Here is a 71,214-nt window from a genome sequence, read left to right on the forward strand (position 1 = left end):
CTAGTTCATCGATCACTGGTTCCAGAAACACATCGATGTCATTCCTAGGTTGTCTTGGCCCTTGGATCAGTGTGGCATCTAGATGTACGACCGCTTCATACAGACCCAAGGTGGAAGGTTGTATATACAGAGCGTCACTAGCCAGGTGCTATGATTGCTTCTAACCTAGTCAAAAGGATTCATCCCATCTGTGCTCAAAGCAAACCAAAGGTGCCTTACCTCTCTACTAATGTCCTTATAGAACATAGTATTGATAGTCCTCCAGTCATGCCCATCGGCGGGGTGCCTCATCATTATATCTTTCTTACGCTCTTTACCATGCCAGCGCAACAACTTGGCTGACTTTGCACATGCAAACAGCCTAAGCACCCGGGGAGCTATAGGGAAATACCAAACGACCTTTACGGGACCTCCTCTGGTCTTGGTACCCTAATCTAACGGCCCTTCCTTGTACCGTGGAGCTTCACACTTGGGGCACTTGTCCAAGTCTTTGTATTTTTCTCCATGGTACAATATGCAATCATTGGAACACGCGTGGATTTTTTCAACCTCGAGGCTGATGGGGCAGATCATTTACTTGGCCAAGTATGTCTTTTCTGGCAACTTGTTTTTTTTCTAGGAGCATTTTCCTTATTATACCTAACAACTGATCGAAGCTTTTATCGCTCAATCCATTTGTCGATTTGAACTCTAACAGCATGATGTCGGCTTCCAGCTTGCCCATTGGACAATTCCTATACAATGGTGTTTTGCCATCTTGTCTCATTTTCTCTAGCTTTCTCAGTTGTCTTTCACTAAGACATCCGGTCTCTACATTATGTAGCAGCTAAGAAATACCATCGTTATCCTCGGTGTCGTCACCTAGCATGTTCCTAAACACATTATTAACTGTGGCCATAGGTTCCGTGTTGACACCGGGTTCCTCGTCAGCATCATGGATGGCTACGTCAGACATGTCCACATCATCATCGTTTTCCTACAGAACATTCACACCAACCTCGCCATGCATAGTCCATATCGTATAGTTTGGCACGAACCCCCTGGTAATCAAGTGCGATCGTATAGACTCAATTTGATGAAAGTTCCTATGATTCTTGCAATCTTTGCATGGGTAGAAGACAGGGTTCCCATTCCTAGCATGGGCTTTGGCATTGGTGATAAACTGACTGACGCCATGCATGTACCGCTTGTCCGTTCAGGACAGATGCATCCACTCTCGATCCATCTCTGCATAAAAAAATATTAAGATAGTAATTACAAAGAATTAATAAGAAATCGAGCTTCATGAACAACAATTGTAGCTCAAAAGTACCATTTTTAGAAAACAACTAATTATAGCATCATATACTAACAATGATGATCTTAACCACCATGGAATAATTAGCTAGGAATTTAAATGTGTTCATAGACACCAACCTTTTGGATGATGGATTCCCACAATTTGAGCCTTGCACAAATGTCCAATTGGAAAAGTGCTCTCTAGAATGGAGAAAGAACTAGAATGAGAATCAAACAATGTAGCCATCAAAACAAAGCTAATTAAGCAACAAAATCAAAGGAGTGGATGTTTGTTACTAACCTTAAAGCAAAAAGATCAAGCCATTCTTCAAAATCCAAGCACTAGCTTCATGGTGAAGAGCAGCCGCAACAATGGAGGGAAGGGTCCAAACACGCGCCTCTGTTCTCGGGATGGAAGAGAGGAGGAAGGAGAGGATGGCTGCAGCCTTTTTGTGTTGTAGGCTTATCACCGTCGGTTCTTGGCTAGAACCAACAGTGATAGTGCCCAATCACTGTCGGCTCTTGGCTTAAACCGGCAGTGATGAGTGCCCGCCAAAACACTGCCGGTTCAAGCTATAAACCGGCAGTGATGTGGTCCTTCACTGCCGGTTTTAGCCCAGCACCAATCATTTTTTTCATTTTCAAGCACATAACTGGCAGTGAAGGTACATCACTGCCGGTTCTCACAAATCCGGCAGTGATGAGGCCGACAGTGATGTGCAAATCTGGCGTAGCGGACGTACGATTACATTTGGGACTAGGGAGGCGTGTAGCCGCTGATGAGACCCTGGGCCACGAGTATGGAGGGGTACATGACTGCCTTGGTGGGCAGCAGCTTGTCGGCGTCGGGGATGGCCTTCATCTCCACCTAGCAGCCCTCAAACTTGGTGTCCACCTCGTTCATCCACGAAACGAGGTCGTACACGGACTCCACCTTGTTGTTGTCACCCATGGCAGCCAGGTCCCAGACCCTGGCCAGCTTAGGATTTTAAAAAAAATCAATCCTTTTTTTAATTAATATTTTAATACTAATCCCAAAAAAATATTTGCAAATCTAACCTTTTGGTCGCGCCAGAGTGGCTGACGCGACAGTGCCACTCTGTTGCGCCACATGCGCTGGCGTGGAAAGCCGAGCCACGATGGTGGCCGTCGTTGACCGACGCTAGCATGGCATAAAGTGGGCCTGGAGTGGGCACTGCCCTATCGCGCCAGCGACTCAGGCGCGACAGCGCTGTCGCACCAGGCGGGCTGGCGCGATAGGCTGAGTTAGGTTTTGGCCGCCCCGACCCATTTCTTTTCTCTCTCTTTCTCTCGTCGCGTTCACGCTGCGCTCGCGAAGCCGTGCGCCGCCGCCCCGCAAGCATGCCCGGGCCACCGCCACCGCACCACCGTGCCACCCTATCCCTCCCTCTCCCTCTCCATCTCCCTCCATTCCTGATGCGGCGAGGGAAGAGAAGGGCGCGGCCTGGGCACCGGCGCCACCGGCAGGCCTCCACCGCCACCCCGCCACCTCCGGCCATCCTCGCCATCTCCGGTCATCGCAGGGGCGCTACTTGGTGCTCTCCCAGCGGTGGTAGCACCGGCTACGATTTCCCCCAATGACGGCTCTCACCTTCATGGTCTGTGGAGTCACATAAATAGCCAGGTTGATCTCCCCCCCTTGATTTCTTGATTTCTTGCCTCATGAGTTGCATGACTAGGGTTAAGAAATTAGGGATGGTGTGAATGGTTTTATCGTTGCTTGTTAGTATTTGATGCGTAGATTAGGTTTAGGATATATTCTGCCTGTGAATTAGACGTAAACTATGTGTTGCATGGATGTAGGTAGTTGATGCATGGTGGATCTAGATCGATATGTTTGTTGGCTTTGGTAACATCACTGTGAAGTTTGTGTTATTGTAGTGTATTAGTGAATGGATATGATTTATTTCCAAAATGTGTAGTTCATGTGTTGTTGATGTGTTTGTTCGTATTTTGTAGATGGATCGGCTAGTGCGATTGTTTTATGTTGGCAAAGTTAAAGGAAATGGGGAGTTTGAAAGCATGCAAGAACATGTTCAGTTCTTTAGTACACCTCCAACCTTTGATAGTTTGGTTAGCCAATGCCTGGATAAATTTGGGTGGCCACTAAGATTGAGAGGTTGATTTGACTGTGGAAAGGAACGAGCACACTATGTGATGATGTCTTTGTCATGTGAGGATGAATGGAAGAACTACGTAGAAGTTGTCAAGAGTAGTAGTGTTAGGTGCTTGGAAGTTGTTGTGGAGAAGGGGTCTAGCCCAATTGTGGTGGCTGTGGATGATAATGTGGATGTGGAGCCTATAGAGAACCTTACCCAAGACGAAGAGTTGTAGGCGGTTGTCGTTAGAGAAGTTGATAGATCATGTGAGCCCGGTGCCTTGAATGATGATTTCGATGAAGAAACGTTTGATGAGGACGATGGCAACGGAGATGGAATACATGATATGGATGACATATTCGAAGGATCGGAGGATGACGAAGTTGATGTTGCCTCCATGGACGAAGATGACTTTACTTCGGGGCCATGTACTTCGGATGATTTGTTGGAGGACGAGTATAGGTCTGAGCCTAGTAGCGAGGACGAAAGTGATTGTTGTGAGGGAGGGTTTCCCGACACAATAGGAGTCCTAGCTGACGGGTCATTGAGAATGGAGTACAATGACGGGTGGCGCGATAGCCTTGTCACACCATCGACTATGGCGTGATAGGCTTGTCATGCCACTGTGCCTAGCGTGATAGTCCTATAAATCAACAAGCTTCGGCCATTACCTCCAAGCGTGCTATGTTTCGTGAATTTTTTTGAAACATACGTCCTTAAAATTGAATTTTCTTCATGTTTTTTTCCAAACAACAAATTTCTTGGCCATTTCCTCCAAGTGACGCTATTTTTGTGAAACCATTTACTAAGTCCGCCATTTCATAACTTATTGACATTATATTTTCTTCATGGTTTCGAAACATTGTTCACATAGCATTACACACCATAAGGAGTCATACCATAACGAGTTCGAAGCATTACACATGATAAGGAGTTCAAAGCATTGTTCAAAGGTCATAATCATCAACATTACTTACATAAGTGTTCCATCTAGCATATACAAGCACTACTACTAACACTAGTCTTCCATCTACCATGAACAAGTACTACCAAATGGCAACCAGGCCATTTGCAAAATATGTACGGATCTTGCTTGCCTTTGCACAAAAGAAGCACCGCTATCGTACCAGTCCTCCATCTACCATATACAAGACCTACGTAATGCCAAACCTATTGACATTTGCAAAATATGTACTGCACCTTGTAGGCATCAGTTGAGAGGAAACACTACTCATTGTCATCATCTTCATGGTCATGGTCATGGTCATGGTCATTGTCATCCTCATCATCATCGTCCTCCTCCATGGGTGCGGGGATATGGCCAGTCGTTCGATGCATCATCGAGGACTACAAGAACCAAACAATGTCTCATTGGCAATAATTGTAAGAAGATGCACAAGTCGAAACAAACTTTGAAATCAATTACTCACATAAGCGACGCAAATGCTAGTGGAAAAAGGCCATCTCCCTCTTATCCTTGGCCTCCTTAAAGTCATAGGCCTCCTTGTTTTGTCACCAGAAGCTCATCAACTCGGTCTCCTTATTGTCAAAATTCAGCTGTCTACCGGTCACTCGAGGAAAGTCCTCTAAAATCCTGTTACGGGTCTTCCATGATGGCATCTCTACCCCGTACCTCATCCTCACCTCCATCTGCTTCTCCTCCCGCATCCAACGCTTCCTGTCTTTTTTTGAGAGGCGAATGTAACTTCAGCCTCTCCACTAACTCTCCACGACCAGTGAAGTCCTCCCAATTGCATGTCCTCCCCACCTAAGTAAATACAAAGCAATGAGCAAACAAACTGGTGGCCTATGCTCATGTAGTAACTTCACCGATTCAGTCAACTCACCCATAACTCAGACATCCCTCCATAAGCAATTGCCACAGTAGTATTCGTATCATAACTCAGACAGAACAACTCCTTTGCGAGCCTTGATGACACACTTGCACTTATGGTCCGACATCTTTGTGCATGGCCATGGCTTAATGCCTGCTTGAAACTTTGCAAATTCATACTCAGAAGGGCAGTGCGATTTGGGTCCATAATTATACTCCTCAAAGTCATAAGATGGGAACCCTCTCTGCAAAAAACAAATGTTCCAAGTATAACATTGTATGTGCAAAATGCATATAAGCTTAGAGATAGATTGATTTCATGAGAACTTACATAATCTAGCAATCCACAGCGATAGAAGGCAGTGAATGCTCCATGTTGGCTAGGAGTAGTTAGTAGTGCTGACACTCCACAATGGCATCTAGGAGGATTGGCTAGACAGCGCAAAGCAGCATCAACCTTCTCCGCCTCTGTCATTTCCGAAGGGTTCGGTGGCAGGCGAAACCCAAAGAACAAATTCCTGAATATGGAACGCTCTTCTAGGGGTCATAATGAAACAACATAATTGATGGATCAAACATTTCATCGCCTGTTGATCCACTGATAGAAGCTGCATCCCTCTAGGTAGGAATCAAGTGTCGAAGGACGACGCTTAAATTGGCAATAGTAGAAAGCACGCCTAGCTGATGCGGGATGCCTTGACTGCTTCACAAATGCCGGTAAGCCACAGTAACACAATGGTGTTGGCTCTGCTGGTAGGAAAGAACCGATAGCACCATGATCCTTCGGATGGTGCACAAATTAGTTGTCATTTGGAACCGCCATTGAACCTATTACAAAGTAGTTCAACAAAGCAAAGATATGAACCAATACTATTACACAGTTCAACAACAATTTCCATCTCAATCATCTCTATAATCATATACACCCTTGAAGCCAAACCCTAAAACAAACTTATTGAATGTAAATGATTTCTATACATACATAGTCCAACTCATCTATACATCTAATCACCACAAAAAAATTCTAATCACACACTTCCAAGAAAGTTTACTAACAACAGTCCAACCCATACTGCTATGTAAACCAGTGCACTCAAACCCTAATGCACTACCAACCAAAACCAATCACAAAAATCATAAAAGTTCAATAAGTACAACATGAACCATAATATATTAGACATGATTAGCCAAAGCAACTTTCATTAAACCAAACGAAAGCCTAGTTTTGCACACAACAGTGTAAACCAGAGCAGTATATAAACATCAACTAAACACAAAAAAAATAGAGGTGAGGGAGTCATATGTGGCAGAACCGTCCGAAATAGCATGCTTTCGGAGGCGCTCGTCTTCCACTAGACACTAAGCACCCCAAAAGTGAGCTATCTCGGACCGTTCTGTCGAGCACACCCTAAGGGAGAATTCGAAACAATCCATGTTTTACATCCAGAATCCAATAATAAGTACTGAGCTTACAATACTTAGTCCATTTCATACAACCAGAGTTCTTGAAAATTATTTATTACAATATCAGAGTTTAGAGTGCGATAATTAAACAGCAAAATGAAAAGAAACATCTAGTGGAAACAATATAAGGATCTATCTATGTCCCACCAGAAGAATCCTCCACATAAGAGCTACTCCTGAAGCTGCACCTGCAATAGAGGTAAAATAAACTCTGAGTACACAATGTACTCGCAAGATTTACCCAACTAGTGGGAATAGTTTTTTGACTCTCAAGGATATGATAGGCAATATGGGTTTGCTGTTTTCTTTTTGTTTACGGAAAGCATTACTAATAGTTCATCCTTATAGTCAAGTTTTATTAGCAGTCATGATTATTTCATTAGCTAACCATTCTAGGTAAGCACCTATTCTACTTTCAAGCAAGGGTTAAGCAATCAGAACCATTTCACCATCCTTCATCTTCTAGTTCTTACTACGGTGCTAGACCATAGCCAAGTCGTACCGTCTCACAGAAATGATGATTCATGAACCAATGTATCCCAGCTGGGTACCCCAAAACACACTCCTTGTTTGTACCCTAGGCACAAACAAGACCAACCCATTCCACTCCTGTCACGGGGTCCAGGTCCCCGTCCAAACTTGGACTCCAAGCCCCCACAATTGAGACCCGATCTCAATATAGTGCTTAGACCTCCACCTTTCCCCGCCTCCAATCAGTCAGTCCAGAAAGAGCCAGAACCCACGACAAGAGCGTAATGAGCCTTCCCGCTCCCATAAGCAAGTATGTGCTCAAGATAATAAGTCTGTGACCTGACTACCATCCACAGCAACTGGCGGTCCTTAATCGACACGAACAAGGAAAATAGTGTAACCAAGCAACGCCCCATTGGCCGCGGGACACAACCTATTACACCCACCAATATCCATACCATATCCCTGCCCTGTCTCCATTTTTCCTTTCATCATTTTATTATGAGAGTAATAATAATCTCCTATTGTGAGCAACAGCAGGTTACTCATGCTACCGATGACCTAAGCATAGCATCTACTCGAACCTGCACTAGTAAGACTCTTAGGACATGTACATCTATGCATGTGGTTTCCATAAAATTCTTGTAACATAAATGCACAACACATATATATACGGTGAATTATAAAATAGAGGTTATGCACCAGGGCTTGCCTTGGGCAGGTGCGGTGTCAGTTGAGTCAGTCAATGGCGGCTTTGGGACCTCCTCTTACACGAGAATCTCCTCCTCGTACTCCTCGACGATCTCCTCGAACTCATGATCACCGGTGGTCACGATCTCCGCCAACTCGTTCTCTACATGCATGCGATGATGATGCAACACTTAGCATTTTGGCAACAGCAACTCTTAAACTAAGAATACGCATACTAAGCTACTAAGCTAGCTTTAATGACTAAGGTACTAAGCTAACTATCAACTTTAGCCAAGCAAAGTGTTGGGTTCAACTAACGAACACCTAACTTTACAAATGAAGGACATATCTTTATTTCTACTAATGATTTAATGTATATTGAAACAAAGAGCATTTAACTACCCTAATGCTTAGTCTATTCTAAAGCTACAAAAATTACAGTGAGCACATAATAATACAATGAAGCTACCATAAAAATTTCAGGACTAAAGCTATCACCAATTTACCATGAAAATTCCTACAATGATTCATTTTAATAATATGAAGCACTTTCAAACGATTAATAGCTCTTGGTATCAACATGTATATATATGAACTAAATACACTAACAGATAGATCATAATTTTAGAAACTTTACAAAATTTGTTTCACAATTTTTGGACACCTACACGATTTTATATTTATTACCAAGCAAGGCTGGCCGCGTACACGCGGCGAGCTCAGCGACGAGCCGGGCGGACATGACCGCGTCAGCAGCATTGGAACAGCGGTAGGGGTACGGCTCAGATGCGCATGGCGAGGAGGGGTTCGAGATGAGTCTAGTGGTGCAGCCAATTTGACCCGAGGTGGTTAGATGGAAGCTGCCCTCGGTGATGGGCAGACTCGACCTTATCGGCACGGTGGCGGGGAAAAGCTCTAAAATTGAAGATCGACCGGGCCCCATTCAAGGCGGGATGGGGGCGGGTAGCTAGGCAGCTGGGTGACGGAGCCAGCGACGCGGCGAATTGGGTGATGGTGACTTCGTTTTAATGGCGTGGCTCAGTCCACCATGGCAGCAACGAAGAGAGAGGGGAAGGGGTAGGTCAGAGCTCAGCTCGTCCTCGCCTTGGCGGGACGCGAGCGACGCGATCAGGACGCACACGCGTAGGCGCTATGGACAAGGTATGTGCGCGTCCGTGACCGACACAACACGAGCGACTGCCGCGCCTTTATGGGCGAGGCGACAGGAGGTACGGCCATGTGCCGATGCCGTAGATACGCCAAGCGCGCTCAGCAGCGGCAAGGCCACCGGCAGGGCGGACAGGGATGCAAAGCCACAGGGGGGGTACGGATGCGACGACGAGGCGACGGCAGCGCAGCGTGGCCATGGCGACACCAATGGCGGTAGCGCGAGGCAGGGCAGCAGGGCACGGGGCCAGTGGCTCGCTGCGGCTGGCCTCGGCGTGGCGGCACGGGGTGACCGCGCGGGACGCGGCCATGTGTGTGGCACGGGGTGGCCGTGCGGTGACCACGCGCACAGCGCCAATCATCCCGAGGCTGTGTCGTGCATGAATTTTAAAGCACCCGTAAAAACTAAACGAATGATCTTGGAACCAAGCCACCTTCACCATGCTCAAGAGAGCATATTAGGCTACCCCTAAGAACTAAAACATAGTACTAATCTTTAACTAGATTTCTCGGAATAAATTCACAAATCCGGGGCTGTCAAACTGTTTTTAAACTTAAGAATTTTCTGTCTTTAAGCTAGTTTTGATTTCAAGATCCATTTCTAAGCTACTGGAAACACTAGCTAGCAATGTTATTTTTTTATAGCAAGTATTTCATTGCCATCTACAAAGTTCATGCTCCAAACTTTAGTTAAGTGCCACATATATGTTTTATAGTATTTTTGTTCAATAAAATTGATTTTAAACCCTACTTGATATACATGAGTTGTGTAATAGCTTCTCATTTAATATTTTTATTGATCATTTTAGGTTGCAATACTCCATCTATTCATTCCATCACATGCATTATCACGTTGTAATTTGTTTAGGGCGTAACACCGAGGGTGTTACATCATACCTCATGCACGAGACCGTTCAAACCTGAAATGCAAATGCAAACTTGATCAAAGGCAAATAGAGGATGGTAGAAAGAGAAGAGAGAGAACACAGCAACGTCAGCTCACCTAGAGCTCGCCCAAAACGAAGGGAGAGATGAGAGGGAGGGAAAAGGAGGTGGGCCGCGGTCTTTATATGGGCCTGTCGCGCCAGGCTGCCTGGCGCTGTCGTGCCTGAGTCGCTGGCGTGACAGGGCGGGGCCCACTCCAAGCCCACACTACCCCACACCAGCTTCGGTCAACGACGACCGCCACCGTGGCTCGGTTTGCCGCGCCAGCGCATGTGACGCGACAGAGTGCCACTGTCGTGCCAGCCGTGCTTGCGTGACCAAAAAAAAGTCAGATTTGCAAATACTTTTTTAAATTAGTATTAAAACATTGATTAAAAAAGGATTAAAAATATAAAAAAAAAATCCGCCATCTTCTCGGCTCCTTGCCGGGCTCGCCGCCGGCAAAATCCGCGGCCTGGTCCGCGCACTTGCCCAGCTTGTACCCGGCGCCCTGCTTGGTGCTGTTGAGCTGCCGCAGCTCGGCGAGGAAGGAGCGGAAGTTGGCGACCATGAGCTCCGTGGCGGCGCCGATGACCCTGATGCAGCTGCCGTTGAAGGTCCCGGTCTGCGGGAGGAGGGAGTCGTAGCAGTGGCGCGCGATCACCTCTGGCATCACGCCGGGGCTGCAGCGACCTTGGAGGAATTCGACCGCGGCGGGGGAAGGCGGAGGGGAGTTAGTAGGTGCAGGACCTGCCGCTGCTGCCTGAGCGCTCCCTGGTGCAGTTGCAGCCGCGGCTGCTGCTGCTTCTGCCGTCGTGAAGGCGGCGGCGGCGAAGACGATGAATGCAACGAGGCAAATTGCATTAGCCGACCTCATCATCATCTTTGATGTATATGTATCTACAAGTTCCATCTGTAAATGTTTGTGTGTGTGTGACTGTCTCTCTCTCTAGATCGATCTCTCTGCATATCTATAGAGAGGTCCTCTCTACCATTCTTTTCAAGGGTAACGTTGTGCTAAAAGTACGCTGGCCCACTCCGGATTTTATATACTGTGTGTGTGTTTTCTTCATCGATAACCAGACCTGGCTAATTTGAGATGGATTTCTCTGGTTGCATGCATGCATGCCTGACTCAGGTCATCGACATCGGCAGCTTCGTCTATCTAAAAATAAAATCACTACTAGCTAGGGAGGGGGCATTATATATGCACATTTGCACACATGCATGCATATCAATGCAAAACAAACGCCTTGTTCGCTTGGCTTAAGCCGTACTTTTTTAGCCAATGAATATCATTTTTCTCTTACAACAAATCAGTCAACAGTACTTTTAGTCATGGCTTATCAGCCTAAACGAACAAAGCAAAAGATTTCGGTGCACTACTGCTGAACTATATATTAGCACATGCTATGCACAAGTAGGCGCGTCACTTCTACTACTAACCAAACTGTTTCTAACCAAAGCAAGACATGGTTCACCCTCATCACAGGAGCAATGAAAAGCAAGACATGCATGGCTCACCCTCACCAGGAGCAATGAAGCACCATTCCTGATACTCGGGATCAAACTCAAGTTTATTTCTTAGAAACCCAACTTATCATCATGTATGTATAATACACATATCTCAGCAGCAGGGCTAATGTAAAGACATCCCAGCCGTTTCTCTGGCCAGGCTTTGCTCAAGCTTTGGAGTCTGGACTGGATGGGAGTCGCTTAATTGTTGCAGTCAAGCCATTCACTGAACTACTACAGCCATATGGTAATTTCAGATTTTCAGTCTGGAAGGCAATGCACTAGCTAGTAGTGGCTTATGCACAATATAAAAATTTCCACATTTCAGATAAAAATGTTGACACTTTAGAGGGATATCTGAATGAACTTCTCATTCATTACACGACACCTTCGTCAAAGCAGTGTGCTGCTACTTTGCTAGTGATACGACGAGCATTGCAAGCAGGTTCTACTTACTAGCAGGTGTGAGATGTTAGCATGGGAAATAATGCATCTCTTTAAGTTGCAGGCTTGCAGCAACAAACGACGTGCTCATGGCTGATAAGTGATATGGAATAACCTTTTTTTTCTGATGTCAATCAGGGGTGAAAAGACCCAACCTGCTATCTTATCATACAAGGGGCCTGTTTGATACAACTTATAAGCTGCTTATGGCCAAAATAAGCTGAAATCAATAGCCAAACGCCACGCTTTTCAGCATCTTATTCTGGCCACGCTTATTCCCACAGCTCCCATTTATACTAAAAAGCAGAAACTGGATCAGACCAGCTTATTTTGACCGCCGCTTTTACTCTATTTGTGCAGCTTATCTGGGAAGCGCTTCCCAGATAAGCTGTACCAAACAGGGCCAAGGTCGGCAATCCCAGATATATATATATATATATCCTCTATGTAGACTCTTCTAACTCTTCTGCAAACCGATCCAGTCTTGACACCTCTGCATCGTAATCACGGATAAGAGTATGGTTAACGGAGCCATCATCTTCGCTCGCATGGATTTGCCTGCCCGGCAAACCTGCAAGGCAAGAAATGAGAACAAATGCTATCAGAACAGATCAATCCAGGTGCACAATGCTAGATAATTTTCTACGTGTAGACAAGCAAACATGCACAAGTTCTGAGGGTAACTCAGGCATCTTTAATCAGATAAGTTTTCCGCAACATTTCACAGGAAAGCCAATGAAGAAATAATATAACAAATGGTTTGTGCTGGAAACAGACAGAAGGTGCAAGGCTGTGAGCCGAAAATTCCATTTCAGCCTCCCCGCTAACATCGCCACATCAGAAACAAAGGGGAAAGAATCGTGTGTGTTGAGTTGTTGACTTACCATCTGCCATTCATCTTCTCTATGCATTTGGCACCATCTTTTCTATCTTTGAATTTCACCAATATGACACCCTGTGGATGATTTTCACAAACCTGCATGCAGAAAACAACAAGGACATCAATGTAACTGCAGTGGTTTGGTGGAAAACAGAGAAGGATACAACAGGAACAGTTAAGCAAATTATGGCCAATCCATGCCTATTTGGCTTAATTTTCTTTGTATAAAATATGCACCTCATCATTATTATTGAAATGGTGAAAAGGTTATTTTTGAAAGCAGTTGGTCGAATCTGTTTTCTAGACAAGTTCACAAAAAGCTATATATCTGGGGTTAGGTGTACCTTGACATTATCCACTGGACCAAACTTGACGCATTCCTCTCTAACATCAGTCTCAAGCTCAGAAAGAAGCTCTTCATCAGCCTGCAGGATATTCTTGGTTAATCCAACAAGAATGAAAATAAAGTTGTTATGAAGCATGAACCTCATATGAACAATCTGAATGATCTAATGTGCAACCAAGTACAAGTAAGCGCTGTCTCAGATCAAAAGGAGCACATATTGCAGGAGGCATCAAGCATATTTCAGGTACTTACTCTCAACTCAGCCAGGAGTGAACATGTGCCTTAAAATTACTGTAGTAGGAATCATGAGCTTCTTATCATCATGCCCACCTAGATAGAGGAAATTATCAAGAAAACAAATGAAATTAGACCCTATTCTTGAATCAGCTATATTATTTAAAACAACTACCAAAAACAGCAATCCAAATTACCCCATCCAAGCATTTTGTCTTCGACCTTTTTGATCTTCCTTTTCTTTTGCTTGTCAGTTTTCTTTGAAATGAAAACATCACCTGAAACACATGTGATGGCATCAGTGACAAGTTTTGAAGCTGATGGCACATAAAGTATTTGCCTATTTGGTTTTAGCATAACGAAACAATACCTTTCTGCTCAAATTTGGCTGGACTTACAGACATAAGAGTCTTACCACCAGGACGGAATGATGTCCCATCCAACAACTGAACCGCTAGAGCTAAAGAAGGCTCCTGAATCGTTGGAAAAAGAAGGCACATGAAAATAAATGTGTAATGAGTCCAAATAATCTGACAAATTTAACAAGGTGATACCTTGAAATATGTCACCAAGGCATCACCCTTCTTCCTGCCGGTTTCCTTATCAGTATAGATCTTCACCCGTGGCTTTTTAGTCTCTGGGTCCTGTATTATGAATTATCAGCATTTTTTAAAGGTGTCTAAATGCTTTAAAGTTCAGGAAAGAAATATAAATGTCACAGCACAACCGTATGCTTTTATAACATATTATTAATAAGAGCAGCAATACCTAGTCGAAATAAAATATCACATAATTTTTGTAATTTTTTCAGTTTATTTAAGGCATCCGCAACATTCAACAATTAATATTATCCATCTATGATGACCAATGGAAAGCTGTACCAATATCTAGTACTATAATGCATGCTGCAAGGAAGCTGAAATTTGTTAAATGCTTGGTTAGACAGTAAAATACATAATTGCTGAGTTGAACAGTTTGCAATAATGAACAGCCTTGACATGATTAATTCAAGGTCCCAAGATTCTGATAAGTTAAATTACAAAGTTCCTTTGCCAGTATTCCAATTAGTTACTTTCTCAGATGGCAACTATATATTAGTCCAAATACTGACAAAACTAATTCTTTTCACGGGTGAGAAAAATCAAAACAACATCAAGAATGAATGATACAGTACAACAATTTTGTCTCTGCAACACAGCAGACTAAAAGCATACCTCCTTTATTATTCCACACTTGGAAAATACCTCCACAATCTGCAAAAGAAATCCAGCATCAGAAGTTCAGAACAAGTACTTTTTAAATAACCAATTAATTAAGAATTTGTTACATGGTCATTCAACAAAATGATCTCCATAAGAGAAATGAAATGTAGAATTAGTTCATAGAAGCAATTTACCTCGTCCACCATGACATCATCAGGCAAACCATTTACATAGACATGTGTGTTGACTTTGAGATCAAACCAACTGTCCGGAGGTTTGTTAGCTTCCTACCACAGAAGTTCAATAGGTTCCATGAAGACTAGAATCAACATGCACAAACTTATAAAGAACTCCAGGAAGACTTGATAACTATACCTTTTTCTCAGCTGGCTTCTCAGAAGATTTCCGCTTCTTGTCTCCTCTCGTTTCTGCTTTATCTGATCCTTTGTTTTTGCTTTCAGATAGAGTGTTGATTTCTTCTAGTGCAGAAGGACCCAGGATATCTGGTGCCTGAAATACTTCTTCCTCAAGTGCAAAAGTCATCTCTTCAACAGCAAAATTTTCCTTGCTACCAGATGTATCATTCTATAAAGACATACAGGAAGAGGAAATTGTAAAAAATGATAGGAAAAACAGTATTAAGAAAGCGAGCTTTTTTCCTCAAAAGAATACAGCTGAACGTGAAATGTAATGAAAAACTCCCAATGTATATACCATTATTATTGCCAACATTACCAATAGATCAAAGCAATTCTAAGTACATTAGCAACTAAACCACAACTTAGTATTTGGTGGGACAGAATAGAGTTGTTTTTTTCTTGTATTGAAACTTCCAAACAAGGCGACAACTAACACACCCATTGGTGTCTTCAATCTTAAGCAAACTACAAGTATCATGGTGAGATGCAAGAAACCAATGAGCTGGTAAGCTCTAGAATAAAGAAAAAAAAAGGCGTACCCAGTGCAAAGAGCTCCCGCTCTGTGCGGGGTCTGGGGAAGGGTGTTAGTGGCAAGCCTTACCCTCGCCTGTGCAATGCGAGGAGACCGCGACTCGAACCCGGGACCTTCCGGTCACAGGCGGTAAGACTCTACCGCTTGCACCAGGCCCGCCCTTCTAAGCTCTAGAATAAAGAAAGGTTGATTTATATGAATAGATGGCTTCAGTCTTCAAGGTTATGAGACAGTTCAGAACATAACTCAGTAAAGACTATTTCGGGGGTTTTCTCGGCCTGTGAGAGAAGGTATTCTTCTTAACAAAATACCCAGGGGCCGTCATAACCCCCAGCAGGTCGAGTTTTTTTTTTTTAGAACATAACACAGTAAAGAACAGGGCTCAGGTCAATTAAAGCTCTTGCAAATCTTATGTGAGTGAGAATACTAAATGTTCTCCAAGCATTAATTCCCAAACTAGTACAATCCTTCCAATGATAAATAATTTAACAAGAATTTCTGAGTTTACTAAGTTTTTTTCGCGAGCGTGTCCTTGCGACACGTATTTCATTAAACAGAAGCAGAGTTTAACTAGTTACAATATCCCCAAGTAATCCATAGATTACCGTGGAAAGATGGAAGCCAACACGACCCAAATAAACCTAATTTAAATTACATTACATGAACGTTGTGCAACCATAGTTTACTAAGTGGCGGGTCATACTTTCCATTAGTCTGTTGTACCACATAGTAACAGATAAATTGAAGAAATGATATGCAAGTATGTACCACATCCAACACTAGTTTCTATTAGATGATCTAATACTGATAATTCATAAAGAAAGTACAGAAGACCTAAGGTTCTAAGCTCAGGAAATTGTCATGAATTCAATGGTGGAAAGTCATAAATCAACTGATGGATCTAAGCAGTTTATTTATCTAGGGATGGAAAAGACAGATTATCCGCACTTACTTGAGGAACCCATGCCCTCAAAGTACGGTCCCATTTGTAAATGGTGCCATCATCATCAGTAAATTCTTCCTCTCCATCCGGCGGGGTTGCTGGCCGCTCATCATCTTGCTCATCCACCTCTGCCTCGGCCTCGATAACCTCCTTCTGAAATTTCTCAAAATCATCATCAACAGCTGGAGCATCTGCACAGAAGTTCAATGATCAGAAAACCATACAAAATTTCCATTACAGATACAGTACAAGGCTACAAGGCAATAACATATAACCATGTTTAGATTGATCCTTTGATGTGACTGCAGATTGTAACTCAGGGATGGACGAGAGTGGCATCCATTCCTTCCTCCCTTCTGCCCAGAGCATTGTGCTCTCATTGAGATAACCGTTTGCAAAATGTTCTGCAAAGGGAGCAACACTTGTTTCATTCAGAATATTATTTGGGGGAAAAGAAGGAACAGAACTATTCGACTTCAAAAGCGTTGAAACGAAACCTTCTCGGCGAAATAATCAACCCGATAACTAAACTTCAGAGTAAACAAGAATAAAATGGGCAAGAAGCTTGATTTAGGACAGACTGAACCCTAAGGACGACCTCAGAGAGAAAACTCATCAGAACTTAAACGCATTAAACTGCCAGGGAGAGGGTGAAGGAAGCAGTCACCTCGAAGCTCAGCAAGCGCGTAGGGTCCGACGCCCTCCTGGTTCGGGCCGAGCACGTACCAGCCGACCTCGGTGGTGGCGGCGGCCGCCGCACCGCTGGTCTCCATGGGCACCCAAGCCGGAAGAAAACAGGGAGGAGGAAGCGGGGGTGGGTACTGGAAGAAGGAAGGGGATGCTAGTCCATGGAAACCGGCGCGGGCGGCGGGGGAGGAATGCGGAGGCGGGTGGCCGGAGAGGGGCGCGCGGCGGCAGGAGAAGAGAGGTCGCCGAGCGGGAGCGGGGAGGACGGCGGGTCTCGCCGTCTCGGCGAAGGGCGAAGGCTCGAGAAGTACCTATCTGGACGGCTCAGATGCCCCTACCCTCGCGATTCTGTTACCGATCTCTGCATGCCTGCACTATTCATTTCCGTTTCCAAATCTGCATTGTACACCGACCTTTTTAGTAAGGTCAAACAATTTTAAATATGACTAAATTTACAAAAAAAAATACTAACATTTATAGTATGAGATAAGTCAGATTAACCATGGAATATATTTAAATAGTAGATAAAACATAAATATTGATACTATTTTCTATATACTTAGTTAAACAAATTTGACTTAGTTCAAATCTAGAATTACACTTTTTTTTTTGGAAAAAGAGAGTGCTTCATTTTGACCAAAATACTCAGATGTTTTCAAATTGAAAAATTCTGTGTGCATATTGCGCTGCTAGACAGGTTTTAAATTTGATGCATGAAGATAAACTCATGATCATAGTTCAGTACATTGAAGAATGAGAAATGAAATCACAAAAAGTTCAAGAAGGTAGCAAGGAAATCTGAGAACTGTTAGACTTGGTGGTTGCATATCACAAAAAGTTTGAATCTTCATAAGATACATGTGCAACTTGAAAAAGGAATGAAAGACTATTCATATTGGGCACGCATTTGAATACACTGATGAAAGAATACAGACACTAACGTGTGCCTTTCGCTGCTCAAATTGTATTCGATCCATTTCCAGCCATATAGATCACCGACATCACGTCAACTTGTTACATCAGCAAATGCGTAATACACGGTGTTTGCTGCACACAGCTTCTGATCAGCAATGGAAAAGCATACAAGATGCTATTGCTTCACTGTATTCTGCATAGTTCATATTGTACACAAAATATTAAGCCGACAGGCGCCAGCAGTGCCATGCTCCTCGTCTCTCAAACTTGCCGATGGTAGGGGTCCAATACCCAAGGTCTAGATGGTGCTGATATCAACTTTGCTCTTAACAATTTGGAAGGCAGGAGTAACCCAGCTGCCACAGTTGCACTGTATTCCTGCCCAGTTGAAGTATCCCAACCGAGCTCCGCAGTGGATGCATGATATCTTTCCTTCCAAAGCACCGTCTTCTACTGCTAGGTGAACAAAGGCAGGTGAAACCGTGTAAGATTTAGTTAACAAAAGGATGGGGCAATAAAATTGCGCTACTAAGACCAAACAGGTGTACAACTGCTCAAACATCAAGTATATTCACTTATTCAGGTTTCAGTTATTATAAGATGACCTATAAGCATCAAATCATGAAAATATATTATATTCAATGGGAAACAACCATATGTGCAAGGCTTCTATGATATGTTTTTTTTCGCAACACAAATAGCTATTTCATGGGCCATACAGATTCATACTCCAAGAGGAAGGTAATAACAACAGCCTACCTGGAGTCATCCATTTCAGAGGTTCGACAAACAAAGATGAGCAATCTTGTTCTTTGTTGTTGTATGGATGACCACTCTTCCTTCGGTTCCAATCAAAGCGAGACTCACCCTCACCAGGAACATGACTTACAACATTGTCCTCTACAGCAATAACTCTCCTGCATTTCCTGCAGCGGTAAGCTGTTTTACGTTGCTCAACCTTTGAAGAATCTTGACAAGAGCCAGACTGCGGAACAAGGCCAGGGTCATCTTCAAACATATAGCTGCCTATTTTCTCTCCAAATTTGTAGGATTGACCTGCAAAAGGAAACACATGCTAGGTTACAGAATACATGTTTGTTGAAATAAATTGAAATTAAAAGGTACTTTTGTACTTGCAAAAAAAAAATCAAGAATACCCTCACACTAGATGTAAAGGAACAACAATGCTCATGACCATGCAGCAAACAGATTTCTAAGGAGTAACGACCTTAGCATAGGAAGAAAAATCTCATGATAAAAGACTCACAAAGAGTACAACTGCTCCATATTGAATAAGGATTGCTATCTGCTAATGGCCAATTCTATTTGATGAACTGATAGTATTGTTGAATGCTAAAACTTCTATCAGATTAAGGCTGATCAATCGACCATTTTGACTATTTTTATTTTGAGAGGGAAAAAAATAGTGAAACACATTTTTATTTATTTCAGGTGCAGCTACATATCCAAAGTCCTAACCGTACAGCACTTCATATTTATTGATACATAAGTGCAGGTAGGAACTCGCTGGTCACGAGACAAATTATCAGGAAAAAAACATTTGAACGCTCTGCACCATGAATCAGGGATCGCTCTGGAACACAAAATGACTTTCTATCAATTGTCAATTGTGCACCATTGAAATTCATGAGGAAGACATTTCACGATCAGTGTCAGCAAGTTTCCTTTGAAAGCATGTATCTGGTTTATTGGTCTACCTAAACCACACATGTGAAACTAACTTGCACTATTTTTAGTAAGAGTAGTCAAGGAGAGACCAAACATATAAAACATAGAGAATACCCCGAGAAAACTGGAGAATGCCTATTAACTCGAAATTATGTCACGACAACTATTAAACACCACTTTAACCAAAATGGATCAGGACTAACCTAATAATTTTAAGCGGAATCTCTTGTACAAAGGACTTGAAGTATCAACTTTGAAGCCCATTTCTTCAAACAATTTCAGCTGCAGGGCACAGAATGTTCAGCTAAGCAACAAACACTACAGGAGTTCATATGCTGCATTGCTGCCAGCAGATCATGAGCAAATCTCACCTGGTCAAGAAAACCATCATTCGGGCACGCCGACTCAGAAATCTCCTTCAAAGCTTCTAATGCATCTGGGAAGAAAAAAGGCAACATGAGTAAAATTCAAGTATAGGAGATGAAAAGATACATGTTCTCTTTCCAGGAAAAGAGAGTTCAGACCTTCAAGAGATTTCTGTTCTGATCTCATAAGATAAGCAACAATGATGGAAGCGCTGCAGTAAGTTTGAAATAAATTATGAATAAATACACAAAGATGCAAAAAGGAGTTGACAGTATTGCAAATGAACAGGTTTGTGCAAATCAATTTACTAAATAGAAACGCTACATAGGTAAGTCCAATTCTGGTTCTCAATTGCCAAGCAGGCAGCAGCCTGCTCCAAGTGGTTTGTGTCACAATCCACAAACATTCAGTGTCATCGCGCTACCAATTGGTTTGGTCAAATTTCACATGTTCAAATCAAATTCGTACTGCTATGCTATTACTACCATGACGAACCTAATTCCATTGCTAAACATGACTGTTCCAAAGTAGAAATCCTAACTTTACCCACAAAAATGAAATCGAAAATGGCAACGCTCCAGACGCCTACCTCCTCGACACCCCAGCAAAGCAATGGACGAGAACACTCCCGACCTTCCTGCCCTCGTCGATGAAATCAAGGCAGGGCTCGAGGCGGTCGAGCAGGTCCTCCTCCTCGGTGTCCCGCAGCGGCACGGCCATGCGCGTGACCCGCAGCCCGTGCCCGGCGCGCTCCACCACCCGCATCAGCGTCCCGGGGGGCACCGCGGCGGTCGGTGGCGCGCCCTCCTCGCCGGCGACGACGCGGCGGACCTCCTCGGCGGGGATCGCGAGGCCCGGGCGGCAGTCGGTGATGAAGGAGATGGAGGCGGAGCTGACCACGGAGAGGACGTGGGTGAAGTCCGGCGTGGGGGACGACTCCGTGAGGGCGGCGATGGTGTCTTTGATGTCGCCGAAGTAGAGCCGCTCGCGGACGAGGTGCGGCATGGCGGCGGCCGGCGGAAGAGGCAGAGACCGCCGGTGAGAGTCAGTGAAATATGCCGAGTGGAGGAAGAGTGGAAGACCTACTCCCTCCTGGCACCATCTTTTCTATCTTTGAATTTCACCAATATGACACCATGTGGATGATTTTCACAAACCTGCATGCAGAAAACAACAAGGACATCAATGTAACTGCAGTGGTTTGGTGGAAAACAGAGAAGGATACAACAGGAACAGTTAAGCAAATTATGGCCAATCCATGCCTATTTGGCTTAATTTTCTTTGTATAAAATATGCACCTCATCATTATTATTGAAATGGTGAAAAGGTTATTTTTGAAAGCAGTTGGTCGAATCTGTTTTCTAGACAAGTTCACAAAAAGCTATATATCTGGGGTTAGGTGTACCTTGACATTATCCACTGGACCAAACTTGACGCATTCCTCTCTAACATCAGTCTCAAGCTCAGAAAGAAGCTCTTCATCAGCCTGCAGGATATTCTTGGTTAATCCAACAAGAATGAAAATAAAGTTGTTATGAAGCATGAACCTCATATGAACAATCTGAATGATCTAATGTGCAACCAAGTACAAGTAAGCGCTGTCTCAGATCAAAAGGAGCACATATTGCAGGAGGCATCAAGCATATTTCAGGTACTTACTCTCAACTCAGCCGGAGTGAACATGTGCCTTAAAATTACTGTAGTAGGAATCATGAGCTTCTTATCATCATGCCCACCTAGATAGAGGAAATTATCAAGAAAACAAATGAAATTAGACCCTATTCTTGAATCAGCTATATTATTTAAAACAACTACCAAAAACAGCAATCCAAATTACCCCATCCAAGCATTTTGTCTTCGACCTTTTTTATCTTCCTTTTCTTTTGCTTGTCAGTTTTCTTTGAAATGAAAACATCACCTGAAACACATGTGATGGCATCAGTGACAAGTTTTGAAGCTGATGGCACATAAAGTATTTGCCTATTTGGTTTTAGCATAACGAAACAATACCTTTCTGCTCAAATTTGGCTGGACTTACAGACATAAGAGTCTTACCACCAGGACGGAATGATGTCCCATCCAACAACTGAACCGCTAGAGCTAAAGAAGGCTCCTGAATCGTTGGAAAAAGAAGGCACATGAAAATAAATGTGTAATGAGTCCAAATAATCTGACAAATTTAACAAGGTGATACCTTGAAATATGTCACCAAGGCATCACCCTTCTTCCTGCCGGTTTCCTTATCAGTATAGATCTTCACCCGTGGCTTTTTAGTCTCTGGGTCCTGTATTATGAATTATCAGCATTTTTTAAAGGTGTCTAAATGCTTTAAAGTTCAGGAAAGAAATATAAATGTCACAGCACAACCGTATGCTTTTATAACATATTATTAATAAGAGCAGCAATACCTAGTCGAAATAAAATATCACATAAATTTTGTAATTTTTTCAGTTTATTTAAGGCATCCGCAACATTCAACAATTAATATTATCCATCTATGATGACCAATGGAAAGCTGTACCAATATCTAGTACTATAATGCATGCTGCAAGGAAGCTGAAATTTGTTAAATGCTTGGTTAGACAGTAAAATACATAATTGCTGAGTTGAACAGTTTGCAATAATGAACAGCCTTGACATGATTAATTCAAGGTCCCAAGATTCTGATAAGTTAAATTACAAAGTTCCTTTGCCAGTATTCCAATTAGTTACTTTCTCAGATGGCAACTATATATTAGTCCAAATACTGACAAAACTAATTCTTTTCACGGGTGAGAAAAATCAAAACAACATCAAGAATGAATGATACAGTACAACAATTTTGTCTCTGCAACACAGCAGACTAAAAGCATACCTCCTTTATTATTCCACACTTGGAAAATACCTCCACAATCTGCAAAAGAAATCCAGCATCAGAAGTTCAGAACAAATACTTTTTAAATAACCAATTAATTAAGAATTTGTTACATGGTCATTCAACAAAATGATCTCCATAAGAGAAATGAAATGTAGAATTAGTTCATAGAAGCAATTTACCTCGTCCACCATGACATCATCAGGCAAACCATTTACATAGACATGTGTGTTGACTTTGAGATCAAACCAACTGTCCGGAGGTTTGTTAGCTTCCTACCACAGAAGTTCAATAGGTTCCATGAAGACTAGAATCAACATGCACAAACTTATAAAGAACTCCAGGAAGACTTGATAACTATACCTTTTTCTCAGCTGGCTTCTCAGAAGATTTCCGCTTCTTGTCTCCTCTCGTTTCTGCTTTATCTGATCCTTTGTTTTTGCTTTCAGATAGAGTGTTGATTTCTTCTAGTGCAGAAGGACCCAGGATATCTGGTGCCTGAAATACTTCTTCCTCAAGTGCAAAAGTCATCTCTTCAACAGCAAAATTTTCCTTGCTACCAGATGTATCATTCTATAAAGACATACAGGAAGAGGAAATTGTAAAAAATGATAGGAAAAACAGTATTAAGAAAGCGAGCTTTTTTCCTCAAAAGAATACAGCTGAACGTGAAATGTAATGAAAAACTCCCAATGTATATACCATTATTATTGCCAACATTACCAATAGATCAAAGCAATTCTAAGTACATTAGCAACTAAACCACAACTTAGTATTTGGTGGGACAGAATAGAGTTGTTTTTTTCTTGTATTGAAACTTCCAAACAAGGCGACAACTAACACACCCATTGGTGTCTTCAATCTTAAGCAAACTACAAGTATCATGGTGAGATGCAAGAAACCAATGAGCTGGTAAGCTCTAGAATAAAGAAAAAAAAAGGCGTACCCAGTGCAAAGAGCTCCCGCTCTGTGCGGGGTCTGGGGAAGGGTGTTAGTGGCAAGCCTTACCCTCGCCTGTGCAATGCGAGGAGACCGCGACTCGAACCCGGGACCTTCCGGTCACAGGCGGTAAGACTCTACCGCTTGCACCAGGCCCGCCCTTCTAAGCTCTAGAATAAAGAAAGGTTGATTTATATGAATAGATGGCTTCAGTCTTCAAGGTTATGAGACAGTTCAGAACATAACTCAGTAAAGACTATTTCGGGGGTTTTCTCGGCCTGTGAGAGAAGGTATTCTTCTTAACAAAATACCCAGGGGCCGTCATAACCCCCAGCAGGTCGAGTTTTTTTTTAGAACATAACACAGTAAAGAACAGGGCTCAGGTCAATTAAAGCTCTTGCAAATCTTATGTGAGTGAGAATACTAAATGTTCTCCAAGCATTAATTCCCAAACTAGTACAATCCTTCCAATGATAAATAATTTAACAAGAATTTCTGAGTTTACTAAGTTTTTTTCGCGAGCGTGTCCTTGCGACACGTATTTCATTAAACAGAAGCAGAGTTTAACTAGTTACAATATCCCCAAGTAATCCATAGATTACCGTGGAAAGATGGAAGCCAACACGACCCAAATAAACCTAATTTAAATTACATTACATGAACGTTGTGCAACCATAGTTTACTAAGTGGCGGGTCATACTTTCCATTAGTCTGTTGTACCACATAGTAACAGATAAATTGAAGAAATGATATGCAAGTATGTACCACATCCAACACTAGTTTCTATTAGATGATCTAATACTGATAATTCATAAAGAAAGTACAGAAGACCTAAGGTTCTAAGCTCAGGAAATTGTCATGAATTCAATGGTGGAAAGTCATAAATCAACTGATGGATCTAAGCAGTTTATTTATCTAGGGATGGAAAAGACAGATTATCCGCACTTACTTGAGGAACCCATGCCCTCAAAGTACGGTCCCATTTGTAAATGGTGCCATCATCATCAGTAAATTCTTCCTCTCCATCCGGCGGGGTTGCTGGCCGCTCATCATCTTGCTCATCCACCTCTGCCTCGGCCTCGATAACCTCCTTCTGAAATTTCTCAAAATCATCATCAACAGCTGGAGCATCTGCACAGAAGTTCAATGATCAGAAAACCATACAAAATTTCCATTACAGATACAGTACAAGGCTACAAGGCAATAACATATAACCATGTTTAGATTGATCCTTTGATGTGACTGCAGATTGTAACTCAGGGATGGACGAGAGTGGCATCCATTCCTTCCTCCCTTCTGCCCAGAGCATTGTGCTCTCATTGAGATAACCGTTTGCAAAATGTTCTGCAAAGGGAGCAACACTTGTTTCATTCAGAATATTATTTGGGGGAAAAGAAGGAACAGAACTATTCGACTTCAAAAGCGTTGAAACGAAACCTTCTCGGCGAAATAATCAACCCGATAACTAAACTTCAGAGTAAACAAGAATAAAATGGGCAAGAAGCTTGATTTAGGACAGACTGAACCCTAAGGACGACCTCAGAGAGAAAACTCATCAGAACTTAAACGCATTAAACTGCCAGGGAGAGGGTGAAGGAAGCAGTCACCTCGAAGCTCAGCAAGCGCGTAGGGTCCGACGCCCTCCTGGTTCGGGCCGAGCACGTACCAGCCGACCTCGGTGGTGGCGGCGGCCGCCGCACCGCTGGTCTCCATGGGCACCCAAGCCGGAAGAAAACAGGGAGGAGGAAGCGGGGGTGGGTACTGGAAGAAGGAAGGGGATGCTAGTCCATGGAAACCGGCGCGGGCGGCGGGGGAGGAATGCGGAGGCGGGTGGCCGGAGAGGGGCGCGCGGCGGCAGGAGAAGAGAGGTCGCCGAGCGGGAGCGGGGAGGACGGCGGGTCTCGCCGTCTCGGCGAAGGGCGAAGGCTCGAGAAGTACCTATCTGGACGGCTCAGATGCCCCTACCCTCGCGATTCTGTTACCGATCTCTGCATGCCTGCACTATTCATTTCCGTTTCCAAATCTGCATTGTACACCGACCTTTTTAGTAAGGTCAAACAATTTTAAATATGACTAAATTTACAAAAAAAAATACTAACATTTATAGTATGAGATAAGTCAGATTAACCATGGAATATATTTAAATAGTAGATAAAACATAAATATTGATACTATTTTCTATATACTTAGTTAAACAAATTTGACTTAGTTCAAATCTAGAATTACACTTTTTTTTTTGGAAAAAGAGAGTGCTTCATTTTGACCAAAATACTCAGATGTTTTCAAATTGAAAAATTCTGTGTGCATATTGCGCTGCTAGACAGGTTTTAAATTTGATGCATGAAGATAAACTCATGATCATAGTTCAGTACATTGAAGAATGAGAAATGAAATCACAAAAAGTTCAAGAAGGTAGCAAGGAAATCTGAGAACTGTTAGACTTGGTGGTTGCATATCACAAAAAGTTTGAATCTTCATAAGATACATGTGCAACTTGAAAAAGGAATGAAAGACTATTCATATTGGGCACGCATTTGAATACACTGATGAAAGAATACAGACACTAACGTGTGCCTTTCGCTGCTCAAATTGTATTCGATCCATTTCCAGCCATATAGATCACCGACATCACGTCAACTTGTTACATCAGCAAATGCGTAATACACGGTGTTTGCTGCACACAGCTTCTGATCAGCAATGGAAAAGCATACAAGATGCTATTGCTTCACTGTATTCTGCATAGTTCATATTGTACACAAAATATTAAGCCGACAGGCGCCAGCAGTGCCATGCTCCTCGTCTCTCAAACTTGCCGATGGTAGGGGTCCAATACCCAAGGTCTAGATGGTGCTGATATCAACTTTGCTCTTAACAATTTGGAAGGCAGGAGTAACCCAGCTGCCACAGTTGCACTGTATTCCTGCCCAGTTGAAGTATCCCAACCGAGCTCCGCAGTGGATGCATGATATCTTTCCTTCCAAAGCACCGTCTTCTACTGCTAGGTGAACAAAGGCAGGTGAAACCGTGTAAGATTTAGTTAACAAAAGGATGGGGCAATAAAATTGCGCTACTAAGACCAAACAGGTGTACAACTGCTCAAACATCAAGTATATTCACTTATTCAGGTTTCAGTTATTATAAGATGACCTATAAGCATCAAATCATGAAAATATATTATATTCAATGGGAAACAACCATATGTGCAAGGCTTCTATGATATGTTTTTTTTCGCAACACAAATAGCTATTTCATGGGCCATACAGATTCATACTCCAAGAGGAAGGTAATAACAACAGCCTACCTGGAGTCATCCATTTCAGAGGTTCGACAAACAAAGATGAGCAATCTTGTTCTTTGTTGTTGTATGGATGACCACTCTTCCTTCGGTTCCAATCAAAGCGAGACTCACCCTCACCAGGAACATGACTTACAACATTGTCCTCTACAGCAATAACTCTCCTGCATTTCCTGCAGCGGTAAGCTGTTTTACGTTGCTCAACCTTTGAAGAATCTTGACAAGAGCCAGACTGCGGAACAAGGCCAGGGTCATCTTCAAACATATAGCTGCCTATTTTCTCTCCAAATTTGTAGGATTGACCTGCAAAAGGAAACACATGCTAGGTTACAGAATACATGTTTGTTGAAATAAATTGAAATTAAAAGGTACTTTTGTACTTGCAAAAAAAAAATCAAGAATACCCTCACACTAGATGTAAAGGAACAACAATGCTCATGACCATGCAGCAAACAGATTTCTAAGGAGTAACGACCTTAGCATAGGAAGAAAAATCTCATGATAAAAGACTCACAAAGAGTACAACTGCTCCATATTGAATAAGGATTGCTATCTGCTAATGGCCAATTCTATTTGATGAACTGATAGTATTGTTGAATGCTAAAACTTCTATCAGATTAAGGCTGATCAATCGACCATTTTGACTATTTTTATTTTGAGAGGGAAAAAAATAGTGAAACACATTTTTATTTATTTCAGGTGCAGCTACATATCCAAAGTCCTAACCGTACAGCACTTCATATTTATTGATACATAAGTGCAGGTAGGAACTCGCTGGTCACGAGACAAATTATCAGGAAAAAAACATTTGAACGCTCTGCACCATGAATCAGGGATCGCTCTGGAACACAAAATGACTTTCTATCAATTGTCAATTGTGCACCATTGAAATTCATGAGGAAGACATTTCACGATCAGTGTCAGCAAGTTTCCTTTGAAAGCATGTATCTGGTTTATTGGTCTACCTAAACCACACATGTGAAACTAACTTGCACTATTTTTAGTAAGAGTAGTCAAGGAGAGACCAAACATATAAAACATAGAGAATACCCCGAGAAAACTGGAGAATGCCTATTAACTCGAAATTATGTCACGACAACTATTAAACACCACTTTAACCAAAATGGATCAGGACTAACCTAATAATTTTAAGCGGAATCTCTTGTACAAAGGACTTGAAGTATCAACTTTGAAGCCCATTTCTTCAAACAATTTCAGCTGCAGGGCACAGAATGTTCAGCTAAGCAACAAACACTACAGGAGTTCATATGCTGCATTGCTGCCAGCAGATCATGAGCAAATCTCACCTGGTCAAGAAAACCATCATTCGGGCACGCCGACTCAGAAATCTCCTTCAAAGCTTCTAATGCATCTGGGAAGAAAAAAGGCAACATGAGTAAAATTCAAGTATAGGAGATGAAAAGATACATGTTCTCTTTCCAGGAAAAGAGAGTTCAGACCTTCAAGAGATTTCTGTTCTGATCTCATAAGATAAGCAACAATGATGGAAGCGCTGCAGTAAGTTTGAAATAAATTATGAATAAATACACAAAGATGCAAAAAGGAGTTGACAGTATTGCAAATGAACAGGTTTGTGCAAATCAATTTACTAAATAGAAACGCTACATAGGTAAGTCCAATTCTGGTTCTCAATTGCCAAGCAGGCAGCAGCCTGCTCCAAGTGGTTTGTGTCACAATCCACAAACATTCAGTGTCATCGCGCTACCAATTGGTTTGGTCAAATTTCACATGTTCAAATCAAATTCGTACTGCTATGCTATTACTACCATGACGAACCTAATTCCATTGCTAAACATGACTGTTCCAAAGTAGAAATCCTAACTTTACCCACAAAAATGAAATCGAAAATGGCAACGCTCCAGACGCCTACCTCCTCGACACCCCAGCAAAGCAATGGACGAGAACACTCCCGACCTTCCTGCCCTCGTCGATGAAATCAAGGCAGGGCTCGAGGCGGTCGAGCAGGTCCTCCTCCTCGGTGTCCCGCAGCGGCACGGCCATGCGCGTGACCCGCAGCCCGTGCCCGGCGCGCTCCACCACCCGCATCAGCGTCCCGGGGGGCACCGCGGCGGTCGGTGGCGCGCCCTCCTCGCCGGCGACGACGCGGCGGACCTCCTCGGCGGGGATCGCGAGGCCCGGGCGGCAGTCGGTGATGAAGGAGATGGAGGCGGAGCTGACCACGGAGAGGACGTGGGTGAAGTCCGGCGTGGGGGACGACTCCGTGAGGGCGGCGATGGTGTCTTTGATGTCGCCGAAGTAGAGCCGCTCGCGGACGAGGTGCGGCATGGCGGCGGCCGGCGGAAGAGGCAGAGACCGCCGGTGAGAGTCAGTGAAATATGCCGAGTGGAGGAAGAGTGGAAGACCTACTCCCTCCATTCTACCGGGCATTTAATTTTTTTACCGTGTGACACATGAGTCATTTATATACCACTCATCCCGTAACTCTGATAAAAAAGTTAATTATTCCCTATTCTATAATAAAGTGTATTCTATTATTCAAAATTTATCATAAAATATAATATATTTTAAAGGACAAAAATTAATTTTAAATTAAATACTTTCCATTTATCAACCAATCACCATTAATCACGTTGATGATATCGTCTTATTAGGAAATAAAATGAGGGTACATACGTCTTTTATGTTCTCTCTTAATTTGTCTTAAAAATCATAAAATACACTATATTACAGGACAGGGAGAGTAGTTTTTTAATTGGATCTGTGCCATTATTACTTCGCCTTTTTTGAAACACACCATTACTATTAAGAAACTATGACATTGCCATTACAATTGTTTCGTACTTTGAAATACGTCATTATGTACAACGAAGGCGTATTGCACCCACTTTCAGGTATTGTATGGACACTTTTGTCCCTGCTAGTCGCCCTCTGTCCCACTCTATGACGCATTGGGCCCACTTGTCATCCCTCTCCCATCCACTTTCTTCCTCGTTCCTGGCCGCCGCTCTGACCTATGTCGCGAGCCACCGTGTTCCCGCCGGCCAGCGTGCCTCTAGCCTCCGGCGCTCCCTTGCCGGCCAGCGTGCCTCCAGCCACCGTCGTACCCTACAGCGGCGTGCGCGCCCTTGGACAGCGCTGCCACCAGCCATGGGCGTTGCCCTGCCCGACCCCCACCTCCACCGCATCCCGCTCGCAGGCCGACGCAGCGCCGCTGCGGGTCCAGCACGTCGCACCGCTAGCCGCAGGCCACCTGCCCTGGTCTAGCTGACCGGAGCCCCGTCCCCCGGCCAAGCAACGTCTAGCCCAGCCCTTAGCCCCCATAGCCAGCAAGCGCGCGTGTGCAGGCTACCGTGTTGCCGCCGGGCGAGCACGCAGGCAGGCCACCACTCCGCTGCTATAACACCCCCTGTGTTACGTACTTGTTTAACAATAGTTTAAGGCTTAATAAAACCTAATAAATAAGTTTTCTATGTTTGACGATAGATTCTTGCATGAAATGATACAATACATGTTTGTTTAAATCACCTTTGTGAATATAGTCAACAAGTGTGATGTCAACCAACTTTGGTTTTGTGCTTAAACATCTCTAAATGAGTTTGCGAACAAAAGTTATTTAGGGTTCATATTAAAAAAATATGGAGAAAATGATTAAAAATGCCAAAAACCTTACCTTGTTTTAATTGCTCAATAGCTTTTTAGTGGATAAATAAATAATTATTTTATATAGAAACTATAAAATATGTTGGTATGAAAAACTTAGTTCAAGTTATGAACTTTGTGGTGGAGTGCTTGTTGATGCTTAGTTTGCATGTTTGATAGATTAGTTAAGGCTCCAAAGTTTGAATCAAATTCAGTTTTCAGATGAACTTAGAAAAATTTCCAAGTCTCTGGAATCAGCCTAACAAACCAAAGTTTGAGCATGTTTATTTTCTAATCCATGGTGCTAATGATAGTGGTCCCTTAAGCAAAGTTGGAGTTTGCATCGAGTTGAAGATATTTTATACAGGATGTGGGACCCATAGCTTGACCGAATCCGCTACATAGTCGTCTCAAGTCGGGCACATGGACACTGCCGTCGTCCATGCCCTGCTCTGCCATGTCCATCGCTCTAGCCACGCACGGTGCGTGCCATGGCCACCCACGCCGCGCTGCTCCCTCTCCCTGCCTTCTTCTGCACGCCGAGGTCGCCTTGCTCGTCCTCGCGGTCCATCTCCCTCCCTCTCTCGTCTCTCTCCCTCGCTCCCTACCGCAGGAACACGAGCGCACCCGCCATGGCCGCGCCAAGCTCTAGCTCAAGCTCCTCCCACTGCTGTCCCCGCTGCCTGCGCTATCCTGCTCTATCGCGCGCTTAAGGAGGGTGCCTCACTGATGCTGACCTCTTCGCCCTCTCCCCTCTGCACTCTCCCTCTCTTCTCGTGGCATCGCTGTCGTTTTCGCTGCTACGCTCGGTTGCGGGTCGAGCCGACCTTGCCACCACACCCTCTGCTTCGATCCATGCCTGTAGCGCCCTTTCTCGCCTCTGTGCCCCGTAGCGCCATAGCTGTCAGCCGCCGACCGCAACGCCGCCGCTTCCGGCTGTGCTGCCTGCCGCGGTCGGGCCACTGTCGGTCGCTGCTGGCCGAGCCTTGGTCAGAGGCGTGTGCGGATGGCCACCTATGGGCCCTCGCGGCCTCGCCCATGCCGTCTCGGTCGCCGCTCCACCAAAGTTAGTCTCCTCCCGTCGATCCTCTGCTCTGTGAAGACGAGGAAGATGAAGAGAAGGAGCTCGTGCATAAATAGAAGCTTTTCCAGGGTTCCCAATGTAAATATAATCACTCATATGAATAGTACTACTAGACTTCAGGTTCATTCCACTACTACAGAAATGAACTTGCGCAGCGTTGCATAATTGGCCTCCGTGGCGGGCACTGTTTTTGCCTGCCACAGTAATTCGGTGGCCGACCGGCCACTGAGACGCCAGCTGCGGTAAATGATTTACTGCAGCAGGCAACCTTATTTGCCCGCTGCGGTAAATCCCCATTTACCGCAGTGGACATCTTAACGCGTCCGCCATGGTAAATCGATTTACCGTGGCGGGCACACTAAAAGGCCCGCCACAGAAAAAGGCAAGGCCCAAATGGCCCAGCGCCGGCCTGATAGTTGTCTTCGTATATAAGCCAGCACTTAGGGTTCCCTTTCACTCCTCTCACCCCCTCGCCCTCCCTCTCACTCTTCTCAGACGCGGCCGCACTCTTCTCGGCCGCACTCCCTCTCACTCTTCTCCCATGCGCTGCATCCTCTATCTCTCCCGGCGGCGACGGCGCTCTTCTCGGCCGTGGTGGCGCGGCTCACGCGGGCGGAGGGCGGCGTGGTGGCGCTGCTCGTGCGGGCAAAGGGCGGTGCCGTGGCGCGGCTCACGCGGAGGGAGGGCGGTGCAGTGGCGCTACTCGCGTGGGTGGAGGGCGGCGCCGTGGCGTGGCTCGCGCGGAGGGAGGACGGCGCGTTGAGGTGGCTCGCGCGGGCGGAGGTTGTCGCGGCGGCCCGTCCTCCACCAGGCTACAGCGGCGCGGCGTCGTCTCGATTCGCCTCCAGCGACGGCCACAGCGGCGGATCTGCCTCAGCGAGGGCGTATCTGGCCCTGGTGAGGGTGGATCCGGACCCGGCGGCTCCACGACGTCGATCCGGCCACCGGTGGCTCCATGGCGTGAATCCACATCTGGCGCCCCTCTCCCAGCGGCTGGTGGGCCTGTCGACGGCGGATCCGACGAGGTGGAGCTCAAGGCGAGCTCGCATCGGATCCCAGCGGCGCTAGGGTTTCGGACTATTGGGTTGGAAACGGGCTCGCCGGTGGGCTGAGAATGGGCTCGCTGGCGGGCTCCTGGGTTTTTTTTGTTTTTTAAAAACATTAACCGCGGCGGGCAAAGCCGCCCGCCGCGGTTAAGCCACGATTTACCGTGGCCTCTAGGCCGTGGCGGACGGCTTTGCCCGCCGCGGGAAACCGAAAACGCCCGCCTCCAGTAAAGTTTGTGTAGTAGTGTTCAGGAAAGGTTAGGGGCCTTGGTGCTAAGTGTTTGCCTTTTATGGTTTTTCCTTTTCTTTTATGTTTTATTCAGCCAAAACTTTAAAAATTCGAAATAAATTGTAGAAAATCCTAAAAATGTCAAACTAGTTTTGTTACACTCCACATGACCAGATCTATGCATTAGATATATAATATCATATGTTTTAGTATAAAATTATTGTTGTATTTTTAGATCTATGTTTTTCCTTGGTAAATTAATAGAGGATGTTTGGGTAGTGAAAATGCTGTAAATTTTTTATAGTAAACTAGTATGGATGTGTGTGTGCTCCGGTAAAAAGTTCATGTCCAATGGATGTTTATTGTGGCAGAACCGCCTAATCTAATACCTCCTAGGAGTACTCGTCTTCCATTAGACACTGAGTACCCAAGGGAGAACACCAAATTACTCAGTTTCGTCAGGCACACCTCAGGGAAGAACCCAAAAATCTACATTTTCCATCATGATCACAAATGAGAGAATAAAGCTTACATCATTCTTAACCATTTCTTACATCAATTTTAATACAACATCAGAGTATAGTATTTATTAGGGGAATTTTGCTGTGGGACACTGAAGAAACAAGAAATTGGCTGCTACACACCGCCAACTCCGATATTGGTCGAGTACCATTATGAAATTGGATTCATTTGCTAGAACACACCGCCCCATTAAAATATAATTTCTACTGGTTCCAAGAGAGAGAAGCTATGGAAAATGACGTGTTTGCCCTCATCTTCTTCCTCTCGCTCATATGGTGCCGATATGGCGCAGCGGAGCTCGCCCCTGGGTTGCCCGTGCTGGCAGGGAGCTCCGCCCCTGGGCTGGCCGCGCCTCCGGGGAGGGCGTGCCCCTACGATGGTTGCGCCGTCGGGGAGGGCCGCCCCTGGGCTGGCCGCGCCTTCAGGGAACGTGCCCATAGGATGGCCGCGTAGCCGGGAGCTCCACCCCTGGACTAGCCACGCCTCCGGGGAGGGCGTGCCCCCTAGGATGGCTGCGCTGCCGGGGAGTGCCGCCCTTCGGCTGGCCGCGCCGTCGGGGAGCACTGCCCTTGGGCTGGCCACACCGCCGGGAGATCCACCCCTAGGCTGGCCACTCCTCTAGGGAACGCGCTAAGTATGCCCTTCTGGCACCAGTGCACCGGCGGCGGCCGCCCAGTCCCACTCCCCCGCGGGAGAGGCCGCCATGGCCACGCACCTGCAGGCTCCGGTGCCCAGCCAGCTCGCCGCCCAGCTCCGGAGAGGCCACGCCCGTCCGGCTCTGGCGAGGCAGCAGGGCCACCCGCGCCCGCTGTGCCTGTCCTTCGGCCCCGGCCTCGCGCAGGAGTCCAGCCGATGCCACGCAGGAGGAGCCAGCTCCACCGCCGTTCTCGCCACTGCCGCCAGCTCTGGAGATCGCGAGGTCCCAGCCATGGCCGAGCCAAGCGCGAGCGCCCCGTGCGCCCTCCCCACGCACAAATGGGCAGGCACGCTGCCGTGCTGTGCCGAATCGAGCTGCGCGAGGTCTGCCTTGGACTACGCTGCTAGGGCAGCGAAGGCACGCACGGCCGTCAGATGCAGCGCAAGCGATCGAAGGACAGGGACGGACCTCTCATCGGGTGGAGTCTAGAGGAGGAAGATGACCACGGGGGCAATATGGTCTTTTCACTGCCCTTTCTCACTCCCAAACTGTGAAAATTAATATTTTAATTGTTGCGGTGTCTGATGGCAAAGAAACGCAATTTTATAATGGTACTAGGCATATTTCTGAGTTTGCGGTGTCTACCAGCAAATACCATGTTTGTCTGATGTCCCACGACAAAATTCCCCTATTTATTAGTATAATAGCGAAATGTAATCATATTATCAGAGTTATGAACAATTTAATTTAACAGCGAAATATAAATATGTGATCAGAATTACAACGGAAATAAATAGCTAATCATGATATGATGAAGTATTGATATATAAACTACGACAACATATTATGAAACTTTCATTTATAAAAGCATTTGGTGAGAGTTATAAATAACAACTACGATCGCAGCGTAAAGGAATCCTCGCTGAGCCCAATAGGAGGTATCCACACACAAAGGGTCAACTCTAACATCCACCTGTCACCTACAACATGGGGAATAAAACCCTGAGTACTCAATTATACTCAGCAAGACTTACCCAATAGGAGGAAAGAAAAGACTCTAAGGATATGCAAGGTTATCTGGCTTGTGGGTTTATTGCATCTGCAAGAGCATTACTAAAAGTACGTCCTTATATTCGATTTTTATTAATAGTTGCATTGGTTCATTAACTAACCATTCTATGTAAGCACCTATGTTACTTTCAAGCAGGTGGTAAACAATCAGAGTTCCTTATTTTATTCCATCTTTCATCTTTCAGTTCTTACTACGGTGCTAGAGTTAAGACAAGTCATACCGACTCGGCGGTGATTCGTGAATCAATATCCTCAACTAGGTACCCAAAAACACACGCCCTGCTTATACCCCAGGCATAAGCAGGACCAACCCACTACCCTCCTATCATGGGGTCTAGGTCCCCGTCCAAAATGGGACTCCAAGCCCCCACCCCTAAGTCCCGAACTCAGTGCAGTGTAAGGACCTCCTAATCTAAAAACCACCAAGATAGTCGGTCCAAAAAGAGCCAGAACCCATGATAAGAGAGTAACAAGTCTTCCCAGAGCCCATAAACAAGTATGTGCTCGGAATAATAAATCTATGACTTGCCTAGCGTCTATTGCAACGGTCGGTCCTTAACCGACATCGATAGGGACAGCAGTGTAACCAAGCTATGCCCCACGTCCACGGCGACACAACCTCTTACACCCACCAATACCCAAACCATATCCCTGCCCGGTCACCATTTTCCTTACCACCAGTTATATTTTCCAAATGATAATAATACAGTAATATATTTCCTATCTCTCGCGAGTGACAGCCATCACTCGACTTCTACCAGAGTCCTATAGCATAGCAATCTACATTATCCTGTCATACTAGTAAAACTCATAGGATAAAGATATATATATATATATATATATATATATATATATATATATATATATATATATATATATATATATATATATATATATATATATATATATATATATGCAAGTGGGTTTCATTCAACTCCTTAAAACTTAATGCACAAATATAATTTAAACTGCAGAAAAGTAGGAGTTATGCACCGGAGCTTGGCTGGGTAAGATATATATTAAAAAGTTAGTATCTACATCTTCAGATCATCCACCATCAACTGAATAGAAAGCCCATTGCCTCATCTCCTAGAGAGAATACCATTACACCATCTTCGAATTTACAATCATCCTTCAATTGATCCGTTGATCCATCATCGTACCTATATGATATGCATTGATGCAAATGCATAGATGTAAATAATCGACGACAGCCAAAATGCTTAGAAATACAATTACATCTCACAAGCTAACGAGATAGTTCTAACGCGCTAGTGTACGTATCCATGTTGTCGAATCAGGCGTTACTTCCCAACCAAAGTTTGAGTTATACAAACCCAAGCTGTTTCTTTACTATGTTCTATCAATTTAATTTTTATTCGAAATAGGACATCATTATCTATCTAGCTAACTAATTATCCTGAAGCTACAACAATTACAATGAGTACCTAATATTGCTAGGAACCTACTGCAGAAATTTCAGATCTAACATTATTACCAATTTATCACAACAATTCCTACATGTTTATATTTCTACCATATTAAGTACCTTAAATTAATTATATAGCTTCCAAGACTATTATCAAACTACGTGAACCAATTATACTAACAAGTAGATCATGATTTTAGAAGACTAACAAAATTGATTTTACAATTTTTGGAGTCCTGCAAAATTTTATATTGATTTTGCAAGTTTATTTCCAAAACTAATTAACAAATACTTTGGAAACCTAAAAGGACCAGCGCTTGGCTCGGCTCGCGGACATGCGCTCGGCCCGCTGGCCAAACGCAGCCCAGCAACAAAGCAGCTTAGGCAGACGGACGAGCGGCGGCCCAGTGGGAGCCAGCGGTCCACGCAGACGCGCAGCGCGTGGCCCAGGCGCGGCGGCACAAGGCCAGCCCAAGCACGCGGGTGCGAATGGCCCAACCAGGACAGCCGACAGCCCACGCACAGCATAGGCGCGACGGCGGTAGGCCGGCCTAGCACGGTCGAACCCACAGGCACAATGCGCATTTTGCAGAAAGAACCCCGCACTTTTCCCAATTCGCTCCGAGATCCACAAGCACTATTCATTCGAGTCATGTATTTAGCAGTAAGGACCCTGTACAAAATTTCGGCTTGGATTCATACCCTTCACTTCGTCTGCTACATATAGAGGAGCAGAGGAGACCATCCGTTGGCCAAGGAAGCGGCTCACCGGTGGTGGTGCGATCGCGGGGCGGTGCGCGGGAGCATCAGCGGCTCCGATCGCACCTGAGGGCTATGATAGTACGGTCGGGCAGGGCCAGAGGGGCACTCGCCACAAGCACCACGGCAGGGACGACTACGGCGCGGATGACGGCGGACGAGCAGTGTGGCACGACACTAGTAGGGTGGCTCCTCGGCACCGGGCGACCTAGCGTGCTCGCACGCGCGATGGCTGCGGCACGGACACCGGGGGTAGAGCGCAGACATTGGGGTGGAAGAGGATAGGCAGCGCTGCAGTCAGCTACGGAGCACCCGCAATTGGCGTGGCACGACGACCGGCGCGGACAGGTTCTACGGCGGCGTGGAGCAATGCGGCACGGGCGAGGCTATGGCTTGGTAGGTGGAGCTACATAGGGCTCCGGTGAACGGGAGGCGAGCGGCGGTGGTGCTACAAGATGCAGGGAGTGGGCGTCGGGGTGCCGAGCGGACGAAAGACATGGCAACGACGGTGGAAAGAGGCGTGGTAAGGCAGCGCCGATGGACAGCGGTCCAGCACGGATTGTGGCGGGCACGGCGGCCATGCATGGCCGCGGTAGAGGAGGAAAAGGAGGGGGCACCATGGAGTAGTAGGGCCAGGCTGCAGGCACGGACGCACGGGAAGGCAGTGGCATGGAGCGGACCGAGGAAGGGGCGGCGGTGTTGCTACGGGTGGGAGGCGCTGAGGAGCAGCAAGAGCGCCGGCGCGTAGGCATGTGAGGAGCGACGCTGCGACGGCGGTCCAGCGCTGGGCTGAGGGCGCAGCAGCCTGGCGCGTGCGCTCGCTTGCGGTGGGAAAAGGGCGGCTATGGCGGACTGGAGCAGAGACGCCTCCTCTCGGCTGTAGAAAAAAGAAAACGGAGAGAAAGAGAGTGCACGAGTGTGCGAGGCAGCAGCGGCAGCAAGGAGTGCGACCAAGGTCAGAAGGACGAGAGTGGGGCCGATGTGGAAGCAAGCGCACGTGGGGCGGTCGGCCAAGGCGCATGTAGGGCAGCAAAGTGGTACGGCCATCCTGGAACCGAAGAGGCGTGGGGCAATGCGGTCCCAGACGGGCGCACTCATGAAAGGAAAAAGGGAAAGGCGATGGGTGGCAGGATGCAGACAGAGGCAATCAAGACAGAGACAGGTCTGGCACGACATGACTCGGCCTAGAAAAACAATCAGATACAGAGGCATACAAAGGCCATAGGAAAAACAAGGAGACGCGTGCGAGCTCGCCAACCATTTCAAGCACGACGAGGGGAGCAGGACAGGACAGCACAACGCGGCCAGTAGCGGCGAGCACAGGAAGGTTAGAGGACATGGCATGGCGGGGACAGAACCACGTGCACCAATTTTAGACGTCCAGCGCAGTGGACCAGTTCAGATGCGATTGGATGGGAGGCTTTGCAATGCAGAGCCACGATGAGAACAAGACGCTGAATAATTGCCATGCAATAAGTACGTAGTATGCTAGGAAAAATAAATGAAGCTGCTGCGCTCTCTCTCTCTCGTCAGTTCGTGCTTATCAAATTAAACCTGTGAGTATATATATATAGTTCTATTTATTAATGGATTTTATTTTATTTACAAAAGTTGCTTTTCATGCTTAATCTAACCGAGCAAACCGTTCACTAGAATCATCGTTTGACATTCCTAAATATCTTTACACACTGAGTAATTTAATTTGGGCGTTGATTTGAGTCCACAAACTAAGTCACACGGGATTCGCTTATCGCATCAAGTACATTTTAAATCAATAATTCCGAGAAACTCGTTTTTGAAAAATTTACTTAGGCCTAAATCGCGGTGCTAAACAAGATCGTAACACCAGAGGTGTTACAACCAACCCCCCTTAAAAAGAATCTCGTCCCTAGATTCAAAGCAAGAACCAGAAGAGGGAAAACGTGATTACATTTTGTAGATCAGGGATTACACGAAAGATTACACGAACTCAAATACTACACTACTCAGGGATTTAGGGATACATAGTCAAGAGCAACCTGGTACAACCAAGACTTATTCCAGAAGTCAAGATAGACAAGGGCAATGGAGAAACAACAAGATAATGAGTATCCAAAACATGGTGTAGATCCAATAGATCCAGAAACAAGAGACTGAGATGTCAAACATCAGAAACCCTACGACCAACTAACCAAAGGGAACTTGAGCTTCTTCGATGAACCGGATCCTTTCTTCTCCTCAAATTACACCATCATCTCAGACTGACAAACCTAGCTTTACAATGTCGACTAGATTTTGTAACTCTGCTCCAAATGCGAGGGGAATGGGGATGAAGAAGAAGAGCAAGGACCAAGGATAACTTCTAGTGGCAAACGGAGGTGGGGCGCAACACACCAGAAGTGGAGGCGGCATGGATGGGATACATAGACGGTTCATGTTGTGAAGATAAACACGGCCATGGTGCACTCCCTGCACAAGCAAGCGGGTGGGAAATAAAGGGGAGGAGATAAGAGGGTGCGCTCAACGAGGGAGGTGTGCGGGCGGTCGTGTCCCCAAAAGAAAAAAGAAGGGAGAGGATGGGGGTCCGGTATGAGGGACGAGGCGTGAGAGTCGAGAGCCGACCGGACACCAGTAAAAAGGAAAAGCGCACAGTGCTCAAGGACGGCGAGTGTGGCATGATGCCACGGCCACGCGAGAATGGACCTGACACCGACGGCGTCCGCAAGGCACGTTGTGAATAACCCGGCTTGCGTAGCGTGGTCAACTAAACACAGGCTTGAGACATGACATCCACTCAAGCTTTTACAATTACTCCCGACTATCCAAGACTAACCTTTTTCCTACTACTCTTCTTTTTCTTTCCTTTACTCGACCACATCCGTCTTTCAGGCAGACCAAGACCATGTCATACGTTCTTCCTCCAAAACCACCTCCTCTTGCTTACCTTGAGAGAACACTATGCCATCAACCTGTTGTGGGTTTCCCGTTGGAACACCCGAACATTTTCAAGGAGAATATTTGTAGCAAAGCGGTATGGCGGTGTAACTTGGTAAAGGTACATAGTTAACAACCTCGATACCAGCACGTGCTGAGCAGCGTCACCATGTGGCAGCTGTTCCACAGAGAGCCCTCAGTTTTGTCATGGCACCATAAGCTTTTAACCAGGCAACTATTACCAACTTACACGCCATGAAGGCGGTGGGGTCATAGACCATAGAATAAGAGGAGTATTGCAAGAGAAAATTCAAACAACAAAGGTTCCCTTCACAACAAGGGACAAGGAATTCAAATCCAATGGCGAATTTGTTTTAAAGAGATTCAAGTGTTCTACTTGGACATCCACAATTAGTCGATACAATGTCCTATGTTATCCAATCATGGCTGGTCTGTTGGTATCTGAATGGCAGCTTCTCTTGTAACTCACTTAACATAGCCCTTGAAAACTTTAAGCATATCTAACAAACTTAAGGTAGATGAACGCAATAAATACAATGAAATAAATAAAATGCATGTTCCAACGGTCTTATATGGTACAACATATAGGCATTCAGGCTCCCATTCACGACACAACATTCACCTTCCCTACGACGGACGATCCCAGCAACTACGGAAGAAAAACAATGGCAAGAGCACAATACTAGAGGACAGCAACGAAGACCACTACTACTATGGGTACAGCATCCCAACACAACTAATCTACCCTAGAACCACGCATCTTCATTCCCGAGCTTGGTGGTTTCTTCTATAGCCCTGGCTATGGATCTGCATCTTCTCTAGGCAGTGGCTGAGTGAGAGGAACCACGGGCTCGATTTCTGACACTTCTGAGACTAGAGGTGCTGGCAGCACTGCAACACTGGTTCTCCTTCTTTCTGGTGGGTGGATAGAGATCCCTTCCAAGATCGGGGCATCCTGCCTTTCAGCAGCCAGCATCCTCCGCTTGGCCCTGGTGACAAGATAGGCCTCATGCAACTGATGGACAAGCCGATCTTCAGCCTCCTTCAGAGCTTCTGACATGGCAGTCTCCCGGCTCTCCGCGGCTATAGCACTGGCATGCGCTTCGGCGAGCTGCACCTAGAGCATCTAGGTGAAGATCTCGGCTTCCTTCGCCCGCCGGAGGCAGATCCTCAGTTCCAAGGCTTGCCGGTCATACTGCTCATTCAGAGCAAGCAGGTACATGGTCAAGTGCACCAGGGTTGGACTATCCTCTTGCGCCTCATGCCCTTGCAAGGCCTCCATGCGAGCCCTCCATGCCCACCGATTCTTGTCCAAAGGCGGAAAGAACCTCATGGGGGTATGGGGAATGGGCTCTTCATAGATCTAACAAAGGTACCATAGGGCTTTACGGGCCACAACCTGGTAGGTGTCGATGAAGCTAAACCCGGTTGCGGTCACACTCCAGGATTCAGTGAAGTTGGGGAACTCTTCACTCTTCCCAATGTAGATGGTAACCTCACACCATTCGGTGCCATGCTCCTCATACTCATGGCCCTCATACTCTGGACGATCTTTGACTTCGAGCTTTTGTAGGGTGGCATGCAGGATTCTGGGAAAACCTTCAATGTTCAGGTAGTAACTACTAACCCAGGCTCCTGCCATCTTTGGCGGTGGTGGTGAGGAAGGCTAAGCGAAAAGCTTGCTCAAATGAAAAGCTGGACTAGCTAAAGTGCGTCGAGTGGTGACACCAATGGCTAAGCCAGGCTCTACTTATAAAGGTAGAGCGTTCAGTGGTCCTAATGCAGTTCACCAAGGTTCCTACGCGGGATCACTACGATTGAATCGACCAAAAATTCCACGTGTTCGAGGCAAGCGAGGTCCGAGGCCATTACTGGCTATATGACTGCAGGGTAGGTGTCCGACAAGAGTGCGGAAAAAGGGGTACGGGGAGACGTGGGTCACGACTGGCATGAACCATGGGCGAACGCGGAGCACAAAGCCATAGTGCAGACCTAACTATAGAATAGGAACGGGTCAGTCGTGCATAATACGACATGTGTGACATCTATGGATGGCGTATCTGTAAGTAATACGAGCGCTACAATGCACAAACGGGATATGCATGAATGCACGTCCTATACGTCCTTCCACTGTTGCCAACATATAGGGCAATCGTTCTCATATTTTTGGCACATCATTCTCTCCCTGTAGCTAGTCGATACTATCAAACTATGCTCGGGTCAGTGTACCTACAGAAAAATTGATTAAGACTACCTAAGTCAGTAGAGTGTCATCTATCCTAGATACATAACCATAGTAAGAGGGCTACTTATATAACTTCACATAAAGATGGCCTAACTTTTTGCAAAAGTAGGTGGTCAAATTTTATTTTAGAAAAGATTTTCAAAGCTTTATTTTCTCATTTGCGCTCTGATACCACCTGTGGCAGAACCGCCTAATCTAATGCCTCCCAGGAGTACTCGTCTTCCATTAGACACTAAGTACCCAAGGAACAACACCAAATTACTCAGTTCCGTCGGGCACACCCCAGGGAAGAACCCAAAAATCCACATTTTTCCATCATGATCACAAATGAGAGAATAAAGCTTACATCATTCTTAACCATTTCTTACATCAATTTTAATACAACATCAGAGTATAATATTTATTAGTATAACAGCGGAATGTAATCATATTATCAGAGTTATGAATAATTTAATTTAACAGCGGAATATAAACATGTGATCAGAATTACAGCGGAAATAAATAGCTAATCATTACATGATGAAGTATTGATATATAAACTATGACAACATATTATGAAACTTTCATTTATAAAAGCATTTGGTGAGAGTTATAAATAACAACTACGATCGTAGCGTAAAGGAATCCTCGTTGAGCCCACTAGGAGGTATCCACACACAAGGGTCAGCTCTAGCATCCACCTGTCACCTACAACAGAGGGAATAAAATCCCTGAGTACTTAATTGTACTCAGCAAGACTTACCCGATAGAAGGAAAAAAGACTCCAAGGATATGCAAGGCTATCTGGCTTGTGGGTTTATTGCATCTGCAGGAGCATTACTAAAAGTACGTCCTTATATTCGATTTTTATGAATAGTTGTGTTGGTTCATTAACTAACCATTCTATGTAAGCACCTATGCTACTTTCAAGCAGGTGGTAAGAAATCAGAGTTCCTTTTTCTATTCCATCTTTCATCTTTCAGTTCTTACTACGGTGCTAGAGTTAAGACAAGTCGTACCGACTCAGCGGCAATTCATGAATCAATGTCCCTAGCTGGGTACCCCAAAAACACATGCCCCGCTTGTACCCCAGGCACAAGCAAGACCAACCCACTACCCTCCTGTCACGGGGTCTAGGTCCCCGTGCAAACTAGGACTCCAAGCCCCCGCCCCTGAGTCCTAGACTCAGTGCGGTGCAAGGACCTCATAACCCAAAAACAACCATGATAGTCGGTCCGGAAAGAGCCGGAACCCATGACAAGAGAGTAACAAGTCTTCTCAGCGCTCATACACAAGTATGTGCTCGCGAAAATAAATCTATGACTTGCCTAGCGTCCATTGTAACGGTCGGTCCTTAACCGACATAGACAGAGAAAGCAGTGTAACCAAGCTATGCCCCGCGTCCACGGTGACAACCTCTTACACCCACCAATACCCAAACCATATCTCTGTCCGGTCACCATTTTCCTTACCACCAGTTATATTTTCCAAATGATAATAATACAGTAATATATTTCCTATCTCTCACGAGTGACAGCCATGACTCAACTTCTACCAGAGTTCTGTAGCATAGCAATCTACACGATCCTGTCATACTAGTAAAACTCATAGGATAAAGATATATATATATATATATATGTAAGTGGGTTTCATTCAACTCCTTAAAACTTAATGCACAAATATAATTTAAACTACAGAAAAGTAGGAGTTATGCACCGGGGCTTGGCTAGGTAAGATATATATTAAAAAGTTAGTATCTGTATCTTTAGATCATCCACCATCAACTGAATAGAAAGCCTATTGCCTCATCTACTGGAGAGAATACCATTACACCATCTTCGGATTCCCAATCATCCTTCAATTGATCCGTTGATCCATCATCGCACCTATATGATATGCATTGATGCAAATGCATAGATGTAAATAATCGACGACAGCCAAAATGCTTAGAAATCCAATTACGTCTCATAAGCTAACGAGATAGTTCTAACATGCTAGTGTACGTATCCATGTTGTCGAATCAGGTGTTACTTCCCAACCAAAGTTTTAGTTATACAAACCCAAGTTGTTTCTTTATTCCGTTCTATCAATTTAATCTTTATTCAAAATAGGACATCATTATCTATCTAGCTAACTAATTATCCCAGAGCTACAACAATTACAATGAGTATATTTCTACCATATTAAGTACGCAGGTTCTACGGTGGCGTGGAGCAATGCGGCACGGGCGTGGCTGCGGCTTGGTAGGCGGAGCTGCGCGCGGCTCTGGTGAACGGGAGGCGAGCAGCGGTGGTGCTGCGAGATGCAGGGCGCGGGCACCGGGGTGCCGAGCGGACGAAAGACGCGGCAACGACGGTGGAAAGAGGCGTGGGAAGGCAGCGTCGATGGACGGTGGTCCAGCATGGACCGAGGCAGGCACGGCGGCCACGCACGGCCGCGACAGAGGAGGAAAAGGAGGGGGCGCCATGGAGCAGTAGGGCCGCGCTGTGGGCACGGACGCACGGGAAGGTAGCGGCCCGGAGCAGACCGAGAAAGGGGCGGCGGCGCTGCTATGGGTGGGAGGCGCTAAGGAGCAGCAAGAGCGCCGGTGCACAGGCACGGGAGGAGCGGCGCTACGATTGCGGTCCAGCACGGGGCCGAGGGCGCAGTAGCCTAGCGCGTGTGCTCGCGTGCGATGGGAAGTCCAGCGCACTGGAAGTCCATCGCGACGCAGCAGCCTGGCGCCGGCTCACGTGCTATGGCAGACTATAGCAGAGGCGCCTCCTCTCGGCTGCAGAAAAAGAAAAGGGAGAGAAAGAGAGTGCACGAGTGTGTGAGGCAGCAGCGGTAGCGGTGAGTGCGGCCAAGGTCAGAAGGATGAGAGCAGGGCTGACGAGGAAGCAAGCGCATGTGGGGCGACCGGCCAAGGCGCACGCAGGGCAGCAAAGTGTTGTGGCCATCCTAGAACGGAAGAGGTGCGGGGCAACACGGGCCTAGACGGGCGCACTCATGAAAGGAAAAAGGGAAACGCGATAGGCGGCAGGATGCAGACAGAGGCAATCAAGCCAGAGATAGGTCTAGCACGACATGACTCGGCCCAGAAAAACAATCAGAGACAGAGGCATACAGAGGACACAGGAAAAACAAGGAGACGTGTGCGAGCTCGCCAACCATTTCAAGCACGACGAGGGGAGCAGGACAGGACAACACAACGAGGCCAGTAGTGGCAAGCACAGGAAGGTGAGAGGACACGGCGTGGCAAGGACAGAACCAAGTGCACCAATTTCAGACACCCAGCGCAGTGGACCAGTTCAGATGCGATTGGATGGGAGGCTTTATAATGCAGATAAATGCATAGCCACGACAAGAACGAGACGGTGAATAAGTGCCATGCAACGAGTACGCTATACGCCAGGAAAAATAAACGAAGTTGTTGCGCTCTCTCTCTCTCATCAGTTCGTGCTTATCAAATTAAACCCATGAGTATATATATATATATATATATATATATATATATATATATATATATATATATCGTTCTATTATTTATTAATGGATTTTATTTTATTTATAAAAGTTGCTTTTCGTGCTTAATCTAACCGAACAAACTGTTCGCTAGAATCGTGGTTCGACATTCCTAAATATCTTTACGCACTGAGTAATTTAACTTGGGCGTTGATTTGAGTCCATAAACTAAGTCACACGGGATTCGCTTATCGCATCAAGTACATTTTAAATCAACAATTCTAAGAAACTCGTTTTCGAAAATTTTACTTAGGCCTAAATCGCGGTGCTAAACAAGATCGTAACACAAGAGATGTTACATTTATTTACTGAGTTATTGATTTATCATGTGTCACATGCTTTTATTACCATTAAATCTTAATTAACTGCTAGTAAATAATCTGCTTATCCATAAATTATGAAATTCATGCAGTAGCTTTGTTTAGTTAAGATGTGCCTCCCATAAAATTTTCACCTCAAAAATAGATGTTTGGCGCAACACCTTTTAATTCCATGTTTATATGTAACTAAACCATCAAGTTTAATAATTACTTAATCTTATATTTACCACATGCTTTATATATTGTTCATGCCACTGGTTAGCTAAGTACAATGTTAGTTAACTCTGGTTAGTAGTGGTTATATGCGTAGCATGTTGCTTGGTCCTGCACTTATGTATTTAATACAATAATCAACTCACGAGCAAGTCCTGATGAGACAAGATGGGAGTGGAAATTGGAACGTTTAATACCCTAGTTTATCCACGCTGATGTGTTGCTTGTCTTGTAAGTTTGTAATGCATGTGTGTATGCTTGTTTGACTTAAGCATGCATTGCATTTATGCATATCATTTAGGAACGATGATGGATCAATGGGTCAACACAAGGATGTTGGCATCAAACGGGAAGATGATGAATGATGAAAGTCCCGAAGATGATGGTTGGATCACATCCTGAAGATGGAGCCAACTAACTTAGTGTTAATAAGCTACCCAGGCAAGCCCCGGTGCATAACCCCTATTTTTAAAGCACTTATTATTATGTTGTTTGTGCATTATTAAATTTCAGGTGTTGCTTGAAAACCACATGCATAAATATTCTTTCCTATGAGTCCTACTAGTATGACAGGAATCGTGTAGTATGCCATGCTATAGGACTTACGGTAGAAGTCGAGTGATGGGCTGTCACTCGTGAGAAATAGGTCTTGGTTATATTGTTATTGCTTTCACATGGTTTGGATATGGATAATAATTGGACACTAGGCAGGACTCTGGACTTGGTTTGGATATGGTTGGTTATAGCAACCAAGCGTGGCTCTGGTTTCATTTTTCCCTCCTATGTCGATTAAGGACCATTTGTTAGTGGCGTTGTGACAAGTTTGAAGGTACCGAACACATAACAGGGGCCTGAGTTACAGTTGACCATGAAACTAAGTACTTTCCTATGACTCCAGGTTCCTAAAAAGTTTATTAGAGTGTTACACTGACCATTCGAGGAGTTGTTACGAGGCAAAAAATGTCCATGGTAAAACTTATGAGGGGGAAACCCATCGTTGCTTGGTGGGGCGGGCCTCATAGGGTGGGTTTCCCGAGATGGCCGAGTCGCTTTTAGACCTGGGTCGTACGAGAGTAAAGGTAGCCTTGTACTTGCTCCTTCAAGAAGCACGAGCGTGTGTATGGGATTGCCTAGCTGGGATGTACATCGATTGCAATCGCCGCCCTCCTCGGATATGGATACCACTTGTCGAACTACTGCTATCGTAGTTAATGCAACTGGAACATGGAGATGATGATGAGGCTACTATCGGATTATGAAATATATCCTGATTGCTTACCAGATGCTTGAAAGTAGATCAGGTGCTTACCTAGAATGGTTAAGTAATGAACTTTATGTGACTACTAAAACTTTGAATATAAGGGTGCACTATTAGTAATGCTTCTATGCAAAAACAATGAAACAGCTAGCCAAATAGCCCCTGCATATCCTTGAGAGTCGGGAGACTACTCCCACCTAGTCGGGTAAGTCTTGCAGAGTACATTGTGTACTCAGGGTTTTATTCCCCCTATTGCAGGTAGTAGGTGGATGCTAGAGCTAACTGTTGTGTGTGGATACCTCCTGGTGGGCTCAGTGAGGAAATCCTTCCGCTACAATCATAGTAGTTTTCCTCTTACATCTCTACCTCTATCTCAACGTTCAAAATTGTTAACTTTCGCTGGTTTTGTAAAAAGATCTTTCTTCCGCTGCTTTTATGAAATTGTTCTGTCAAACTTTGATTTTTGTAAGCTTGTGATGTATGAAATGGTTAAGAATGTTGTAAGCTTTATTCACTTGTTTATGATCTTGATGAAAACTTGGTTATTCGAGTTCTCCCGTTGGGTGTACTCGATAGACTACCGGGTTTAACTTGATCTCTTACGTACTTAGTGTCAAATGGCTGACAAGTGCACTTGAGATTAGGTTAAATTGGGCGGTTCTACCACAGCTGTTGTACGGTCACCAGGCAAGCGCGAGGGTGGGAAGGCCACCGCGTTGCTGCTACACTACCGCCAAGCGAGCGCGTGGGCAGGCGGGTCTCGCCCCCACTGCCAGGTGACCAGAGCGAGCGGGTGGATCCGGGGGCGTGCTATGGCATCCTAAAGTCGACATGGCCGGTGCCAAGTCAGAGATGGAGAAGATAGAGAGGGAGTGGGCTACTGCGCCACGGTCATCGAAGACGCAGAAGACAGAGAGCGAGGAAGATGGTGGGGAAGACTGACGAGTGGGCCCCATGTGTCAGTGAGTGTGAGAGAGAAGAGTAAGGGGGCAATCTTATCCATACAGATATATAATTATATAGTATCCCTCTATACGTCTATAGTGGGCCCAAATCGTCTCCAAACGTACATAACGGCGTATCTCAAACATCTATAGAGTTGCAATGGTAGTGGCATAGTTTCTTGAATAGTAATGGTGTGCTTCAAAAATGGTGAAATTATAATGCCACAGATCTAATTAACCCTTTTTTTCCCAAGAATCATTTTGTTTTTTATGCATAACCCCTAACTTCAATCGTGATTATCATTAACCCAACCCCCAAATGCTTATGTTTCGCTGAAATTTGGCTTATGTTGATGCTTATACTGATTTGTTGTTAGAGAAAAACACTGTTCGTTCACTAAAAAGTACTGCTAAAGTAGTTCAAGCAAACAAGGTGAGTGCTCCCTATAGCCTGCACCTAGTGCTTTGGCCACAAAAATGAACTGGATTACATTGTACCACATAGCTACAAACAGTTGTAGCCATAGCCGAATAAACACAGCCGACCAGGCTGAAAACAAGGAAAAAAAGAAAGAAAAAAGAACTCACATGCTACTGCCAAAGATAAAGACCGCACATCGGTGGTAGGGTTAGGTGTTTCGACGGTTATGGTGTTTTCATGGCTCCGACTTAGGGCAGGTACATTTGTAAGGTCCTAATGGCTAGAGGGGGTGAATAGCCTGTTAAAATTTCTACAATAACACTTAGCAAACCGGTTAGACAAATATGAGGCGAAGCGAGTGTTGCGCTAGCCTACTAAAAATACAAGCCACCTACCACAATTCTAGTTTCTATAGTTACAATTCACACAATGGCTATATCACTATACTAAGATTGTGTACTCTCAAAGGCTAACTAAAGAGCCACACTAACCACACTAACAAGCTCTCATAGCTAGCTACACTAAAGAGCTTGACAACTAGTTTGCGGTAATGTAAAGAGAGAGAGTAAGATGGTTATACCGCCGAGTCAAGGAATGAACCAATCAATCACAAGAATCAATATTAATGAAGACCAATCACCTCGGAATCAAATGATGACAGAATGATTTTTTACCGAGGTTCACTTGCTTACCGGCAAGCTGTCCTCGTTGTGATGATTCACTCACTAGGAGGTTCACGCATTGATTGGCATCACCCGCCAAACCCTCAACAGGGTGCCGCACAACCAACACAAGATGAGGATCACACAAGCCATGAGCAATTTACTAGAGTACCTTTTGGCTCTTCGTCGGGGAAAGGTCAAGAACCCCTCACAATCACCATGATCGGAGCCGGAGACAATCACCAACCTTCGCTCGACGATCCTCGCTGCTCCAAGCCATCTAGGTGACGGCAACCACCAAGAGTAACAAACGAACCCATAGTGAAACACGAACACCAAATGCCTCTAGATGCAAACACTCAAGCAATGCACTTAGATTCGCTCCTAATCTCACAAAGATGATAAATAAATGATGCAGACGAGTCGGATGACTTTGGCTAAGCTCATAATGTTGCTATGTCAATGCAAATGGCCAAGTGAGTGAGCTTGAGCCGGCCATGGGGCTTAAATAGAAGCCCCCATGAAATAGAGCCGTTGTCTCCTCAGTTCACTGAAAAACGAGGTGACTGGACACGCCGGTTAGATGGATCGGACATAGGACCCCAGCGTCCGATCGCGTGATGTACGCCACGTAGCCCCTGCTTCAAATACTAATCACCTGATCTTAACGGTCATCAGTACACTTAAGTTGTGACCGGACACACTACAGTGTAGGACCGGACATAGGACCCCAGCATCCGATCACTTCCAGTAAGGTTCCACTCACGACCGAATGTGTTTGATAATGCTCGACCGGACATAGGACCCCAGCGTTCGGTCACTTCCAGTAAGCTTCCAGAGGTGGAAATTCGTGACCGGACGCGTCCGGTCGGTCACGATCGGACGCAGCATTAGCGTCCGGTCCTTTCTCCTCTTCTTTGTGCTGCCACGTCAGTGGGACCAGACGCACCCCGCCAGCGTCTGGTCGAAGACCAACGCCAGCGTCTTCACTACTTCCACTAACTGGACGCGCCGGTCCAGTTGAGGCCAGCGTCCGATGCACTATGTGAAACCCTGTCTTTTCTATATAGGGCGCTTGTGGCACTGTCGGACTGTCTGCACTCTATGGGCGGACACTCCGCCGATGAAGTTTCCAACCCTTGCTCCCAAGTGCTAAACACAATGTGTATCACCTTTGTGCATGTGTGTTAGCACATTTTCACAAACATTTTTAAGGGTGTTAGCACTCCACTAGATCCTAAATGCATATGCAATGAGTTAGAGCATCTAGTGGCACTTTGATAACCGTATTTCGATATGAGTTTCACCCCTCTTAATAGTACGGCTATCGAACCTAAATGTGATCACACTCGCTAAGTGTCTTGATCACCGAAATGAAATGGCTCCTACCACTTATACCTTTGCCTTGAGCCTTTTGTTTTTCTCTTTCTTCTTTTCAAGTCCAAGCACTTGATCATCACCATGGCATCATCATCATCATGTCATGATCTTCATTTGTTTTACCACTTGGAATGTGCTACCTATCTCATGATCACTTTGATAAACTAGGTTAGCACTTAGGGTTTCATCAATTCACAAAAACCAAACTATAGCTTTCAACATTGCTACACATTAGCGTCTCATACTCCGTCTCATGCAGCGCCACGTAGGATTTTTGATGATGTAGAGGAAAGAGAAGGGAGAAAGAATGAGGTCATTGCTTCGCCAAACAACCGCCTCATGAGCTAAAATCTAGGACTATGAGACAACTATTGTACCACTGTATGAGTTGCTATTGTCATGCAACTCACAACTCTATTTTTTCCTTTATGCATAAATTAAGGAATTGTGAGTTACTATGAGACAACTTAAAATGACAACCATTGTACATATAGTCTATTAAGCCGTCTTAAATTTTGTGGCACTACATGAGACCAGCTACGAGACAACACCAATGTACTTGACCTTAGAGGGGTATCCAAATAGATTGACGGACTAGCGGTGGTGACAGTCAAGATGACAACAGAGAGCAAGGTGATGGAAAAGGCTGGTTGGGCACTTGAAAGCGGTGGAGGCATAAGGAGGAGGGTTACGAACCAGAGAGTTAGTGAAATGTCCTAATGGCTAGAGAGGGGGTGAATAGCCTATTAAAAATTTCTACAACAACACTTAGCAAACCGGTTAGACAATTATGAGGCGAAGCAAGTGTTGCGCTAGCCTACTAAAAATGCAAGCCACCTACTACAATTCTAGTTTCTATAGATTCTAACCACACAATGACTATGGCACTACACTAAGTTAGTGTGCTCTCAAAGGCTAACTAAAGAGCCACACTAACCAAACTAACAAGCTCTCACAACTAGCTACACTAAAGAGCTTGATAACTAGTTTGCGGTAATGTAAAGAGCAAGATAGTTATACCACCGTGTCGAGGAATGAACCGATCAATCACAAGAATGAAAACCAATGAAGACCAATCACCTCGGAATCAAATGATAACACAATGATTTTTTACCGAGGTTCACTTGCTTGATGGCAAGCTAGTCCTCATTGTGGCGATTCACTCATTTGGAGGTTCACGTGCTAATTGGCATCACACGCCAAACCCTCAATAGGGTGCCGCACAACCAACACAAGATGAAGATCACACAAGCCACGAGCAATTCACTAGAGTACCTTTTGGCTCTCCGCCGGGGAAAGGTCAAGAACCCCTCACAATCACCATGATCGGAGCCAGAGACAATCACCAACCTCCGCTCGACGATCCTCGCTGCTCCAAGCCGTCTAGGTGGCGGCAACCACTAAGAGTAACAAGCGAATCCCGCAACAAAACAAGAACACCAAGTGCCTCTAGATGCAAACACACAAGCAATGCACTTGGATTCTATCCCAATCTCACAAAGATGACGAATCAATGATGGAGATGAGTGGGAGGGCTTTGGCTAAGCTCACAAGGTTGTTATGTCAATGCAAATGGCCAAGAGTATGAGCTTGAGCCGGCCATGGGGCTTAAATAGAAGCCCCCATGAAATAGAGCCGTTGTACCCCTTCACTGGGCATAACACGGGGTGCTGGACGCTCCGGTCATATCGATCGGACGCAGGACCCCAGTGTCCGGTCGTGCAATGCATGCCACGTGTCATCGCCTTCAAATGCTGTTCGCCTGATCTCAACGGTCAAGTGATGACCTGACGCGCTGCTGCGAAGTGACCGAACGCTGGACCTCAGCGTCCGGTCGTTTCCAATAAGCATCCAGAGACGAGAAATCACGACCGAACGCGTCCGGTCATGCTCGATCGGACTCACCCAATGTCCGGTCACTCGGCGATTCCTCTGTGCACTGCCACGTCAGCGGGACCGGACGCAGCCCTCCAGCGTCCGGTCACTAAGTGACCCGGCGTTCGGTCAGAGACCGACGCCAGCGTCTTCGCTGCTTCTACTGACCGGACGTGCCGGTCCTTCCAAGATCAGCGTCCGGTCACTTACAGTGACCTCCGTCTTTTCTGTATAGGGCGCCGGTGGCACCGTCGGACTGTCCGCACTCTATGGGCGGACACTCCACCAGTGAAGTTCCTAACCCTTGCTCAAATGTGCCAACCACCAAGTGTATCACCTTGTGCATATGTGTTAGCATATTTTCACAAATATTTTTAAGGGTGTTAGCACTCCACTAGATCCTAAATGCATATGCAATGAGTTAGAGCATCTAGTGGCACTTTGATAACCGCATTTCGATACGAGTTTCACTCCTCTTAATAGTACAGCTATCGAACCTAAATGTGATCACACCCTCTAAGTGTCTTGATCACCAAAACAAAATAGCTCCTACCATTTATACCTTTGCCTTGAGCCTTTTGTTTTTCTCTTTCTTCTTTTCAAGTCCAAGCGCTTGATCATCACCATGGCATCACCATCATCATGATCTTCACAATTGCTTCATCACTTGGAGTAGTGCCACATATCTCATAATCACTTTGATAAACTAGGTTAGCACTTAGGGTTTCATCAATTCACCAAAACCAAACTATAGCTTTCAGTTAGTCGAGGTTGGGGCGCTCGCAATGGATCTAAAAGGAAAAGAGGCTCATGTTAGGGGTGGGCGTGGTCGAGAGCAATAACGTAGGAGGTGGCGTTGGCATCGTGGAGTCAGGCGGTGCGAGGCTATGACGAGTGAGCGCAAGGGAGGAAGAGAAAGATGTGGAAGAAGAAGAAAGAGAAAAAGGCATGACTCGACCTGCGCACGGATACGGTAGCGAGACCCAAATCAACATTTTGTTGCACACCCTTATTTTTGTTAAACCGCGATTTTGTTGGCATGTTAGACAAAGTAAGGACAAAAAAAAAACCATACTAGTTAACTAAGGAAAAAAAACCATACTAGTTATCTCATATTTCAGCAATGTGCGTCAGCAACTGTGATAGCAATACAACTCTTTCAATGTAGTCAACACATATTCCGTAGAAGCATTTATCAAAGAGGATAAATTAAAAGGGTGTTTGATTTGAAGAATGAGTTAGTCAGTCTACTTCTCAGTAGTCATATTTTTGTTTGCTTTATGAAATAGAATAAATTGATTAATTATTACGAGTACCTCGTTCCAAGTAAACTAATTAGTTAATGTTGGTATGAAGAATAGAATCATTCTATCAAAATGGTCTTGTTTTGAAAGCACCATTGCAGCGAATGGGTAGAGCAATCAGTACATCAAACATCATTGCAGCAAAGAGAGTTTTCCATCATTGGTCAGTGAAGTTTGAGACAGTAAATCATAACATGTCAGATGGAATCATGGTAATGATGTAACAGTTCGGTGCCTTACTTAGCACAGTACTAACTAGCTATTCCAAATTCGAAGACAACATCATTAGGCATAACAGACAAGGCCAGGGCCAGAAATTATGGGGGGTGCAAAAAGAGTCAACATGTAAAAACTGAGCGCAATAAACTAGTTAGTTTCTCATGGTGATTGTCCGGGTTAATTCATTGACTTGACGGGTACTCACATTTTCTTATATGCATCCTAGGATGTAAGACACTATTCTTTCACTAGCAAGCGACATGCCCGTTGATGGCAAGACGTTCTTCAGATATGCTCACATGGGAACGATTTTGTTATCTAATTGTGTTTTGTATTATTTTATTATCTAGAAGACACCGATAGGTATATATGACAAGAATTTGGTATATTCTTCACCTTAATATAGATAGAAATTATAAAGTTATACTAGTAACTTTTTTTGTTATGAAATGTGGGGGGGGGGGGGCAAAAAAAAACTTTGTCAATGAAGGCTCCAATGGAGCTCAACACTCCGGCGCCCATCACCACTGCTCCGTACGCCAGAGACCACTTGATGACAACTGCTTGAAAGATGAGCTCCACAAACAATGTGATCCAAATAAGTGAAGAAGGCGACGCCACCGTCCTTGTGCAGTGCTGCAGAAAGGCCTGCCGGCCTGCACAAAGAAGTCGTTATAAATCCTGTTGTGAGGAATTATACATACATGGCAGGAAACGCATGTATTCAGAACACAAAGAAGAGGGCGACATCACCCGTCGTTGTGCATGCCGCGCTGGGAGGGTCGGAGCGACGACGCGGTGGAGGGAGCGATCCGGAGATATTTGTCCGGTTCTCTTCTAGCCATAGAATCATTGACGTGTGGACCTGTATTGTTCATGCTCTGCGGGAGTTAATCAGCATCGTTAAAATATAGGATCTGACGCAGTAAAAAAAGAATTGCTAACGTGGATCCTCTCTTTGCTCGCGAAGTCTCGCTGCCTTAATAAGAAAAAAAAAAGAAGAAAGAAAAACGCACCAGACCACAAAGCGATGCGCATTAGCAACATGGCGACGAAACCCTGCCATTATATTGATGCTCCTCTCTGCTCCCGAAGAGCAACATCATGGCATTTGCTGCATGCAAAGATTGCACAACTGCACAAGGGAGTTAAGAGACACGACTACACGAGGAGACACGGGCACGTAGTATATATCGCCCGTGTTTAGTTGTGAAATGTTTGGAAATTTGGCTACGGTAGCACTTTCGTTTTTATTTGGCAATTAGTGTTCAATTATGGACTAATTAGGCTCAAAACGTTCGTCTCGCAATTTCTAACCAAACTGTGTAATTAATTTTTTTTCGTCTACATTTAATGCTCCATACACGTATCGCAAGATTCGATGTGATGAGTACCGTAGCACTTTTTGGGAAAACTTTTCGCGAACTAAACAAGAGCATAGTTATGCACTACAGTACATACAAAAAGTTTTGATTGATTTTCTAATTTCTTTCAGCACAGTGTTAGCCGCCAATGAATAGTTAAATTGAGAAATATGGAAAAATACCGACTTATCAAGAATTGTTTTCGTATAAATGATATCGTTATCGACCGTTTTCATCCCTAGTAGTCACACTATGCTATTTGACAAAGAGAAAAGAGAAAAAGTTGCGTACCCCGTCCGCTAATATGAGCCACAGGAACTGTAAGAGTTCAGGGGAGGTCGGTAACCGTGTTGAGCCCGCAAGTAACAATTTGGAGTGGCAGGGCCAGCCACGATGTCCTCCAAAAAAAGCAAACAGAGATCAGGTATTAGAGGCAGATTAAATAGTTACAAAAAAAAAACAGTCAACCTCATACTTGAATGCCCTCACCGCAAGCATATGGGGGCTGGCGAAGTAACATGACTAGCGCCACGATGCAGAACGTGGCACAGATGATCCTCACAATGCTCAACAAATAAGTCATGCTCACCATCTCGTTGTACAAAAGATCTAGTTATACAATATATTCATTTTCAAATATTCCTACAATAGCTGTGCTGAAACTTGGAAAGAAGGGAAAGTTAAATTTGCCCTTAGGGGCATATGCCCCTAAAGGGAAAAAAAACCACCTATATATTTGTGCTAACTAAAACTACCACTTGCGGCGTACAAGCATATATTGTCTATGTATTGTCAACATTCTAAATTCAAGTGCAGGGTGGTCATAAAATATATCCACAGGGAAGCAGTGATACCTTAAGCTTGCAAACTAGGTCCTTGATCTTCATAGAATTGCATGAATGCAATCAACAGTAGATGTCACAATTTCCAGAAAGACATGGACAGGGCAACAAGTAAGGTTGTTGACCTATTGTAATTTTATAAGTGACAAATAAAATAAATCCATATCGTTGTCTCCTTAAGTTAGTCGTGTCAACATTTTGCTGTACTTTAAGTAAACTAGCATTCAATAAATTGCCACAAAAGACAATTTACTCCAACTTTATCAGCCATACGCGTGTAACACATACAGCAGAACAGAATTACCTTCGGACCCAGATTTAAACCCAGGGTAGCCTAGCAATAGTATAAATGTATCTAATATACAATTCGGTATGCAAGTACAAAAATAACCAAAAGAACGATAATTTTGCTTTTCATTACCCTCTTTTTCATTTGGTTGTTTTGCGTTGCACATTAACTACCAAGGCAAAGAACACGTTCAGAAAATTCAGATTAAATGTTGTGTTTCTGTATGTATTGCCAGATAGCTGCATATAGCAACACTTTACACTAGTTTCCCTCTGATCAATTTTAGTTTATAAATCTGATAGTAAAGTATGCCTTGTACAGAGTATGTGTACGATACGTTCGCAAAAAAAAAAGTGTATACGATTAAAAAAGGCCTTTGAATTAAGTACACTGTCAGACTACCACAGAATTAAGCACTCAGGACGTGTTTAGTTTTAGGAAGTTGGAATTTTAGGTTACGGTAGCACTTTCGTTTTTATTTGGCAATTAGTGTTCAAACATGGACTAATTAGGCTCAAAACGTTCGTCTCGTAATTTCCCACCAAACTGTGCAATTAGTTTTTTTTCGTCTATATTTAATGCTCCATGCACGGGCCGCGAACATTCGATGTGATGGCTACTGTAGCACTTTTTGGAATTTTGGGTTAGAACTAAACATGGGCTCATCCCCTTTCACAGCTTCAACAGCAGGGCGGCAGACCAATCGAGGCGGAAAGGAGGAGCAGAGCGGTCGGCGGCAGGATCGGGTGATGGCGGCGGCTGGCAATCGACGCTGGAGCCTGGAGGAGCAGCCAAGCAGAGGCCAGGCGCCGCGACGAGCTTGGGCGGTGACGGGTCAGGTTCGTGATGAACATCGAGATCGAATGATACAATATTAATAATAATAAGTGAAAAAGGAACCAGGAAACGTGGCCAGAGGTGCGGTTCCTAATCACACGGAAAAGGGCGCCAGTAAACAGGGCAGAATCTAGTCCAGGCTTGAGTTGGTACTCCAAAAAGCGAGAAATGCTGGTGGGAAACGACGAAACTCCTTGAGTAAGACCAGCCAGAAAATTGAACTACTAATCAACAGCATGTTGGTTTCATCGTAAACGATCATGGATTATTTACTGCTGATTGGTTTCGTGTGGGAAAAAAATACTGTTCTAACTTATAATCCACGATCGTATACGAGCAAGCGAACACAAATTCATGAATCCTAATATCTTTTCTTTTCTGAAAACCGGTGAATATGCACCGCTCACTCCCATACGTGCCGTTCACCCAGCGACCCCATCCGCTCATCTCATCCGCGCATCCCGATGCTCGCTGCGTCGTTTCCTCCCCGTGTATGCCATGCCCATGCGCCCACCCCGCTCCGCCTCGCCACCGCTGGTCCCCTGCAGTGCCACACCCCCGCCGCACGACGCCCGATCCCCTATGGCCTCCTACGCGTCGTATTCCCCACCGGGCCCAGTCTGCCTCGCTAGCCTCCAACGTGCTGCCTCCTCACCGCGGCCGGCCCACTCGTCGTGACCGTCTCCACCGAGCTGGCGAGCCTCCACGATGAATGCTCCAGCAAGCAGGCGAGGGGGACGAGATTTGTGTGACGCTGCGCCCGCCAGCGAGAGTTGCCCGTGCCGCTGCCGCATAGCGAGCTCCATGCGCCAACGTCGACCTCCGCGCTGGCATGCCAACATTAGTCCAAGGAAAGCCCATGTTGCAAGAGTATGTTTTAAGTGTTTCTGATGTGTCATTTGGATGTTGCTAGTGTTTCATCTTGATGTTGCAAAAGTAGATCGGAATGTTGCACATATTGAAGTGGCTATATACGTATGTTTCAAGTGTATTTTCCAAATGTTTCATCTCATTTTTCAGACGTATTGTTTCATCTGGATATTGCATATATTTTCACATATACGAAGTGTTTTCAGGCATTTTTTGCAAGTGTTTCATATGCACGTTTTGAGTGTTTCAGCTGTTTCGTACGTATGTTGCAAGTGTTTTATCTGGATATTTCAAAAGTAGATCTGGTGTTGCAGCATGTTTTAGATGCATGTTTCATGTGTTTCATCTGCCTTCAGATGTATGTTGCAAGTGTTGCATCAAAATGTTTCAAAAGTAGATTGGGTGTTGCATCTCTGTCTTCGCTTTTCTGCTGCCTCACCTTTGTCTCAGTGTCTCCTCCTCCTCTCGGCGTCGGCTGGGCATTCGCCGCCCTCTCCCCCTCTTCTAGATGTTGGCATAGCCATCTGTTGTAGTCACCTGCTGCAGCTGCTGGGCGTGTGCATGGGGGGAGACGGAGTGCAGGCGTGGGCGTCCGTCCGGGCGCTAGTACTGCCGTAAAAAATCCATCCTAGTAGTTGCATAAATTGTTACTCTTACACCTTAGCAAAACTTGGACAAATGGTGGTGCTTCAGAGGCTTTTCTTTCTTCAATTTTTTTTACCTTTGTGATTGAAAGCATCTAGGCCCCTAGTTGGGTTTTGGTGATTAATAACAATACGTGATTACTGTGACTAACGTATGTTTTGCAGAGGCAATTAAGTTAGGTCACGGTAATGCAGATCGATTGGGCAATCATGGTGGTCATGCCCCTACGATGGAAATCGTTTCGAATTTCAAAGGATGGACGACAAGGTTAAGGATGGACTAGTTCTAAGTGTCGTTTGGAGTTGAAGAGACACTTAGAGTAGTTTAGGACTTTGTTTTTTCCTTTGGCCGTACTATTATGGGAGGTATGGACGGGTAGCTTGACCTAGGTGAGTCTAGTGAGTTAGGTGTGGTGCACACTTGCTAAATCTAGCACTAGGTAGCTCCAAAATAGCTCTTAGATCCAATGGAGCAAACTTCATTCACGTACGTTCGAGAGTTGGAAGTGAATGGAGGGTCAAATACTGACCGGACGCTGGCTCCGGTGTGACCGGACGCTGGCTCAGGGTCCGGTCAGTTCATTTGACCAAGATTTTTTGTCTGGTGCGACCGAACGCTGAGAGGTCAAGTGACCGGACGCTGAGGGCCAGTGTCCGGTCGACTCTAGTAAGGTTTCAGAGAGGAAAAATCGCGACCAGACACGTCCGGTCACACTGTAAACACTAGAGTTTGGGGTGAACTGACCGGCGCGTCCGGTCACCCCGCAGAGACACATAACAGTTCGTTTTTCAGCCCATGTTATAAATACTTCCTCCATTCGTGTGTGGGGGTACTTTTGCTCATTCCAACAGCTGAGAAACACCTTTGAGAGTACCAAAAAGAGCAAGGTCCTAGTGAGGTGATTGAGATTTGAGAATCCCAAAGAGAGCCCTCATTAGTGAGATCAAGAGTAGCAAAGTGTGCATCCACCCTTCTCATTAGGCTTGTCGTGGTCAAGTGAGAGTTCGTGCTTGTTACTCTTGGTGATCGCCATCACTGTAACACCCCGGTGTTATGCCTACATTTAGGCACTGCAAATCACGCATATCATGTATCATCAAGCATCCAAATCATACATGCTTAATCATGTGAATAACAAGTGAAACACTGCTTCGAAACATCTGAAACAGGTTGTGAAACCTGAATGTTGCATGCCTTTGTTAGAATTGTTTTGCCCTGATTTTGTTTGCTAGGTTAGTAGAACTTGTTTGGTTATGATTGTAAATCATCTAGAATTGTTTATCACAATTTTTGGAGCAAGGTTTGTATTTGAATTATTGTCAAATTTTGCTTTAAAAATAATTCTCCAAAAATTAGGGTTTTTGAGCTAAACGTGGACTTTGATGTTACAATTCAAAATCTAGAAAGAATTTGGCTTTGGTCATAAAAGCAAAGTTGTAGAGAATTAAATTCTAAACAACTTTCATTTTTGGTACATTTTCAAAAGAGGTCATTTTCTTGCTCAAAATAATATTTGAAAGATGGCATTTAAAAATTCCTTGAAAATTTTATTTGGAAAAGGATTTTTCCTCCTTCGTGGGCCTTGCGCCTCGTTTCTGGCCCGCCTGCCGAAGCCGGCCTGGCCCGCGTCCCCGCCAGCCGCGCGCCTCGCGCTCCTCCCGCGCCGGCCCACCTCGCCTCGGCCCAGTCCACCCGCGCGCTGTCTTCTCCTCCCGCGCGCCGCGCCCAACCGCGTCAGGCACGCCGCGCCGCGTGGCGAGCGCATGCCGGTGACGCCGGCCGGGTGGCGTCCCGTGGCCCCCGCAAGCACGCGCGCTGCGCCGATATCACGCCATCCGCAGCTCCGCATTCAGGCTGTCCGAGCGCAGCATTCCGCACTCAGCCAGCCGCAGCAGCTCCTTCCGCGCGCAGTGAGCTCCGCCACCGAGCGCCGCAGTCGCTCCGCCGGCGATTTGCTCCTCCTCCCGCGCCTCATTCCCCGATTCCTCCCGCCGGCAGCTCCGCCTCGTCGAGCCCTTTCAGTTGCGCCCGTGTGTGGCTGCCGTAGACGAGGTGAGAGGCTGTGGTGGCCGTTTTCTTCCTCGCTCGGCCGTGGCCAAGCTCGTCGGAGCTCGTGCCCGCGCCGGTGAACCGCTCCACCTCGGTCTTCCTTCTCTCGCGCATCAGCACCGCTCTGCCCCCGCGACCCTTGTGCGTGCCTTCCCGTGGTTTGCCGTGGCCGGGAAGCGCCCGCCCGCGGGTACGCCGCGCCGCCGTGGTGCCTGGCCGCCGGCGTAGGCAGTGTCCCCTTCGCTCGGCCGTTGCTGGGCCAGGTTGGCCGTGGGCCGAAGCCCTGCCAGGCCGCCGCGCTCCTCCTTTCGCTCGGGCCGCGCAGGCCGAAAACGGCCGTGGGCCAGCTGTTTCCAGCGAGCCGGCCCAGCATTGTTTAAATGATTTGTTTTCATTTATTCTTTATTATTTGAAATCTGAAATGGTTTGAAAAATGTTTGGGTGCTCAAACTTGCTCCAAATTTGTTGAAACAAATTTTGCTAGGTTCCTTATCATCAGATCTACTTGGGAAAATTATTGCATGTCATTTTTTGGGATACTTTTCTGTAGGATTTTATTTAATCATGGATATTGCTCATAACTTGAAAAATATATAGAAAAATCTATAGGCTTCAGAAAAATATAATTCCAAGTTTGTTAATCTTCTTGTGTCATGTATTTCCTAGGAAAAATATGTTTCATGCATGTGCTGTGGAAAAATTTTTAGGTGTAGTTCAAGTACTTTTAATGGCTGATTTTTGTTATTTTTGTTAGAGAACAAATTTTGTATAAAACATGCATGTGATGATTTTTGTACAGTCATTATATGCTATAAAGAACATAGGAAAAATACTCAATCTGTTGTTTGACACTTTTCATAGTACAAAGTAATTTCATGCTCATTTTTATGCTATAGCTTGTCATTTTTGTGTAGGATAGTTTACTTATCCAAATGCCATGAAATTTTATGGTAGTCTGTTTAGGATAGTATTATGCTACTGTAATTTTCTCAGATTTTTAGGAGCATCAGAAATATATGTTGCTATTCAAACCTATTATTAATTAGGGTTTAAGTAAGTGTTGCTTTAAGTGTGATTAAGAAATTAGTAAAGCTTTGGTGTATCTTTGAAGCATTTAATAAAATATGTTGACTTAACATATTAGTAGGTAGAAGAGAATGCAGTAGATGACATGTGCTTATAGTATAGTTTCTTGGATGATGTTGACTACCTTGCATTTAAACATATCCATTGCATTCATCTCCTTCGATGCACCGTTTGCATAATCACTTACGCGCATTGCATCATACAGGATCGCAAACCGAGAACCCAGTCGTCATACCCGAGGAGCCCGAGGAGCAGTTCGAGGTGCAGCCGCAGGAAGTGCCAGAAGCCGACGAGGAGGACGTTGAGGAACTCCCGGAGTGCCCCGATCACCGTCCGAGCTCCTTCGAGAGAGGCAAGCCCCGGAGCATTTTTCTCCCGGTTTGCAATGATTTAATTAAATGCTTTACTTTAATTGATGCATTACGTTCAGGAGTTGTTTGCAACCGTTGCTGCATTATACCTTGCTTACCTTTGTTATACTATATCCTTGTTACCCTGGTATCCGCAGTCGAGTCAATGCTTAGCTGGCTTAGACCGGTAGAAGTCGGGTGATTTCCTGTCACCTGCGAGCTATAGGTGGTTACCTGGATCTGCTTGGATGACTATGAAGTCATGGTATAACTAAGTGTTAAATGAAGTTGAGACCGGACGGAGACTTGCAGAGTTTTGGACTGTAGTGTTTCCGTCTGTGTCGATTAAGGACCGACCGTTGTTGGGCCTCGAGTCATGTTGAACGCATGCCTTACATTTAGCTGGCCGGATAAAGTACCTTCCGACCGCGAAGCTGGGAGATTTTTTGGGTCGAGTAGATTGCCCGCAGCGCACTGTGCCGAAGCAGGTGTGGTAGGACACGGGGGCGGGATGATAAGACCAAAGTGCAGTCGGTCGGCCCCCTGGGTACATGTGGTTCCTGGCAAACTCGAGATACCTAGAAAGTTGACTCGGTGATCAATATCTCACTTTAGCGGGTGAGTGAGATTTGTGTAAGGAATAAATCACCAGCTGGTTAGGAATCGATTCGAATCGCCATCGCTCCTGGATAGTGAGCACTTGACTTGAGTTACTTCATCGTAGTAAATGCTATGGAACACTTGGACAGTTATAATGAATATGACAGTATGGAAGTTGTTTAATGATCATTGGTTATCATTATCTGCTTAATCACATGTTTACTTTAGTATAGGTGCAAATCTAGTTGACTAGGTTAATAATAATTAACTTGGCAATAATGCTTTTAGAAAGGTTCTTGAAAGGCTAAAAATGCTTCTTTTTGCAAATGAGTCAGCTACCCTACTATAAAGCCCTTCATAATCCTTGGTGTCATTTATTTTCGGTTATGTCGGGTAAGTCTAGCTGAGTACCTTCTCGTACTCAGGGTTTTATTCCCACTTGTTGCAGATGGGCAGATGTATTACGGCTACTGTATCAACTGCCTTTATCCTGCGATGGGTGATGCTTAGGACCATGGGCATGGTCATTCCTTACGTCTCATCTGATGCTTTTGTTGGAGATGATCATTCGCTGGCACTATATTTAAACTCCGCGTGAGTGTGTGTGTGGTTTGAAACAAATGACTTCCGCTACTTTTATTCGAACTGGTTTGTAATAACTATGTTGAAACTCTGATGTATCTGAGATTGTGAACTTTTATGTAATATGTGATGGTGACCGCTAAACTTATTACGATCTTGGCTGGAATGGAATTTGGTTTGAAATCCTTCGTGATTTCACGGACTACCGGGTTATACGGGCTTAAGTTTGCTAAATTGTCTGCTCTGGCGGATGATTTTCTTACTTAATTTCGTATAATTGGTCGGTTCTGTTACAGCTGGTATCAGAGCATGGTTTAGCGTGTTACTGTTCACAAGTGTATTTAAAACAAAAGGCATTTGGAAAACGTGATTTTAAAACTATAAAGTGTGCCAGTGATCATATCCTTTATGCCCAGTTAAGGACTTTAGGTGGCTTAATTAAGTACTGACTGGATTCTTGCATCATATTTCTCTTTCGTCGCTCATACGGCGTGCTATTATATGAGTGCCACTTGTTTGAGTGGTAATGAATAGATCATTTGCCTCTACGCCTCGGTAAGTGTGAGTTGTGAGAGCATGATCGGATACACCGCTGATCTAGGGTGAATGCTTATATGATGCTGGAGTAATTACATGTTCTACGCATGTTTTACAAAGGTATCTCATGAATGGGTCTTCCGTCTGTGGAGGCGATGCCGTCAATAGGACGATGGTTCGGGTAGTTACTACCATTGTACACGTATCTGGGGAATCGTGTAGAGCGTGTAGATAAAACTTTACTGCTTTTATGCATTCATTGGGAATTGGGCTGAAATGAATCTTCTGCAGGTACATAACAACGCTATCGTGTAGAACGTATTAGCTACGTATTGAGAGATCGTTGTATGCCACCAAATTCGTCGTTAGAAATTATTTATTTCCTAAGTTTGTGAGAACGTACGACACGTACATACATCATGTTACTTGTGCATTTCATTCATCTCATGCATTCCTCCCCTTATAAATTGATTATCTCATTTTGATAAAAGTTGTATCACCTAAAATATGTTTCCCCGAGGTAATGAAAGAACTTTTGCTACAGATGGCTCGCACGAAGTAGACCGCCCGTAAGTCCACCGGAGGAAGAGCACCTCGATGTCCGTTGGCCCTGAGGGAGCACCGCACCACGGACACCTTCTTGAGCGAGTTTGGCATGCCAACTTTGCTTTGGAGAGTGCTCCATGATGTGGGGTACCCAGAGGGTCAAGAGCCGGTGTACTCTTGGAATGAGAGCCAGTTAGCAGAGGATGGATTCGCGGTGGTGGAGATCACAGTTCCTGCTCTCAGTGATGCTCCAGATTGGGATGGTTGGCATTTGGAGTTTGAGGGTCGCACTCCAGCTGAGGGTGCAGAGGGAGCAGCCTTCCGTGTCATCAGGGACATTATGAGCAGATTTCCTAGTGAGCTTGCAGCAGCTCTAGCTGGTACTTTTCCTAGGGATGATCCTCGCGATGCCATTTGGGTTCAGCCTCAGGGAAGTGCATTGGTCAGAGGTCTAGCTGAGGGACAGGCTAGTGACAACCAGGCAATGAGTGCTATGTTCGCCGCCATCAGAGCGTATGAGGGTCTCGAGAGTACCTACTGGACTTTGACTGGCTTGCGTAGTGAGGATAAGCTCAAAGGGAGGAACCAGAAGAAGAAACAGGCACGTGCTACAGCTAGCTTGCAGGAGCAGTTGGCTGATATGAACTTACAGCGAGATCAGGCGGTTGAGAGAGGTGATAGAGCTATGCAGCGAGTGCATACGTTGACTCAAGCCAACAACAATGCCGACCGCATGATTGGACAGTTGGTTTAGGAAAGGAATGAAGCCTAGAACGCAAGAAACCTTTTGCTGCAGAGAGTCGATGAGCTAGAGGAATACAACGGCAACCTGCACGAGGAGTTTCACGCGCTCTACAATGGGGTTGGCCCATATGCTCCACCGAACGCCGCTGGCATGGACATCGACGACGACAACCAGGACGAGCCTACAGTTTCACCTGGAGGCGACGGTGACGTCTCCGATCCCGACGATGGCCCCGAGGAGTAGGCTAGTTGCCTTGCGCTAGTATCTAGGTCCTGTCGCGATGACCTTTCTTTTGTTGGCATGTAACCTATTGTATGTTGCTTCGAACGTATGAGACTTGGCATGTGGTTGGAACTTGATTTTTGAATGCGATATCTGAACGCATAAAAAGTCCAGTGTATGTATGCTGGCAATTTGATTGTATGGACGCGATGTTTGCCGTTGAAGTAATTTGGTTAAGTGCTGTTGTTTTAATTGGGATGCGATTGTTGTGCCTCTGTTTTATTGTATGAATTTATTCTCTCCAGTAAATTTAGTACGGCATAATTTTTCCTTCACTCGCAATTATTACAGCTTCACTCAATCGTTACTTGTTGCTGAAATATGCAGATGACAAACACTCGCCGAACCACGTATGAGGCCGCTGAGCCTGGTGCTAACGGTGCAGGGACTGGTGGTGGTGGTGGAAACCATGGCAACAACAATGAACCTCCCCATGAACCACATTTGCCACCTTCTCCCCCGTTTACCCCCGAGATGTTCCTCACACAGCTGCTCGGGAGTCAGCGCAACACGGAACAATCCCAGAAAAACATGGAGGATTTTCTGCGCACCATCGCCAACAACGTTCAACGTGGTAATAATCAAGGTGGTGGTATGGGAGTGAACCAATATAGCAGCTTCAAAGATTTCATGGACACCAGGCCGCCAGTATTCAAGGAAGCAACAGAGCCACTCGATGCTGAGGAATGGATCAACACGATGGAAGATAAATTCCGTGTGTTGAGGATGACTGAGGTTCTAAAAATGGAGTATGCTGCACTTCAATTGCAGGGACCGGCGGGAATGTGGTGGAAGCACCATCGCACCACCTTCCCTCCAAATGCTCAGATTTCTTGGAGAGAGTTTGCTGAGGCCTTCCGTGGAGTCTATATTCCACCAGGGCTGACCGAAATGAAGTTGGGAGAGTTTCTGGCGTTGAACCAGGGCACCAAGACCGTGACGCAATACCTGCATGCCTTCAACAACTTGTGTCGCTATGCTCCCGACATGGTTGACACAGATGCTAAAAGAATAGCCAGCTTTAAGAGGGGTCTCAATCCAAAAATGATGAAGCATGTTGGTACCAACAACCGCGTCAGATTCAATGACTTCATCAGCGACTGTCTGAAGCAGGAGAAGAATAACAACGCCAGCACCGTAGCCAAGACACGCAAGAGAGCCTTTGACGGTGGGCCGTCTCAAGCTAGAGCACCTATGGGAGGTCGTCCTCCATATCGCCCATCGGCACCTGGCGCTAGATTCCGGCCACCTCAGCCAAGAAGTCAGAATTTCCGTGGACCTCAAAAGCCGTACAAGATGGCAGTACAGCCCAACAAAGCAGCCGCAACGGCAGTACAAGGCAATTCCAAGGGAGCTGTGGGATCTGCCGGGACAGTGAGAAGACCCTGCTATAACTGTGATCAACCCGGTCATTTCTCGAAGTTTTGTCCGTACCCGCCCAAGAAGAAGCAGCAGACTTATAATGCTAGAGTGCACAGTACAACAGTGGATGAAATTCCAGAGGGAGAGCTCGTCACTGCTGGTAAGTTTACTATTAATGAAAACACTGCAGTTGTTCTATTTGATTCTGGATCATCGCATTCTTTTATGAGTCAAGCATTTACACAGAAACATGGACAACTATGCACAGAATTGGGGTATGGGTACCGTATAAGTTCAGCAGGGGCTGATGTTTTGACCAACCGGATGGTTCGAGGGGCAACCCTTGAATTAGGTATCCGGAAGTTCCGAGTGAACCTAATAGTTATGCCTGGGTTAGTCTTGGATGTCATTATAGGGATGAATTGGATGAAGGATTGGGGAGCAGTCATAGATACTGGAAGTCGAGTACTGACCCTTAAGGATCCACTAGGTGAGGGTACTTTCCAAGTACCATTGCCTCGGAGAACAGACCTTATAAGTGTTACATGTGCTATGGCAGTTATTCCTATTCATCAGATTCCGATAGTGTGTGAATTCCCGGATGTATTCCCGGATGAGCTACCTGGTCTTCCGCTAGATAGGGAGATTGAGTTTGGAATTGAGCTAGTCCCCGGAACAGCTTCGATTTCAAGGAGACCCTATCGGATGCCTCCAGATGAACTAGCTGAGCTAAAGAAGCAATTAGAAGAATTGTCGAAAAAGGGGTTTATTCGGCCAAGCAAGTCTGAATGGGGATGTCCCGCTTTGTTTGTGAAGAAGAAGAAAGAGGGCACGTTGAGAATGTGCGTAGATTATAGGCCACTCAATGCTGTGACCATCAAGAATAAATATCCCTTGCCACATATTGATGTTCTGTTTGACCAATTATCCAAGGCCAAGGTGTTCTCAAAAATAGATTTGAGATCCGGTTATCATCAAATCAAGATTAGGCCACAGGATATACCGAAAACTGCATTTTCCACCCGATACGGGTTGTATGAGTATCTTGTCATGTCTTTTGGCTTGACAAATGCTCCTACATATTTTATGTTTTTGATGAATACAGTTTTCATGCCAGAATTGGATAAGTTTGTGGTAGTGTTCATCGATGACATTCTGGTGTACTCCGAGAATGAGAAAGATCACGAAGAGCATCTGAGAACTGTCTTGACCAGACTTAGAGATCATCAATTGTATGCTAAGTTTAGCAAATGCGAATTCTGGTTGAAGGAAGTTCCTTTCCTTGGTCACATTCTGTCAGAGAATGGAGTTTCAGTCGATCCAAGTAAGGTGCAAGAAGTTATGAATTGGAAAGCACCGACCACAGTTCCTGAGATTAGAAGTTTCTTAGGACTAGCGGGTTATTACCGTCGCTTTATACCAGATTTCTCGAAGATCGCCAAACCGATGACAAGCCTCCTTCAGAAGGATCATAAGTTTGTGTGGACAGAAGAGTGTGAAGCAGCTTTCCACACTTTGCGGAAACTGTTGACCACTGCTCCTGTTCTAGCACAACCAGATATTGAGAAACCATTTGATGTGTTTTGCGACGCATCGAAGACTGGATTGGGTTGTGTTCTTATGCAAGAAAGGAGAGTCATAGCTTATGCATCACGACAATTGAGAAAGCACGAGGTCAACTATCCAACACATGATCTTGAACTTGCTGTAGTTGTGCACGCCCTAAAAATTTGGAGACATTATCTACTTGGTAATGTGTGCAACATCTTCACCGATCACAAGAGTCTTAAGTATATCTTTACCCAACCGGAGCTAAACATGAGACAGCGCAGATGGTTGGAATTGATAAAGGATTACAACTTGAATGTGCAATATCATCCTGGTAAAGCCAATGTAGTGGCAGATGCTTTGAGCAGAAAGTCACATTACTTGAATATGCAGCCATTACTTGAAGATGGGTTCGATCTAATGCATCCTGCTGTGTTATATAGTATTCAGATTAGTTGCTCTTTGGAAAGTAAGATAATAGAAGGCCAGAAAACCGACAAGGGGATATTCCACATCAAAGAGAAAATAAAAGAAAAGCCGTCTCAACACTTTAAAGTGGATGAACAGGGCGTATTGTGGTTTGACGACCGTCTGGTGGTTCCCAAGGATCGAGAGCTTAGAAATAAACTCATGGATGAAGCTCACCTTTCTAAGCTATCTATCCATCCCGGAAGTAGTAAGATGTATCAAGAACTAAGATCTCGCTATTGGTGGACCAAAATGAAGAAAGAAATTACAGCATATGTTGTCAGATGTGACACATGTTGTCGGGTGAAAGCCATTCACATGAAACCTGCCGGTATGTTGCAACCCTTATCAGTCCCTAGTTGGAAGTGGGACGATATAAGTATGGATTTTATCACGGGTTTGCCCACTACTCAAAAGGGACATGATTCGATTTGGGTAATTGTGGACCGTCTTACCAAGACTGCTCATTTCTTGCTGATCAAAACAGATTATCGACCACCTCAATATGCCGAGAAGTATATCGCAGAAATTGTGAGGTTGCATGGTATACCCAAGACCATAGTATCTGATCGAGGCTCACAGTTCACGGCTCATTTTTGGGAACATTTACACAAAGGCTTAGGAACTAGTTTTATTCGTAGTACCGCTTATCATCCTCAGACAGATGGTCAGACTGAACGAGTAAATGCTATTTTGGAAGATATGTTAAGAGCCTGTGTATTGTCTTCTAAGGGATCATGGGAGTCATGGTTACCGTTAGTTGAGTTTTCTTATAATAATAGTTATCAAGAAAGCATCAAGATGGCCCCATTCGAAGCTTTATATGGCAGAAAATGTAGAACACCATTGAATTGGGTCGAACCTGGAGATAGAAGGTATTATGGCATTGACTTTGTAGAAGAAGCCGAGAAGAAAGTTCAGATTATTCAGCAGAATATGAAAGCTGCCCAATCACGTCAGAAAAGCTATGCAGACAAAAGAAGGAGACCCCTTGCATTTGAAGTTGGTGACTATGTTTATCTAAAAGTCACGCCAATGAAGAAGAAAAGGTTTGGAATCCGAAGGAAGCTTGCCGCGAGATTCGTAGGACCATACAAGATCTTGGAACAAAGAGGTCCGGTAGCCTACAAGTTAGAGTTACCTGAGACAATGAGTACCGTTTTCCCAGTTTTCCATGTATCACATCTCAAGAAATGTTTGCGTGTTCCGGAGGAAAGAATAGAACCTCGAGGTATTCAACTCAAATTAGATTTGGTGTATCGTGAGCAACCAGTCCGAGTGTTAGACACTAAGGAACGTGCTACTCGGAATAGTGTGGTGAAAACATACAAGATACAGTGGGATCATC

At 45.1% G+C, this 71,214-nt stretch overlaps 4 protein-coding genes and 1 pseudogene across 6 annotated transcripts; all 5 read right to left on the reverse strand.

The window, feature by feature from the left end:
- Positions 1-7,884: 7,884 nt before the first annotated feature.
- Positions 7,885-10,935, reverse strand: LOC136484751 (uncharacterized). Its single transcript, XM_066481706.1, has 3 exons — positions 10,028-10,935; positions 9,922-9,944; positions 7,885-8,020 (listed from the first exon to the last, which is right to left on the reverse strand). Exon 1 carries the CDS (start codon positions 10,859-10,861, stop codon positions 10,352-10,354), a length of 510 nt encoding a protein of 169 aa, XP_066337803.1. The 5' UTR covers positions 10,862-10,935; the 3' UTR covers positions 7,885-8,020; positions 9,922-9,944; positions 10,028-10,351.
- Positions 10,936-12,004: 1,069 nt separating this feature from the next.
- On the reverse strand, positions 12,005-17,504 carry LOC136487648 (splicing factor U2AF-associated protein 2-like; annotated as a pseudogene).
- Positions 17,505-17,954: 450 nt separating this feature from the next.
- On the reverse strand, positions 17,955-21,197 carry LOC136486241 (uncharacterized). Of its 2 annotated transcripts, none has more exons than XM_066483119.1 (6): positions 20,710-21,197; positions 20,279-20,331; positions 20,126-20,190; positions 19,958-20,036; positions 18,825-19,121; positions 17,955-18,518 (listed from the first exon to the last, which is right to left on the reverse strand). In XM_066483119.1, exons 1-6 carry the CDS (start codon positions 21,123-21,125, stop codon positions 18,364-18,366), a joined length of 1,065 nt encoding a protein of 354 aa, XP_066339216.1. In that variant the 5' UTR covers positions 21,126-21,197; the 3' UTR covers positions 17,955-18,363. The 2 variants fall into 2 exon arrangements, with proteins under 2 accessions (XP_066339216.1, XP_066339217.1); XM_066483120.1 differs by having other exon boundaries at positions 17,955-18,521.
- Positions 21,198-21,767: 570 nt separating this feature from the next.
- Positions 21,768-25,888, reverse strand: LOC136486242 (uncharacterized). Its single transcript, XM_066483121.1, has 10 exons — positions 25,521-25,888; positions 25,129-25,257; positions 24,863-25,044; positions 23,338-23,547; positions 23,157-23,249; positions 22,975-23,013; positions 22,315-22,404; positions 22,131-22,233; positions 21,958-22,038; positions 21,768-21,856 (listed from the first exon to the last, which is right to left on the reverse strand). The coding sequence occupies exons 1-10, from the start codon at positions 25,624-25,626 to the stop codon at positions 21,768-21,770; spliced, it is 1,122 nt and encodes a 373-aa protein (XP_066339218.1). The 5' UTR covers positions 25,627-25,888.
- A 456-nt stretch (positions 25,889-26,344) lies between these two features.
- Positions 26,345-29,590, reverse strand: LOC136487649 (uncharacterized). Of its 2 annotated transcripts, none has more exons than XM_066484747.1 (6): positions 29,100-29,590; positions 28,669-28,721; positions 28,516-28,580; positions 28,348-28,426; positions 27,215-27,511; positions 26,345-26,908 (listed from the first exon to the last, which is right to left on the reverse strand). In XM_066484747.1, the coding sequence occupies exons 1-6, from the start codon at positions 29,513-29,515 to the stop codon at positions 26,754-26,756; spliced, it is 1,065 nt and encodes a 354-aa protein (XP_066340844.1). In that variant the 5' UTR covers positions 29,516-29,590; the 3' UTR covers positions 26,345-26,753. The 2 variants fall into 2 exon arrangements, with proteins under 2 accessions (XP_066340844.1, XP_066340843.1); XM_066484746.1 differs by having other exon boundaries at positions 26,345-26,911.
- Between the last annotated feature and the right edge of the window lie 41,624 nt (positions 29,591-71,214).

Source organism: Miscanthus floridulus, chromosome 10 (assembly GCF_019320115.1).
Source record: "Miscanthus floridulus cultivar M001 chromosome 10, ASM1932011v1, whole genome shotgun sequence".
NCBI classification, from domain to species: Eukaryota; Viridiplantae; Streptophyta; class Magnoliopsida; order Poales; family Poaceae; genus Miscanthus; species Miscanthus floridulus.

What these genes read in the sequence shown, in the direction of transcription:
- LOC136484751 (XM_066481706.1), bottom strand. Translation starts at nt 10,861, where the DNA reads ATGGAACTTGTAGATACATATACATCAAAGATGATGATGAGGTCGGCT.
- LOC136486241 (XM_066483120.1), bottom strand. Translation starts at nt 21,125, where the DNA reads ATGCCGCACCTCGTCCGCGAGCGGCTCTACTTCGGCGACATCAAAGAC. An exon ending in TTTGCTGGGGTGTCGAGGAG is followed by an intron (nt 20,332 to 20,709) that starts GTAGGCGTCTGG and finishes AACTTACTGCAG; the next exon opens with CGCTTCCATCATTGTTGCTT. An exon ending in ATTCCGCTTAAAATTATTAG is followed by an intron (nt 19,122 to 19,957) that starts GTTAGTCCTGAT and finishes TTCCTTTTGCAG; the next exon opens with GTCAATCCTACAAATTTGGA.
- LOC136486242 (XM_066483121.1), bottom strand. Translation starts at nt 25,626, where the DNA reads ATGGAGACCAGCGGTGCGGCGGCCGCCGCCACCACCGAGGTCGGCTGG. An exon ending in TGAGGGCATGGGTTCCTCAA is followed by an intron (nt 23,548 to 24,862) that starts GTAAGTGCGGAT and finishes ATGTCTTTATAG; the next exon opens with AATGATACATCTGGTAGCAA. An exon ending in ATGATGTCATGGTGGACGAG is followed by an intron (nt 23,014 to 23,156) that starts GTAAATTGCTTC and finishes TTTCTTTTGCAG; the next exon opens with ATTGTGGAGGTATTTTCCAA.
- LOC136487649 (XM_066484746.1), bottom strand. Translation starts at nt 29,515, where the DNA reads ATGCCGCACCTCGTCCGCGAGCGGCTCTACTTCGGCGACATCAAAGAC. An exon ending in AGAACAGAAATCTCTTGAAG is followed by an intron (nt 28,581 to 28,668) that starts GTCTGAACTCTC and finishes TTTTCTTCCCAG; the next exon opens with ATGCATTAGAAGCTTTGAAG. An exon ending in ATGATGGTTTTCTTGACCAG is followed by an intron (nt 28,427 to 28,515) that starts GTGAGATTTGCT and finishes TGTGCCCTGCAG; the next exon opens with CTGAAATTGTTTGAAGAAAT.